This window comes from Carassius gibelio, chromosome A6 (assembly GCF_023724105.1).
Source record: "Carassius gibelio isolate Cgi1373 ecotype wild population from Czech Republic chromosome A6, carGib1.2-hapl.c, whole genome shotgun sequence".
NCBI lineage: Eukaryota > Metazoa > Chordata > Actinopteri > Cypriniformes > Cyprinidae > Carassius > Carassius gibelio.
The window spans coordinates 3,011,696-3,083,784 of NC_068376.1; the positions used below are offsets into that span (position 1 = coordinate 3,011,696).

Sequence of the window (72,089 nt, forward strand, 5' to 3'; positions counted from 1 at the left end):
AGAAAATGAAGGCAATTTATGTCTTGGACAGAAGAATCTCAACATCAAGTGATCTACAAAAATGACTCAAATACACTGTACTGCTCAAACATTTCACAAAATACATATCTAAAATATTACATAAAATATTACAGCAAACTTCAAGTGGACATCCTCATGTAAACTCAGTGTCAACTTCAGCTTATCATGAGCATCCAGTTTTCTTTTCTTTATATCAATGTGAATTTTAATGTTATCATTATGAATTATATTTTATTTTATTCATACAAATTTTATCATTCATTCATATCATTTATGAAATAATATTTACCTAAAACACCAAGGGACTACTGATGAAAATTGGCATTTTCGCTATATATTTACATTTATTTGAATGTTGATTAATATACATTGTCCCTTTTTAAATGTGTAAATATATCAAAATAATATTCAGAGCAGTTTTTTTTTTTTTTTTACCAGATAATTGACCAGAGCATTCATTTCTGAAAGTCGAATATTGCTTTTGGTCTGCTTTTATAATTCTTCTTTATATTACATTGGAAGCATATTAATTGCATTAAATCTGAGTTCATCTGGAAGTGCAGAACAGGAGCCAGTGTTGTTCATTTCAAGCATGGCTTCACCTCACTCTCTCTGTGTCATCTTTGCACCTGTTGTTATGCCGTTTGTGAGCAGTGAGTGCTCTGGGTCTTGGCATCTCACAACTGGCACTTATGAACAGACAAACATGGCTTTCAGGAGCAGAGAGAAGAGGACTGTGTGCCAGTAAACCAGCTCCATAGCTGCCGTCACTCAACATGAAATCCCATCTGCTGCAGCTCGGAAACACGGCCAGAGATAAAGCATGCATTTAGTGTGCACTTCACAACACAAGCAAGAGTATTCTTCAAGACAAAAAGTAGAAAGCAAACTTTTGTGTTCTTAAGACTGAACTCGGCTAGATAGTCTACACAGACTCCAAAGTTGCCAGGTATCCAGCATTGTAGGAAAGAGGAGTAGATATCATATATTTTAACATTTTGAATTAATCTATAACATATTAGTGCAATTTTCATATGTATTACATTATGCACAGTAATTTCACATGCTTTTTAAGAAAACATATGTATCTTGATTAAGTATGATTTGTTTAATTACTTATTTTAGATATTTGTAATGATAAACAAATGCTTTGAATATTTTTTGATCAGCCATATGCAAAAATAGCAATGACTTCCAAATATATAAATTGTGCTTTCTTTAGTTTTAAGTTTGTTGCTTTTTTGGGACTATGCAGCATGTGCCTGGACCTTTTCATTTAATCACTGACTCATTAACACAGCACAGTTGTCTAGCAGGCCAATCAGTTATCTTATTGATCAATTAAGCTCTGAGACCAAAATATAATCTCAAAACAGCCAACGCTGCAAGCCGCAGGTCACGCTCTAACGTGAAAGCTGATGCCAGTCAAGATCCAGCTTTAAGAAAATCTAAATGCTCTATTTGAGCTTTAAATCGTATTTTCCAAAGATTTACTGTGTGGAAAGCATGAAGAAAATTGACTGCATGTAATGGCACCTTCAAGATTAGCAGCTGTGAAAGTGCTGGCCTTGCCCTTAAGAGAGACATGATTGTAGCCAACTTTTAATACAGTATCTCCTCATTTGAACCATTTTTGTTAAGCATTATGTCAGAAAAGGCAAAAGAACACCAGTACTCAGACCTGATCCTGATGTCTGTGAGAACTAGACAGATTTCCATTTGTGAGGCCTGTTCAACTATTTTAGCACAGGTTATTCCATTTCCTTCAGCCTCACAGCTATGTTTAATATTTATGAACCTGCTAGATATGCTTGGACTGTCTGTAAGATTATAAAATACTGGCTCACTCAAATGGAGGCAATGAACAGTAAAGCTATGCGTATGCTGCTCAAATAAATACTACTACGGCTTTGCATAAACTGAAATAAACTGATTTGGGACATGGAACTTAGCCTATACATTTTGTGTGTGTGTGTGTGTGTGTGTGTGTGTGTGTGTGTGTGTGTGTGTGTGTGTGTGTGTGTGTAAAAACATCCAGTGATAAGCAAGTTACTGTGGTGTGTCAGGTAATAATAAGCCTCATATAGGTCAGACTTTCTTGGATCTAATGGAACAGTATTCTTGGGAAAGACAAAAGTGTGTGTTCAAGTCACTTTGGTTGGAGCAAAGATGTCAATGTACATTTTCAATGTAAGATTTTTTAATTCTACTTCTACAAATAATGAATAAATAATGTAAATTATTGTGTTATCCTTTTTTTATTTTACGAAGATGTTGTTGTACCCTATAATACGATCATATTTTGTGTATGCAAATGATCTACTTTTTTGTAAATTAAAATTTCTGTTAAAACAGTCTCTGTATCCGCCATATTTTCTCACTTACAGGCTACCAAAACAAACACGTAAGAAAGTTGTTGAAATCTTAATCTTAATTCTGGTTTAAAGCTGTGAAAATGTTTAGTTTGCACACGCACAAAGTAAGTTCCACTGCCCCGGTCTCAGACCAGACGAAACGGGCGGATCATGAATTAACTTATATCGCTCCGCGTCATTGATCGCGCTCAGCAGACCGCATCACAGGCGCCCCCCTCCCCCGTGTGCTCCTCCGCCACAGCCGCGCGGGCAATTAGTGCTCACCAGCAGCTGCTCCGAGAGGATCTGATGAGTAGCAGGAATGGGCTCGTTTGGAGAGATGCTGTGGATTATACACTCAGTGGGACTTTATGCTCAAATCAGTGCGAATTTGGCAGTGGTCAATCCCGTATCTGGAAACGGTAGGTGTGAGGAACGGGAACAAACGGAACGTCATTGAGTGTGGTGTGATGTGTCTCAAACGAGCTGCTACTTAACATTTCTGGGGCATCATACGGAGCGGGTAGGAAGCTCAATAAGTTTTGATCTTCTTTTGCTGATTTTATGAAGTGTTTGTCTTTAACAATGTGAATACTTCAGATTGAAATTAATCCATCTTAAATTGTTTTTGAAAATTAAACTTTCAAAAACCGCTAATCTGAAGTTGCTTAGAGGCAGAAAAGATTAGGTAACATGGTATTGACAGAAATATGTCATTAAGTATTTTTAATGCATTCCAAATTAAAACAAATACAATAATGTGAATACATCGGACTTCACGACAGACTGGGGCAAATTGTCACAGAGTATTCCTGAAACGTTCGAGTATTGCGTTAAAAGTGCATTTTCATGTGCGTGTTTTATCCAGCAGTGATCTAGTTAACACCTATTGGGTTTAAAACGGTCTTAAATAGAATCATTTTTTTTTTTTTTGTGAATTCTGTTCTCTAAACTAAATGTAAAATATTATTTTTAACAAATGAACACAATAAAACCACACTGACATTCATTAAAGACAAGAGTCAAATGAGTAAAAAAAAAAAAATCAACAGTTAATCTGTGTTCTCATGGCAATATTAAATAAATATGTGTATTTTTCATAATTCAGGTTGGGGCTAGTTGTCACAAATTGTCATTTAAAAATATGTAATGATCAAAAGGTCATTATTATTATTATTATTGTCGTTTTCCCCCCGCTGTTTCATCATTGCTTATCACAACCAAATAAATATATAAATGTATAAAAAATAGTAATTATGCCTTTTTTAACTCATTATTCTGACTTTTTCCTTGCAACTGCGAGTTAATAGCTTGCAATTCTGACTTTTTCTGACTTCGGATGTGTTTTCTCAGAATTTTGAGGAAAAAAGTAAAAAATGTAAGTTAGTTTAAGCTTTAAAAACATGTTATGTTTAATAAAAAAAAAGAGAAAATTGACCAAACGTCTATATTTCTAAATAAAATTTCAGTTTTTAATTGTAGAATTTGATGCAGCACTGATCTGTTCGAACCAAAGCTGTATAATGATTTACAGTAAATGTAATTGACTGGGATATAAAATCTAATGTGCTCTTCAGTGTGTTGAAACATGTCTGATGGGAAGATTTGCTGCACAGAACTTGAGATTTCTCTCCGTGTCTCAGGTCACCATGAGCTGGTCTTCATCCGTATGGAGGTCTTCCTCCAGCTGAGATTAAACCAATCAACACTTTGTTGAAGTGATAAAGGGCAAATATCAAGCTGGTGTCAACAACTTCCTTATTTCTCACTCATTATTTCTCCTTACACACACTCACTTCCATCATTCAGTGTTGAGAATCGCTGCTTGCATCTCTGCAGGTAGAGAGATCTGTGCTAAAAGTGCAATGCCATTTACTTTAGGTGCATTTTGATCCATGTTTGAACTGAGTTTTATTTGCATTTCCACCGTTTTGAGCAGCAGGCATCACAATGTGTCATGTTTCAAGGACTTTGAAACAGTGAATCATTTTGAGAGATTGGTTCAATTGATTCAAAGTTTCAAAGGGCTTAATTTCTTCCATAACTATTGGTAGCCAGTTTTGCAAATGTCAAAAACTGTTGCAAAGTCATTTATAAAGTGATCAGTAAGGTTGATTGGTCAATACAGTGTTCCAGTCATCCTTAAATACACATTATACTGACAGCTACAGTATACAGGCACTCAGTATTTAACCGTGAATATGCACAAATTTTGCTTAATATATCAAACAGGGTAATAAATAAATCATTACACATAAAGGCATTCACCCTTTGGGTTACAGTATAGAGCAATTATGCGTTTATGCATGTAGAACAGTGTAGCCTGTAATATTAGAGTAAAAAGGTAATTAATTTCACAGAATTAATAAAAAATAATTAGGGCCGGGACTCGATTAAAAAAATTAATCTAATTAATTAGAGGCTTTGTAATTAATCGAAATTAGTCGCATTTTAATCGCAGATAAATATTTGACCTGAGAACAGTGAGAAGTAATTTTTTTCACATGGATTTATAGTATACCATTGAATAATGACTGAATACATAAGCTCAAGCAACAAAATATTGTTTATTTTTGTTCAACCAAGTCTAGCAGACCAGTGCAATTTTTGACATGAAGTGTATCAATAGCATATTTAGAAACAATTTAGAAATAGAACATTTCAGAAATTCAGGAAGCTTATAAGTGCTGGAACCTTCTGTAAAGTGTTTTTTAATACACAATACTGTCAATTACATTCAGAACATTGGAAACCCTGACTATTAGAAAACATCTCTCTGTTGCTTCAGAGGCCATAACATACTAAGTCCAACTCTCAATAACCTTGGCCAAAACAATAAAGAGTTCAACATAAACTGTTGCACCAACAAAATAATACATAGTTCAACATAAAGTGTAAAGTCCACGCTAGCTGCTATATGTTTTGCGCAGGGGGCAAGGAACTCGACCGGAAGTTGAAGTCGGCCGCGAGCTGCCATCTTTTAGCAGAACTTCACTTGCGTTAGCATTCCCATTGACTCCCATTCATTTTGGCGTCACTTTGACAGTGAATAACTTTACATCTGAGGCGTTTAAAGACTCCGTTTGTCCATTATTTATTTCTAAAGATACACGACAATATATAAAGGGCTCCATTGCCTTCTATGTTACATTATGGCCCCGTATTAAAAGTTTTTGTAAAAATTAGGCTAACGATTGCGTCATAACCACTCGTCTCTCTGTCGCATTACCGTACATACAGGAGGAGAAGCTCGCAGGCAATTAACTTAATATGGCGTACTGGCATTACATTTTAAAATACTATACAAAATAATTAATCAGAATGCTTACTCCTGCTCACTCACGACAAAGAACTCCCCGCTCAAGCTCGCCGTCTCTGCAATATTAACGATGGCAGTTTGCACGCACGGCTACTAGAAGATTTACATCTGGCAGACAGGTTGCTGACGTCGTCAAGCTTCGTTTGAGTCTGCGCGTCAGAAACTGAAGTGCTAAAAAACGCTAAAACTGGGCTTCACTTGTCTCAATTGAGTTCCAATGGGGTCGCTGTGTCCATTTCTTTTACTGTCTATGGTTTTGCGTTGAGGTGATACTTGTGGTTCGATCATGTGCTGCGCTGATATACGAACGCTAGTTGGTGCTTCAGTATAATCGGTCCGCCGAAACTCATCCAGTGAGAAACGTTTCGCGGTGCAAAAATAAGTTATTAAAAATGCGGGAATTTTTTTTCTGTAATTAATTAATCTTAGTTAACGCGTAATTTTTTGTGTAATTAATTAATCTCAATTAACGCGCTAAAGTCCCGGCCCTAAAAATAATACAATTATTGAATGCATAATTAACTTGATTTGATTGCACCAGCAATGCAGTTATGCACATGAAATTACTTTAGTGCATTTCCATGGAAACACATCTTCACGAAGAACAAGGACCGTTCCATGACAAGGTTCCTGGGAAATCAGTCGTAAGGAGAAATATGATTTGTAAAGCACCGATATACGTCATACTGCTGTAATGCTGCTCTGCTGGAAACCTCATACAAATAGAAAAACTGGAAGCAAAGTAAAAAGAATGAAAAGAAAACTTTCTGACTCTGGAACCTGGAAGAAAACTCATCTACCAACAGGATAGCAACCCAGCAAAAGCAACAGTGGAGGGGCGGTATTCACATTCATACTGCATACTGCATAGTATATACTCTAAACTGTTTATTATGTGACAGTTTGCAACATTTTAAACAATATTATTCTATTTTCTCACATGATATCATATGATGTACCTAAATCAGTTTGGAAGAGCAGGGTTGTATACATACAGTTCAACAGTTGTTTGTATCATTCACTTGTCTGTGTCTGTTCAGGGACTCTTTCTGCAGGTTGCATCAGTTTGCCAGTAGGTGGCAACAAATGAGCTGAATATTAATGTATTTATTAGTTTTCTGTTTCAGTTATGATTCTGTATGTCCAAATATCCATCAGTTTAAACTGTAATGATGTTTACAAGCTGCTGCGAATCCATATATTTTAAAATAAAAGATAGAAAACAGACGTTTTCTCATGTGGAGAGATAAGCAGAACAAAATAAATGCATGACACCACAGCGGATGAGAACAGTTCCTACTCTATTTTTATGGTATTTCCAAAGCATGCCCGCTCTTCATAAGTATGTAATTTTTCTTAAAAAAAAAAAAAAAGTAAATACTTTTAGGGCATAGCATAAGTAGTAGTATTGACCGCAATGTCAGGAACAATTTTGTATTTTATTTAGCAGAAGGACAGCATTTAACGAACTTTAAAAAAGTAACAGTGAATAAGTCATGGCTGAAGTGACTGCGGTGAGTTATTCACAATAAAGCATGCCTGGAGTACCTTATTTCTTACATATACAAATTAAATATAATTATTATTACTGTACTTGATTATTGTTTATTGCACGGTAGATTCTCAAGGCAGTGTAAAAGAAAAAAAAATATACAAAATAATATACAATACCATAAAAAAAAACACTAATGTTATTCAAAAATAATAGGCTACATCAACAAAATAAATACAGAAAAAGATTATATGGGTAGAAAAACAGCCAATTCAAATAAAGCTCTCCGAAATGAAAATGCTGAATGTACAAGAATTTGTAGTTCTCTGGTTGTGTTGTGCACATTTTACATGAAATTACAGAAATACAGAAAACATGAAATTATGCCTTTAGAAAACACTTTTATCCAAAGCAACTTACTACACACAACCAACAATATAAGTAGTAGGCCTATACAAGTTTATTAGAAAGCTAGATAAGAGTTCCAACAGAGATTGTTTTTTTCATTTGCATTGGAAATTCATATTTACACAACATCATGGCATTTGAGTGATAGAAAGAGCAATCAAAAATCCCAGCATCAATCGTGCACTGCTTACAGTAACTTCTCTCAAGAGAGAAACTGCTTCCACAGGTGATCCACTTGTGAGAGGAAGCACATACAGCTTCAGCAATCAACATATGTGAAACAGACTCATGTAAGAGAGGGATGATGTGTTACTGCTGGGCACATTGGCTCTCAGACTATAACACAGCAGTGTTTTAGACTCTGGATAATTATAACCAGTTGGAGACTGTGCATATTGAAGACTAGAGAAACTGTAGGACACACAGACTTTCTCAATCCAAACAAAGGAAACAGATGGACACGGTTTGCATTCTCATTACAGAAACAAAGAGCAGAAATTAGGGAGTAATAATCAAGACGCAATGGGAAAATATGTTTATATTGTGTGTGTGTGTGTGTGTGTGTGTGTGTAGCTGATTGGATAAAATCTCAATGTAAATCATATAGTGTACAGACCAAAATGGCTCAGTTGCACTATAAAACAAAGATTATTGGAGTATATTTTGCAAGAAAAGACCATTTTTGTCTTTCTACTTCTACTTTAAACAGTTTCAACTGCTGTTTCTTTGTTTGTGTTAAATATCCTAAATTGGCTACCATTGTGTGAAGTTTTCATAAAATGTTAATCAGTTTATTGATGATTTAATCCAAATGATTCCTGTAGTTATTGTTAATGATATAAAAATTCACTACTTAAAATTTTGAAAAATAAATCTAAATATTGTAATATAATGTTGCATTAACATTTCTGCATAAATTGAAGAAGGAATTTTTTTTTTTGCTATGAATTTTGCTCGTCAGCTATATTTGATTCATAAAATTTGACAAATAATATCAGTATTACATAATATTGATTTAAAAAATCTACCATGTTTATCTGCATTTTATAACAGTTTCTTAATTGCTTAATAGGTTCAGAACAGTTTTATAATGTCCATTACTATCTACTTCTATGCACATATATTGTACAATGCAATACAATACACAATGCATTGTATTTCCAGTGCAGTGCACAAACTGACATGGTACAGATAGATTATAGATATATAAATGAATGCACAAATGTTTCTGATATGCAGCCTGACAGAAAGCATACAGCAGACGTGTGGGGTGTCAGGAGATGAGATGAGGCTTGTTTCAGTGTCCATCCCTGGGGTTAGAAGAAATCTGTTCTGGGAGTGTAAGAAGTCTTAATGGATCAGTGCTTCAGTTCTGCTTGAATTGCATTAGTCTCTTTCAAGCCTGCAATTCAGACAAGTACGGCTTATTTCCTGAAAGGGAGAGCGACTCTAATGCAGCACAGACATGCACATATGCGGTGGGTACTTTCACAATTTTTGTTTATAAGCAATTATATTAATTGAGTGACTTCATGTATGCATTCAAGCAGTTTTTCAGTGCAATCAAATGTGCATACAGTTGTTGAGCAGATTCTCTCCACAGTAAGAATATTAATGTCATCCTTTATCTTTATGAATGTGTGATTTGTGATGTCTGTTTTCCCACAGACAGAGAGAGGGAAGTGGTTTAGGCTTTACAGTGGCCTCATTTTATTCCCTTTGTTTGCAGCGGGACTTACTTTTCAAATTAATTGCGATTTTTAATTATATCCTATTTTCTGTAATTATATTTGTATGATTTTGTGGCCATTCTGGCTCAAGCAGCCTAAACATGTTGGAAACAATTTCTGAACCATTTAAACAGACAAACTAAATCCGGACTACATATTAAGTTATTTTAGTATCATTGAGATATTATAATAGTTTGTTATTAAAAATGCTTCATGGTACTCACGTGAATGGAGGCAGAAGAGTTGTGGTGCTGTCTATGAAGGGTCAGAAGGCTCTCGGATTTCATCAAAAATGCCGTAATTTGTGTTTTGAAGATTAACAAAAGTTTTATGGTGAATAACTAATGACAGAATTTTCATTTTCGGGTGAACTATCCCTTTAAACAAACACATGCACCCCCCCCCCCCCCCACCCCACACACACACACACACACACAAACAACAGAAAGTATCTGTGAAGATATTCATGGAAGCAGCTGCTGATAAGAGAGAGCAGGATTACGAATGGTTCATAAAATGCAGTATCAAGTGTAGTTTTTAAAATCTGTTTCTCTTCAGCTCTTTTCACCGAGGTTCCTCATGACGTGGTCTCTCAGGCTGGAGATGATGTGGAGATGGCCTGCTCCTTCAGAGGCGCTAGCTCCTCCTCCGTCTCCTTGGAGATCCAGTGGTGGTACACCAGACACAGCAGAGAGGGGGCGGAGCAACCAGCATGGACAACCAATCAGGAAAGCCTATTTTTATTTGATCAGATACAATTTATTTAATTACTTTTTTTGAAAAATTTATTCTAAAAAGTGTAAAAATAATTCTAAATAAATGTGATTATTTTACCTAATATTCAAGCTATGTTTTTTTATTGACAGATTTTTTCAAGAATGTATTCAGTATAGCACTTAATTTTAATTTCGAATGTGTGTGTACAGGTGGTTTCACAGGAAAACACACCAAACGGGGCGACTAAAATAAGCGTGAGTTTTGCATTTTGTAATTTGTTTTAATTCGACAATTTAAGTGCTTAATTATCATGTTTAAATATTAATTATATTCAACTTTTTTTTATATATTGCCATATATATATATATATATATATATATATATATATATATATATATATATATATATATATATATATATATACATCGATTAGGATCTTCTTAACAAATTCACATCAGCACATTCTGATCAAACTAAGACTTTGTTGAAATTATTTACTTTTGCCTATTCTTTAAAATATATTTTTAGTAATTCTGCAGTAATTTAATTATCTCATTAATTATTATTCATATCACTGACAGCAACAAACAAGAGTGGAATTGCTTACAAAATAAAGGCCTTGCAGGGCTTTTACCTGTCTGTATATTCATGTTCATTCATTTTGCATTGAGAGAGAATCTGTCTCAGTGTTTCTCCAAACATCCTTCTTCAGTTTGGACTAATTTTAATTGGTGCACATAAGCATGATAGGTTTCCTTAATTCACAAACTTACAAGGACTTGCTTTCTCTGATAGGTAAATGTTCTTGTTCAATGATAATATTCTGTGTTTGTTTTAGGTGGTAAAAGTGGTTGGCAGCAACATCTCACATAAACTTCGTCTGTCTAGCGTCAGACCTTCAGACGAAGGAACGTACGAGTGTCAGGTCATTGACAGTGAAAACCGATCCCAGCGGCACAGAGTTCAGGCGTATCTGCAGGTACAGCCAGACGTCCACAACAGAGACCAGAAGAACGGAGAGGAGAAGAAGACATCAGAAGAGAACACAGAGCCTGAAGACCATCAGATGAGCCACCATTAGAAGAAGAGCAGAGGATGTGCCAAGCGGCCCATCGTTTTCATGAAGAGGATCATCATCAGCTCCACGAGGGGAACAAGACAAGAGCAGGAAAGAAACCGCAAGAAACCGAGAGCAGCGATTTGAAGACTGCACACGAGAAGAGAGACAATAATCTGTTCTAAAGTAAAACTAGAACAGTCCTGGTGTTATGAACCATATCCTATCACAAGTTGCCCACATAATGAGTCTTTACATTAGTTTGTGCTGCTTCTATCAAAAGAAACGTTAGTTTTCTTTGCTTCAGGTTCGTCTAAGGCTACCTCTCCTGATTTTTTGGTCATCTGGTTATCGTAAGGAGAGGAGAAGAATAGGATGAATGAAACAGCAGCAGAAACGAGAGGTGATTATTGATGACTGAGAAGAAATGAAGAGGGTGAATTTAGCTGCAGGCAGAAATATTAATTTATTCACTAACAGATAAGGTCTAAATGTAATATATTATTTGTGTTAGAAATGTTTAACTTTACTGATCTGTTCGCCTTCACATTTTATTTGTGTGTGTTTGTAATTTGATTAAATTTTATCATGAAAAAAATTTGTTGTGCACAAGATGGTAAATGGCTATTTTGTGTGTGTGTGTGTGTGTGTGTGTGTGTGTGTGTGTGTGTTTTATTAGACTTGGAGCTACATTTCTATAATGGGCTTTCGTCAAACAGTTGAAATGCAGTTTTCTGATATTAAAGTGATTTTTATGATGCATCTTCTGTATATCTGCTTTGATGTTTCTGTATGGAAGCAATGCAAACAATAAATTGAGTCGTATAAACAATAAACATAGTTGCTGTTATTTGCTCAACTCTGTTTTTGTGATGATATTTTATAAAGTCTGAAAATATACTTTTGAAGCTTGATTTATTGTCTTCTGTTCAGAGATGAGATATCTTTTTCATGTTATTTTTATTATCAGGCTCTTCTGTAAATTGTGCATGATGCAACACTGCCATCCTCAGGATAAACTCTATAATCTTCAGATTCATTTTCAAACTAAAATTATACTTCTGGGGCCCAAATGTGATGATAAACCTTCCGATGAACATAATTTATTTATTATAAAAATAGTTTCTATTTTGTTTTATTCACCACAAAAATTGAAACAAAAGTATGTTTTTGCAGTGGTGCCATAGAAGAACAGTTATGGTTCTGCAAAAAAAAAAAAAAAAAAAGAAAGAAAAAAGAAAAGCTTTAAGTGAACAGTTCTTAAAAGAACAACAACATTTTGTTAATATTGAGTGTGCACACAAATAAAAGTAGACCCTTTACAGTTTCTAATGATGTACAGTATTATTCTTATCCGTGTGAGCAAACTGACTGCAGATTTTATGTCTCCAAATAGTTATCAAGAAAAAAAACTCCAGTGATCACGAACATTTATCTCGTTTTACAATATTTCACTAAAAATCACCTGTGCTGAGATTTAACACACAGGAGTGCATAAGACATACTTCAAACTTATCATCTACATTTTCAATTAAATTAATATTTTCGGTCCAAACTTCAATTATACATATGGGTCAATGACAAAGTTCATTCATTAAATGTAATCATAAAACATAAATACACATGACAGTTCAGTCTCATGCATCTGCTGTAGGCTACTTCTGTTATATTTACATTAGGAAATACTGGGATTGAATGCAGTTGTACGAGTTCATTTATTATCTGTTATAAAACAACAGGGAACTTGTCCAGAATATGTTGCCAGATGTCTGTAATGCTGTTTGTAAATGTTTATGAGCTCTAGAAACAGTGTTTGGGAAAGGAGCGTGTGATCAGTAACTGTACTCTGTCTGACTGACTTCCTGTGTTGGCAAATGAATAATCATGTGCTGAGATAATCTTCTAGTGTTCATGTTGATAACAGCATTCTGGGCATCATTTGAAGTAGATCAAAAAAGCTTTTAAAGGGGTCCTTTCAGAATTTTAGCACCTAGAAACCTTAGAATAGTTAGTCATGGTTTTTGGACATTACCAAAAACTCATAGTGGACACTCATTCAATGGGCTTAATCATAAATGTGCATGATTAATTTAAACAAACAGTGTCACTTTTGAAAGTCAAATTTACTGCTTAGTTTTGGAAAATAACCTTTTTACACTTTTCAATAGCCTTTAAATGAAAACAGATTAAAAATGAAATGGCGTAATTGTTTTATAATGAAGAAGTCACAGACGAATATAAAGATATTGGAATAAAAAATTGCTTATAAAATCAAACTTTTGCATGCATCATTTTCATTCTTGTGTTTTTACAGCATGATATTTCCCACGATGCAATGTGGCTCCAAACATCCAAAATTTCTTGACATTTATTGTTGCATATTGCTCAGCTTGGCTTTTCACATTCTTAGAAAAGTACAGTATATAAAAGATTGCCTAATACTCTGTGAATACTGACAAGTGCATGGAAAAATAGATGATTTTATAAAATAGACTGTTATCCACCACCGAAGGGTCTCACTTCCCGATGATAACATTCTTGTATCCTCTAACGTGGCCCAGCTTGTCGCTGTCAAAATCCACTATGAGTTTGCACAGGCCAGACTGAGTGGGAGTGAAGTAGATCTTGACTTTTGCCTCCTGCCCGGGTTCGATGGGTGACTCCACACTGAAAAAAGTGATTTTGGAGAGTTGTAAATATAATCTGTGGAAACCATATAAAATGTACATGATTATTGCAGCCAGCCAACGAATTCTAAAGTAATGGGTAAATTCTACATATGCTACCCATTCATCAACAGTAAGAACCATCACATAGAAAAATGCAGTAAAATATACCCCCAAACCGTGAGTTATTTTGCTTTAAATTGCGCATGCGTCAGCCCGCGTTTTTGATTGAGTGTGGACTCATATAAACACTGAAGCAGTGTTAAAAGTAACACTGAAGCAGAGTTGAAGTTAATGAGATAATTAAGAAATGAATTGGGTCATGATTGACCATTATTGAAGACATCTGATGTTAACAAGCAGACTCACCAAACTAGAAAATCACAATTTGTGTGTTACCATTATAGTGGTCAATGTTTCCTTTAGTTGGGTTCTTGAACCTTCAGATGCTTACTTTAGACTTTGTGGTGCTGTGTTAACAGAATGATAACAGACAGACCAGCCCAAAGACAATCATGTGTGCTATTGATTGTTGTTTGAACTAATTGTCATGGAATGACCTGAATGCATCAGTTCAGGTTTCTTTAATGTATACATAAATCAAGCGGTGGTGGGGGGATAGGAATCCAGCATTTTTTGGCATAATATGACATGTTTTTAAAAGTTAGTTCTACATAAAGAAAGAATTATTACGTTTAGAAACACAGACATCAAGAATCAGCGTGAGCATCACAACAATGGTGACCATCAAAAAAGCATGTTGTAGCCAATAAAAACTCATCCATTGCTCCCATCATGCATTGCGGCATGAATAAATTATGAGCTGAACTGTCTTTTTAACTTTTTAATAACTAAATTTTATTTTTGCTGAGATATTTTTTACCTTATTTTAATGAGTAAGTAGCTGTTGAATATATACATAAATGTGAGGTATTGTTACCCAATTTATGCAAGCATTTAATAGCTTTTTACTTCAGATAGTTTATACTCAATAAATGGGATTAAATCTACCCCACCAAAGTCGATGCAAATTGTTACCTCACATTTATTGGGTAAATCCTATAGATTAGTTTTTACAGTGCAGTCTGAGACGAATAAATATTTACACGTTAGAAATCTAACAGAGACAGACACTAGCAAAGAAGTGTATCATCACTGTGTGCAAATGTACAGTCGGTATTAAAGTGAGAGGACCACTCTGAAAATCTGGGATTATGGGGCGTTTAGAAAAAATGTTGAAACAGATGATTATGGTCTGACAGTGAAATATTCAGTCACGGACTTATTTTGATGCACAAATGTTAAATGTTTTCATTTTAGCTTATGCAAATTTTATGAATTGTACGTTTTATGGATTGTGGAATTTTTAAGAATTTACTTTAGATCCATATTTCATTTAACGATCCTGTTCTGCACTGTATATTTCATTAATATTTTTTTAAACAATCTGATCACGCATAATGAACAAAGTGATTGCATGAATGAAACAATATCAAACAAGTGAAAGCAGCTTTTATAACCAGAAGAGAGAAATAATGAGTCTTTGATTCTGTCATTTTCCATTCATGGTTTGGTCACTATTGTCAAGCATACTATTTTAATTATAATGACTCTTAGTAAATATTTTTAGTGGCGCACGTGGTAAACAGCAGTCTGTACTTCTAAAGACATACCATTTGCATGCCATTCACAACCTTGTTCACTAAGACTCTTCAAAGAATCTTCACGTGTAGCCGTGGAAAGTATACAATACATAGTGAGTTAATAACTCATAATATAAACCTGACACACACCTGGCATGCATTACATGCCATATAATAACACCAAACTGTATAACTGACCACAGTGTACCATTCACACGGACCAGAGATGCTTAAACCAGTGTAACACAGTGCTTTAGCTTTATTATGGGTGGACATGAAGAACTACAGTTAATAAATAACAGCAGGTACATCTCATCCTAAATAATGTGATTGATGCATGGACAAAATCAACATCCACACAATAAATGAATAAACAAAGGACCTTAAAGTTTAATATAATAAATGCATTTAAATTGATCAATAAGTATAAAGATGTGTTGCATGTGGTAACACCAATTAAACCGGCTTTGTTCAAGTATATTATTTAATATATGTACATTAGGTTACACTTTTAAGTTTTTTTTTTTTTATGTCAGAACAAGTAGAAATAAATCTATTAAGTAACTACTACACAATTGATTTTTTTTTTAGCGTGATGTAAAATAAATAAATATTAAGACAAACTTAAGTATCTTAAAGTTGAAACCATTGATGAACCCATTGTGAAATGCGCTTACCCATGTTAATGCAGTGCTGTAATGTTGCGCTGTTCCAGCTGTGTGTGTTCAGTCAGTCAGAATCAGTGTGCGCGCGCTCTCACACTCACGCGCGTCTTGAGCGGCGCGTCAAAGCGTCACGCCCACGCGCGCGCAAAGACCTCACGGACAGCATCCTACTGACATACACACTCTCTCGTTCTCTGCACTTGCTTTACAGTATAATATTGTCTTGTTAAACTGAATATTGACCTCACTATTGTATCGTTTTTAAATAATAGCCTATTAGGCTTAGGATTTTTATCTTTAATCAAAATGAAGTAAACTTTAAATATTTGTTTCTAGTTTGAGTGGATGTGTGTTTTGTCATTTCTTTGAGTGCTGCTATGAAAAACTTCTCCATAGTCTTGTCTACAAAGAAAAATGGTCTTTCTTAAGTTTTTTTTTTTTATCTGTCTGTAATTGGAATGTTTTCTTGAGGATGATAATTAATCCTGTTAAACCCTTTAATTTTAACAAAGCAAGTCCTGTAATAACATTATTCTACAGGAAGTGACATCACTTCGGTGAATCAAATAACAGCACAAACATCAGTGAATATTAAGAATTGTGACATAATTCTAAATAAATTCAGTGACTACATTTGATTAGCATCTCTTTTCCTAATATGGCTTTAATTCCTAATATCTTTACATTTTTATTTAAATATAAACAACCAGGGGCGGAGCCAGAGGGGTGGCTTGGGGTGGCCCACGCCACCCCTGAGATTCGATTGGCCACCCCAGGTGCCACCCCAAAATCCTACTCTACGATTGGCCATTAACGTGGTCAAAGGCGGAACCTTTGTTGACGCACTTTGCTGCCTTTAAATCAGCGCGGGAGCTTTGACAGTCAGACACCAGAACTCAGGAATGTAAGTAGCAAGTGTTTGACATAAGCTAACCAACGATACATGGCTTATTGTTTTTTTAGCATGTGAGTGTACAGCAGTACTTACGTTACTTGTGCTAGCACGCAAAGATATCTATTTACCCATCACATCTGCCTTGATATCTAATCGCACACACAGCCCAGTATCACGTCTGTTGAATCACGTCATGTAACGTTAAGGTAATTTATTTACTGTAAGTTACTGCCTACTCAGTCGACATCTGCTAGGTCATTAACTGTTGGCTACTTTTGTAAAAAAGCATTTAAAGATTTATCATTAGCAGACGCAATTTTGTGCAAAAAAACGTAGCCTACATTATATTTTAACCAAATTAAACACGCCATAGCTCGCCCTTACCTTCAGGAAATTAGGCTTTAGGCTATATATTCCCAGATAAATTCCACGCAAGGTTTCGTTTTTGTTTGTTCTATAGGCTATACAGTCAATGTTTTCAAGCCCTGTGTTGCTAACATACCTATGCTGTGAAATTAAGGTCTAGCCTACTGGTGGGTTTAGTTGAATTTGAGTAATAGGATATGCAACCATTCACATCTGGAGATAGTTATTTGTGTTCGCCAAAATCATAGAAATTATCATTACAAGACACTTACAGCATCTCCTGTAATCCAAGACAGATTTTCTTCGAGTTGTTAGGCTTTAGAGCATTTATTTTAACAAACGACATGGAAAACATAATTAATTTCATCCACATATCCTTATGCGCACAATGCACAACAACAATTTAGTTTAAACCGTGAGAATCAAGCAAACCTCACGGCCATCAGGGCCTTAAAGTGACAGGCACTGAATTCGACTTGCACATTAACAATGCAGTAATGACATGAAAGAGTAGTCTATATCGTTTAAACTTTATAAATAGTTACAGTTTAGCTCACAGGTCAGATGTGGCCTTTTATTAAGCTTTAATTATGTGTAATTAATTGTAAATAATACATTCTTTTGTTGTGCATTGTGCCATTCCACGTTTGTTTCATTTCAATTTCTAATAATAATGTAAGTAATAATTACTAATAATGTAAATGGGAAAAAAAAGTATTTAATTGGTGTTTATGTAGCCTAGGGGTTGGTTGGACTGTTCTGAATGAAATCTGACTTCATTGCAGTATGAAAAGGAACCAGAATATCCAACAGTTCTTCGTTAGCAAGAAAAGCAAACCTGATGAAGACAGTGAACTGATCAGAGCAGCTGAAGTTAGCAGTACCAGCAGTGGTTCAGATAATGTTAGCGAGTCAGATCAGGATGATGACAGGCAGGGTGAAGCGACTGAGCTAGCAGCTTCACCTGATGACCTGGGTATGTAAAATCTAGAATTAGATTTTATGGTATCATTGATTTAATAGGCTATGTATTTGGAAAAACAATCTTAACAGCATTTTTATTTAGCCTACACAAAATAAAAATGTTTAGGCATCTAAGTGAAATCATTCTAAATGCTATTTCAGATTCAGACAAGGGTGCTGGAGACACTTCAGATCCTTATAAGGGTATGACATCTCAGCTATATCTGATTGAATTGCACTTGTTTTAGTTAATACAACAAAATGTATTTTACATTTAAATTTAGGTCCATCATCATCATCTTGTCTCACTGGTTGTCCACGTGCAGCTACAAACCCAACCCCTGGACCTCATGGTGTGTACTGTATGTTTTATCCTGGTTAAAATATATATAGAAAAAACATGTTTGTATGATTTGCTGAATTACTTTTGTTCTTTCCAGATATCTCCCAATCAAGGGCAGCAGATCCAACTCAACCTGTGCTGAGGATGTTTCCCAAGACCACACAAGGTCAGAAAAGAAGGGCATTCAACCCGCAGTGGTACAGCAAGTATTCTTGGTTAGAGTACTCTGTTAGCAAAGATTCAGCTTACTGTTATGCATGTAGACATTTCTCACTCCCTTCAGCGTCAGAATCAGTATTTACGTCCCAGGCAGGTTTTTCACATTGGAAGAAAGCGCTGTATAAAGATGGAGGCCTTACATTGCATGACCGGTCTGACAGTCACGTTAATGCAATGTTTGCTTGGAGAGAATATAAGAATCGTATGCTGTCTGATTCTGGGTTAATGGATTTAATCGATCAAGAGTACAAAAGAAAAGTTGAGGAGAACAGGAGATACATAAAAACAATTGCAGAGGTTCTGTTGTTAACAGCAACTCAGAAGCAGGCTCAGAGGGGCCACCGGGAGTCAGAGGACTCTGACAATAGGGGGAATTTCATAGAAACTCTAACTGTGATTGCTAATCATGATGCCCTTATAAGTGAGAAAATGAGGGAAAAGGGGAATGCAAAGTACACATCTGGAACCATACAGAATGAAATTCTGGAGTGTCTTGCAAACATGGTGAGGGATGACATTGTAAAGGAGGTGAAGGAGAGTGAGGTTTTCTCAGTAATTGCAGATGAAAGCAAAGACCTCCAGAAAAAGGAGCAACTGTCGTTGGTAGTGAGGTATTACTACAGTGGGGCTATACATGAAAGTTTCCTTGATTTTCAGCATGCTCAGGATTTGGATGCTAAGGGACTTAGTGATAAAATCATACAATGCCTTGAAAAATATGGGCTCAATTACAAGGAGAACCTGATTGGGCAAGGCTATGATGGAGCAGCTGTGATGAGTGGGAAACACTCGGGTGTGGCAGCCAGAATTCAGGCAGAGGCTAAACAGGCATTTTATGTCCACTGTAATGCCCACTGCCTGAATCTAGTCTTAGTGGACACAGTGAAGTCAGTGGCAGAGGTAGATTGTTTCTTCACCCTCCTCCAAAGACTCTATGTGTATATGACCGGGTCCTATGTACATCAAAAATGGATGGAGGTTCAAAAAGATATGTATGGTGGCCAATGCAGAGAGTTGCAAAAACTGAGTGATACACGATGGGCGTGTAGAGCAGTGGCTTGCAGGAACTTATTGGATAGATTACCAGCCGTCCTGCATGTTCTTGAGCAGATCAGTTCAGAGGACAATGGGGACAGATCTGTTGATGCTCGAGGTTTATTAGCACAGATTGACCTTACATTCATAGCCTTACTGACAACTTTCCAAAAACTCCTTGGAACCACAAAGCGACTCTCTGACCTGCTACAGGCCCCCTCACTTGACTTAGCCATAGCAGTTGATTTGATTGAATCACTTCATGCTACATTTCAGGAGTACAGGAACGAGACATTTGCACATGATTTGTGGCAAGAAATATCTGATACAGCCAAGCTGTGTAATGTAGCAGTTGAAAATGTCACAAAAAAGAGAGAACAGAGAGTAAGCTCAAAACTGGGTGGGTCTCATATAACTTGTACTATAGGCCTACGCAGGGGTGATGAGGACAAAAACTCATTTAGGCAAAGGTTACTGTACCCAATCCTAGATTGCATCATGAGTGAGATGGACAGAAGGTTTTCAAAGTCAAACTGTGTACTCATGAATGGGATACAGGCACTGAACCCTCAAAGCTGTACATTCCTAGACAAGGTTCAAGTCTTACAATTAGGTGATTTGTATGGCAGTGATCAAGAGGATTTGACCCATGAGCTGCATCAGGCCAGAAGGGTTGTAAAGAGAAAGATGGACAGTGGGGCAGTACAATTGGGAAGTGTTACAGACTTCACTGTATTTTTGGAACCCTATAAAGAGGTGTTCCCTGACCTCTTTAGGCTTTGCAAGGTTGCCACAGCCATCCCAGTGAGTACTGCTGGCTGTGAACGGAGCTTCTCAGCCCTGAAGCTAATAAAGACACACTTAAGGACCACCATGGTTGATGGTAGGCTTAGCCACTTAGGTGTGTTAAGTATTGAATCCAGGAGAGCAAAAGCTTTAAATATGGATGACTTTATCAAGGTTTTCGCCAGCTCACACAAAAATCGGCGCATTCAGTTGTTTTAACAACAATATATAGATGGGCAAACAAATTGTAATTCATTGTTCCATGAATAAATAGTATATAGCTGAGAACTTGGATTTTGGATATTAACAGCTATAGAAATAGATGGCCAAAGATATTATGTTTGAGTTGTTATTGTAAAAAACAAAAAGTCTTGAAGGTGTATTTTTATGTTTGAGATGTTTGTTTATTTATATTTGATTTTATTCAAATAAAAATAAATGTAATGTAAGAGTACAGCCTTTGTCCTTCAATTTATGAGTATGGTGTTCGATGCATGATTTTATGATGCCACCCTTGAATTAATCAGTGCTCCACTAAGGCCACCCCTATTAAAAAAGTCTAGAATCGCCACTGTAAACAACTTCTCTTACATTCAAAGTTGACAGAATAAGTTCACTTCTTTTTTAAAAGCATTTCATTTTGAATCATTGCACTGAAAATTAAATTATTTTATGGACAATTCTTCAGTTGTTTATTTTATCAAATCAGTTTTATTAAAAGATTACACATCGGTTTGTGTTTTATGACCTGTGCAAAAAGGCTAATTATTACAGAAATACAAGCAAAAAACAACAACAACAACAAAGAAACAAAAGAGTCTGCAGGTTTGAGATTTAAAAGTTAGTTCCATGAACTAATGTTACACACACACACTGAAATAAATAAATAAAATAAACTTTATTTTAGAGTTTCAAAGGACTGATAATGTCCCATAGGTATGATAACATAAGAAGCATGACGTTATTACTGTATAAATACAAATGATGTGCTATACTTCAGTTGACTTTCCCACGATGCTTGTCCCTTGAACCTGTAAAGAACAAAGAGTGAATGAAAATATAAATATGCAGAATATTCCAAATCTCAACCAAGCTGCAAAACAGCAAATAGCTTAAATGGTAATGTACAATGTTGAATTTTTATAGATATTAACAAAACAGATGAATTTGTAGGCCGTACTTTACAACATGGCTGGTCCCCGGGTAGGTTAGTGGGTTTAACGTTGCTTTCGGTTTTTGGGGCAAATGGCTTTGTCACCTCAGATGGGGCGTGGTCACAGTCTCCACCAATCACAGACGAGCAGCTGTGTCCAGAACTGCTGAAGCAACTAACACTTTCTCCTGAGGACACCGAACTCTCCACTGAAACACAAGTATGTAAATAAACCCACTGGCAGATGTTTATTAAATAACTTTACTTATATATGTTTTTTAATAAAACAAGACTTTCATTTTGCTTCTGTATCTGATTCAAGAATGTTTCGATATTTATGCTGGAAGACAAAAATACTGAGTAAGAAAGAGATTTTAAAATAAAGGCTATTTATTTATTGCAGTGCATTTGGAGAGGATGTATAATAAGATGGTTCAGTGATGTCAAAAGCAAGTGATCAGATCGATTTGAATGATTACATTTTGTATTTTTTTTAATAACATGTTCTGATTAAACATTCAAAATAAGAATAAGAATGTGTTTTTGGATATAATGTACATTTTAAAATGCATTTCTATTGACCACAACTTTCAAATCAGACATTGTCAAAATAGTCAATGTCAAGAAGGACATACCCAGTGCACTCTGGTTTACAGTCTCCTGGACTAAATCATCTTCCTCCAGGATCCCGTGGACGTACCGGACAACATCTCCTCCTCTAGGAGCGATCAGATGACCCACAGGAGACGTGGATCCCCAGCCAGAGCAAGAGGACGACTGGCTTCCAGAGGACGATGTACAGCTGGCCGATCCGACAGAATTCAACCGGAGGACAGGAATCCCACCTACAGTTTCATACAGAGTTAAATAAGATCGACTTCTCAGGATCCCCAGCGTTTAATCGCTTTTTAATCGCTTTTTAATTTAATGCTTCACCTCGTCCTGTTGGAGCGCAGTTGATGGCTCGGTCGTTGATGGCCATCTCACTGGGCTGAATATCCATGAAGGGTTTATGTCCGATTCCCATGAACACCCTCTCCTGCATACGGATCTCTGTGTGAAGATCAGCAGACACACAATCTGGGGGTTATTACACTGAAAAAGAAAAATCATAAATGCAACACTTTTGTTTTTGCACCCATTTTTCATGAGCTGAACTCAAGGTTTTAAGACATTTTCTATTTACACAAAATAATTAATAATAATAATAATTCATTACATAGTCAGGGGGTATCTCCTCATCCACCCCCAAAAGGCCTATTTCTCTCTAATATTGTTCACAAATCTGTCTAAATCTGTGTTCGTGAGCACTTCTCCTTTGCCAAGTTACTGCACATTTTAGAGTGGCCTTTTATTGTGGCCAGCCTAATGCACATCTGTGCAATAATCATGCTGTTTAATCAGATCTTGATATGCCACACCTGTGAGGTGGATGGATTATCTCAGCAAAGGAGAAGTGCTCACTAACACAGATTTAGACAGATTTGTCAACAATAATTGAGAGAAACAGCCCTTTTGTGTACATTGAAAAAGTCTTACATCTTTTGAGTTCACCTCATGGAAAATGGGGGCAAAAACAAAAGTTTTGCGTTCATAATTTTGTTCAGTGTATATATTCCCATATATGTGTTAATACATTGTTTAAAACGCAAAACTCACAATTTTTAAAGATATATCATGTTAGTTTATCATGATAACAAACTACTGCTTGATGCAATATTTCAAATGAATGCTGTTCTTTTAAAAATCTCTATTCATTAAATAATCTTGAACATATGGCATGTTTCAGCAAATCTGAAGGATCATGTGACACTGAAGACTGGAGGAAGGATGCTGAAAATTCAGCTGCGCATCACAGAAATAAATTACATTTTATTAAACTAATAATATTTTACAATATTTCAAGATTCAAGATTTTATTTGTCATGTTATTGGTATATGACATACAACAAGCAGTGAAATGTAGGTCTGGCATACTCTTTTTAGAAAAAAAAAAAAGAGAAAAAATTTAATAAATTAAAGGTGTTGTATAAAAATATTTGTCTTTTTACTTTAATCAAATGCAGCCTTGGTGAGCAAAAGAGTATTTTTTCAAGAACATAAAAAAACCTCAAAAAGTCACAGCACAAACATCAGGAAGTATTATTGATGGATTTGATGAATTCTGTATGTTTTGTGATTATCTTATGATGATGGCTTCAGCACAGAACAGCACTATTTTATTCATCAACTGGTTAAGATCAATGCACGTGTTTTCCGAATAAAATGTTGGTCTGAATTACAGTGGAACTGCTGAAATGTTAGTTCATAAGGTGTGTAAGCAATCACTCATAGCAAGTTTCTATTGTTCTTGAATACACACATCTACAACAGTGCAACCGATTCTAAAGAAAAGTACAGCTGTTAAACATCCATGGGACACATCAAATGGGAGGACTGTTATCGGGAAATGTGTGCGGAGGCCGTGAGGGGTGGGAGGGATCGAGGAATAAATGCATGCAGCTGTGGACTGGTGAGCTTCGGTCATTCATCATTTCCCCTTTCACTCCTTACCACATTCCTCAACATAAAAGAGCACATTTCAGCAGTTCTGCATAAACTCTTGGACATTCACATTTCTGGCTCTCACTGAGGTTTTATGGTTTTAATTTCACAATCACACATGAGGTAAAAGAACCCAAGATAACGAGTGTGTTGCAGCAATAATTGCATAAAATCAAGGCTTTACAGTAAACCTACAGTAGTTTAACTTCAATCCTTTCTGATGATTTAAATCTCAGTTTGGGATTCGTTTGTTTAACTTGCACTTGAAGAGGATTGATTTGCAAAAATCCAGCAATTTCTTTTTTTTATTTTCAGAGAATAAGAGATCAAATCTAATAACAGGTCAAACTAATTTGTTTTCAAAATGTGTGTTTTCAACATATTTTGAAGAATGTTGGTTTCCAAGCAGGTGTTGGTCCCAATTTGCCCCCATATTACAGGAAAAAATCCTATTGAAGTCAATGGGGACTTCAAAATATCTTCTTCTGTGTTCAACGCTGTAGATTAGGAAACACACGTTCACTATTAAGAGTCTCCCTGCATGCAATAAGCTCATAATTACTGCATATTGATAGCTAGGAAGATCGTTCTTATAGTGGTTATCTTTAGGTATTGGTAGGAATAAGGCATCACGATTACGCTCATGCAAAATAAGGCATTAATATGTGGTTCATAAGTTCTAATAAATAGCCAATTTGCTAGTTATATGCATGCTTATCAGCAACTAGCTGATAGTGAATAGAATTCAAAAGTGTTAGCACTACTTTAGGGAGAGTATATGATGACAGATTCACACCGGTGCAACTCACTATAATCATAATTCATATTAATCAAGACAAAAGCTAATATGATATCACACCTCTGTTGAGGACGGCTTGTTCCCACAGGATCCTCTCCAGGTCTCTGGTCCAGTTCTCCTTCACTTCTCGACTCGGTGCCTGAAGGACGTACGTGTCCTGAGACTTCCTCCTTCGAAACCAGATCTCAAAACACAGCCCGCTGTCACCAGAGTTATGGGTCATACCGATGTCTGACGTCTGCGAGAGCACAGAAAGCTAAAGGGAAAGCCGTCTCTATTTTGAGCTGTCCAGTGATTCGTCATGTCGTGGTTTACCTTGAAGGATTGTTTGTAGATGTACGTGTCATTCCCGACGTCTGTTCTGCGTGTCTTACTGAAGAGTATGAGATCTTGGAAGAGAAAGACGTGACGGTAGCATTTCTTCTTCCTGAAGGTCAACATGAACTCGTCCTGACGGATCAGCTGGCCCTGTTCCTTCAGATTCACCTGCACTCACCCGAACAAAACCACACGTAATCAATCTCACGCAAATGAGGAGTGAGCTGAATTTGACCACCAAATCAGGCCTACATTAATGCATTCGGCAGAAACTTTTATACTAAATGACTACTGTTGCATTCATATTATTTTTATCTTTTAATAACAGTTAAAAGTCTCATCAAGTTTATAGCAAGACACTTGCATTCACCTTCAAAACCTAAGTTTGGCATAATTATGATTGTTTTGGAAGAAGTCTCTTCTGCTCACCAAGGCTGCATTTATTTGATGAGAAATAAAAGCAGTAATATTGCAAAATATTATTACAATTTAAAATAACTGTGTTCCTTGTGAATATATAGTGAAATGTAATTTATTTCTGTGATCAAAGCTGAATTTTCAGCATCATTACCCTAGTCTTCATGATCCTAAGGAAGATTTAAAAAAAAACTTTTATTAATCAAGGATGCAATCAATTGATCAAAATGAAGACATTTATAATGCTTTTTCTTTTTTAAGTAAATGCTGTTCTTTTGAACTTTCTATTCAACGTGTCTAATTTTCACAAAAAATATTCATGCTCATATGACATTTTTAAAATGACTGGATTTGATTTAACTTGATCATAATTTAATAATAATAATAAAAAAGTAAGAAACAGTAAAAAAAAATACTGTTATTTCTGTATTTATTTATTTACTTAATCAAATAAATGCAGCCTTGGAGAGCAGAAGAGACTTCTGTCAAAAAAATAAAAAAATGAACCATTCCAAACTTTTGACTGGTAGAGTATAAAATGATCTTGATATGTATAGTACTTCAATGTATAGTACTATATATATATATATATATATATATATATATTTTTTTTTTATTTTATTTTTTATTTTTTTACAGTGTAGCACTGTTTAATATTGTAAGGAATATGTTTTAAATACATATTTTGATATTTAATTTTATTTAAGTTTTAGTAAGTTATCCTTAATTTAATATATATATATATATATATATATATATATATATATATATATATATATATATATATATATACATATATTTAACTTTATTTTATATTTATAAATTACTTCATTTATATTTTTATATTAGTTTAATATTCTGAAATGAGTAAATTAATTTTAGCACTTTATCTCATATAGTTTCCAAGGCATTATTTAAAATAGTTATTTTCTTAAGTTTAATTTTTTCATCTAATATACATTTTTTACTTTATTTCTGCTTTATTTTAATTACTGAAAATGTTATAGTTTATAGATTATATTACTTGAATTAATAAGCCCATTTTGAGGAAAATAATCAGAAGCATTACACTTAAAAAGCTCTAAACTGATTCTTCAGGTACTGAGTGTAAAGATTAATAAATAATGGTCCAAAGAGACAATTATATGTACCAACTTTATTTTATTATTAATATTATTTTATTTGCACGAGGTACTTAAAAATGTATCAAAATCAATTAATTACTTCAGTAATGTTATAAGTATTTAGTAATTACTAAAATTTACCATATTTTTATATTAGTTTAGTATCTTAAAATTGAAAATTTAGTACTTAAAGCAACATTTCTAATTTTTACAATTTTAGTTTTTATCTAATATTTTATTTGACTTTATTTGAGCGTTACATGACTGACTGAAGATGCTGTGAGTTTTAGTTAAAGACAGCGCTCACGTCACAGTCCTGGATGTCGTCCATGGCGAGCAGGTCGTTTCCGTGTCGCAGCTGGAGCTGGATGATGTTCAGCGCGGTCTGTATCTCCAGCCGCTCGTGTCCTGTGTGTGCGCCGCTCTCACACTCACACAGCATGTCCTGCAGCAGCAGACCGTATTTACTGATGCGCTGCACGGGCTTCAGCAGATACGAGGACAGATCCATCTTATCACCCAGCAGCTGCTGCTTCCGCTGCAATTCACATCAGATCACTACAATTAATAAAGCATCGGAAGTATCACACACTTTAAACTGATTCAGCACATGCTGACTGTAAAAGAGGATATTTTATGTATCATCTTGTTTGCTTTAGGAAATAAAAATATTGTGACTTCTTTTTTTTCTTTTTTGTTTTGCAAAGTCACTGAATATTTGTTATAGGTGTGTCCTGTTTGGAAATGCACCAATGGAAAATATTCTGAAATATGCAAATCATCATGCCACACATTTCAAGCAAAATCAAACTTCTGACCAATGAAAGCTGTATCCTGAGGAGATGGGTTTATTTCCAAGAGAATGACCTCGAAATTTCCCAAAGCAGCCGACGTTCCAGCTCCTGTTTGTTCATTACTTTATTTATGTATTTTTTTTAGATGTGTGACATATGGCATTACCAGATAAACTCTTTCATAATCTTGTTTCCTGATCTTTTCTGGGGGAAATGTTTCCCTATTATTTCACAGGAATGAACAGAAAGGAGCTGGATAGAGATCCTTTAAGTGCATAATACATTAGATGCTTTTGTTAGGGGTCAAAGAATATTGAATTCATTGTATTCGTAATAAATAACATGTTTGGGATTTCATTTCAAAATACATTTGTCGTTAAAAATGCCTTTCTCTGGCAAAGTTTCACCATCATTTATTAATAAATGAGAGTATCGTTATGCCACTGAATTACTAATGTTTTATATGCTTTTGTCCTTTGTATTCCTTTTATTCCTATATTAAAAAATAGATTTCTGTTTGGCTTTAATTTACAAAGCTAAATTAGTTTTAGTAATTGTAGTAATTTAAGACAACATTTAAATTTTTTTATGTTTTTTTAAGTTGATCTAATATTTATTTTTATATACTGTATATATTATTTTCAAATTTAATTATTTTACTAATTGAATTGTTTTATATTTCTAAAGTTGTGCCATGTAAAAAGTATTTATGTGTTATGTTGAAACTGTACATTTGACTAAATATCTGACTAAACATGCATATTTCATCTGAATACTAATGAAATGAGCTTCAAGCATCACATTTCTGGAGGAAGATCTGACCTTGAAGAAGTCTCTCCCGTGATCGATGAGCAGTCTCTCAGAGTGAGGCTTGTTCTTGCTGTATAATGCGTACAGACCAAAGTTTTCTTTCTGAATTTGAGAGATACAGTGTTAGAATCAATGATGCAAACAAGGGCTTTTTGTCTCTTTCTATAAATATATAACATTTTGATAACAAACACATTCTCCCTTAAATTCTGTAATGCATCCAATTTCATTTCAGATATATACAGAATATATATTCATTGTAATATTCATGCATTGAAATAATGTCAGTTTTGATCACAGTAATGAAAATGTACATTAAAGTAATATATATTTAATTATTTTAAGTATATTTTACATTCTCTATAACATCCAAACATTTTCAAGCATGTTCTTTAAGATTTTGTTATTTATTTGTGTAACATCCATTGTAATATTCATGCAATTTGAATAATATACACATTTTTTTTTTGCTTTACAGTTTTTTTTAAATGTGCATTGAAAATGTGCATTAAAGTAATATATATTTAATATTTTTAAGACATTGTGCCTCAAATTCTCTAAAGCATCCAGGTATTTTACTTCTTTAAATATATATATTTATTTTAATATTCATTGTTCAATTTAAATAATATATCCGTTTTTTTTTTTTGCCAAACATTTTCAAGCATGTTTCTTAAGTATTGTTTTTAAAAAAAAAAAAAAAAAAAATATATATATATATATATATATATATATATATATATATATATATATATATATATATATATATATATATATATATTTTTTTTTTTTTTTTTTTTTTTTTTTTTGTGTGTAACATCTATCGTAATATTCATGCAATTTGACGTTAATGTATCAGTTTTGTTTTTTGTTTTGTTTAGTTTTTTCATTAAAGTACTCTTTGTTAAAATTATAAGAAAATAGAGCAGGAATTTGACAACACATTTTCCCCTCAAATTCTAATAATTTTACTTTTTTGTTTGTTTGTTTACGCATTACAAATAAAACAGACTTTACAGTAAGTACCTTGCAATGTATTTTTTCTTTTTCTTTTTTGCTCAGCTATAAAAATAAGTTTTTTTATATATATATATAAATATATAATTTAGCAAAAAAATTGAAATTGTCTTTCAAATAATGAAAAACAAATATTATTGTTTCTAAATTTATGATGCCCAAAAAAAATGACAGATATCTAGGCTTAATTTACTATACAAAATATAAACGGTGTCTTATCATTTTGGTATTGTTTTTGAGTTTTATTAAAATGTATTAGTTTCTGGGTTTGTTAAAGCTGCATTAATGGGTTTCTATCAAATAAAAAGTTCTGTGTGGAGCTTTGAAACTGTGAAACTCTGTGCAGTTTTAACTTGTGTCCTGCTCGGAGCGCTCACATGTTTCAGGAAGCAGCGTCCGACACAGAAGGGCTCCTTCAGACACAGCTCCAGCTCCTGAAGGAAGTGATGCTGGTGAAAGTCCCGCAGCTTCTCCAGGTTCCCAAAGATGCTTCCTCTCTGTCCGCGCAGGTCCTGAGGCACGTCGGGACGCTCCAGCTCCGGCATGTAGTTCTCCACCACGTACCCCAGCGCTCTCACATACTCTCTCTCCGTCTGGAGCAGCTCCTTCATGATGCGCTGGAGCTTACTGTCCCAACAAAAACATAACGCATCTCTCACTGCTGCTTTCTGACATGGTCCCTGTTCTCTTCCACAATAATGACATCATTTACAATTTCAAATACATAGCAGACAAACAGATAAATGGACGGAAAATATTTAAAAATCTGACAACATTATAGTGCCTGGACACATTTGTGCAATTCAGTTTAAGACGTGTCAGAATGCTGTACAGTAGAAAAACAGATCTAATGTCAAACTCAATGCATGTACATGTTTTTATGCAATAAACGAGGTGGACAAGTATAATATATGAGCTGAGTATATCTTGCATTACAGTAATGGAATAAATCACATATATCTAGTTATTTGTGATAGAAATAATATTATGTAATATTGAAACTTTTATTTTAATAATATTCAAAAAATATATCATAATAATTATTGTATTTAGAATTTATAATAAGATCTCTATTTTTTGGGATAATATCATATAAAAATATGTAATTAAATATTGTTTAATTATAATGTTAAAACGATTTTATTTTATTAATATAAGAAATATACTAAATAATCACTTGGTAATGATTGTTTAATTTGGAATGAAAACTATATTTTTTGGATATTATCATATTTAATGTTTAATTGAATGCTGTTTTGTCATAGTATTAAAATATTTAATTTTTTAATAATATCAAAAATTAGATTATTTTTATTTTGCAACTTAATTAATTTAAACTTTTTTATGAAATAATGTTTGGTTTTATTTTAATGATATTAATATATTACATTTTGAATTTGTTATGTAAACTACATTTTAGGTTAAAATTAAAGGTTCTAATTAAAGTTGATAATTTTCTTTGAATTTGGAACTTGATGGATACAAATAATGATACGTTCCGTCACATCCTGACTGCTCTTGTCTGTCTCATTTCTCCAAAGCATTGTGAGCAGAAGTTGATTATAAAAACTATTAGTGCTAATAGTTGCATGATCTACTTAGGTTTCTTAAGTTAAATGCAACCCATTAAAATAACGTTGCATGGGATATATGTTGTGTTTGACTCACAGTTCAGTGTAGCTGTGGTCCAGCACACAGTCCGGCCTGCAGATGGACTCGTCCTGTGTTCTGACCACAGTATCTGATTGTGTTGCCAGTGAAATCAAGCTCTGGTGGTCAGATCCGGTGTCACTGCTGAACTTCTCATTGACGTCGCCTTGGCTCAGTCCAGACGAGCTGGAACAGAAGCTGTCCTGGTGGCTCTGTCCATCCCATGATGCTCTGCTTGAGTCACTCTCTAGACAGGAAGCTGCACATGTCTGGGCTTTGTGTTTAACTGGAGCATTGGATTTCCACATAGAAACATGATCACTGGTGAATCGCAAACACGAGTCTTCACTGTGTGAGCGGACCAGGGCTTTATAATGTGGACTGTTGAACTCACTGACCCGGCCTGACTTTCTAAGATCACTGTCGCTGTGAGAGTACATCTGATGGCATTTGTGAGATGTGGAGACTTTTCCTTCATCTTTGAGCTTGAATGAGTGTTGAAGACCCTGAACATGCAGTTCTTCAGTCGTTATCGGCTCAGAGTTTGCCGACGGAGATGTTTCTGTCCTCACAGGCTCACAGTGAAGGTCGAAATGCGTCACGGTTTCATTATCACCTTGTCCAGCGGGACTATTTCGAGTCTCGGTATGACCCCCAGCAGGGTTTGTTTGGGGGTCTCCTTTATTTTCTCCAGGGCTAGTTGTAATTACGCTCAGGGTCGGACCTTTAAAGTGGGCCTCATCGGGTTTCGCCGCCACACTGTTCTTTTGTGGCGATCCCAGAGGCTTTTGATTTCTAGAAGAGGCCTGCAGTATCTCTGTGAGCCGCTGTCTGATGTCTCGGCATTGAGCCCAGACCGCTTTCAACATCCAAATCCCATCCAGGTCCCTCTCCAGCAGCGCCGAGCTCTTGTCCTGAAAGTGCTGGGGCGAGAAGTCTTTGAAACGCTCCTCGAAAGCTTGCAATGTACTCAAGCAGACACACATGGGAGGCTTCGTGTGTTCTAGATACTCCATACACTCTTTGACAAGAGACGAGGCCTGGAAAACAAAAGATGAAAGTCATTTCAGGCTATTAGATAGTAATGGAAGAGGCTGGCAGTTTGGTGTTATGATTTTGTATTGATTTTGAAAGAAGTCTCTTCTGCTCACAGAGGCTGCATTTATTAGATTAAAAATACAGTAAATCAGAAATATTATTGCAGTTTAAAATAATTTTTTTTTTTTTTTAAATCTATTATAAATTGTAATTTATTTCTGAGATCAAAACTGAATTTTCAGTAGCCATCTATTCCACTTTGCATCACGGGAATAAATTACATTTTAAAATATTAATAATAATAAGAGTTATTTTAGACACGCCCTCTTTCTCATGAACTTCACTTTCTGTCTAACAACTGTTCTATCAAAATAAAGGCTAAAAATAAATGTAATTCGCAGCATCATAGTGTAGATAAATTTATTTGTTTTGGAATGTAATTTATTTAGACTATATTATGTAATCATGTGGTAATGACTAATTAATTTAATCTTAAATATATAATAAATATTACATTTTTGGATATTCCAGTTAATTAAATACTTTACAAATAAGAGGCACTTAATTTGATTATTTTCTGTTTCTTTAAAATGTAATGGACGCAGAACCAAAGATTAGATTACTCATAACTAATTAATGAGCTGTTATTCTTCTCGACTGGTTTGAGCCACGTCACACTTTCTATCTTATGATTATGATTTTGTCATTCACAATTTTAAGAAAGTTGCCCTTTAAGTCTATTGAATACAAACTCTTAACTGTTTTTTTGGGTTTTTTTTTTACGATTGGTTAAATTGTTATTTTCACTCTGTAAAGTCAACATGAAATTAAAACTTTCTATACACACTTCTTCTTTTATTTGGTCCCAGGGTTCCCACAATTGTTGATTAATAATTTGCAATGACCTTTCCCATTAGTTTTCGTGTTGTTTGTGATAACTGCACAAGAATTTAAATAAAATTATATCTCATTCAGACTGATTAATTTACAAATCATTCATGAATCCTGATTCACTGAAAATAATTAATGCACAAATAACTCACAAGGGTTTGCGAGCAAGTTTTATTTTCCACAAGAGCAATATCTTATGAATTAAATATGTTACTGCTCTGCACAATTAGAAATGTGTTTATTAACTACAAATGAATTAGTTTTAAGACTTCTCCTATTATTTAAGGCCTGGAGAACACAGTTTAAAACTCTCTGATATTGCCAGGTTTTCAGGACTGTGGGAACCCTTGCTAATTACTCCGTCTTTCAGTAATTCCCTCGTTTCACAAATAAATGCACCACACTGCAGAAGTAAAATGTGTTAAATGTCCATGTTTGTCGACGCACCTCTTCACAGAAACGACAGAGATCGACAGACATCTCCAGCTCGGATTTACGCTCCTCAGCTTTCAAGAGAAACCCGGTCATGTTGGTTTTGAAAGTGATGGTTTTACAACGAAAAGCCTCAGTTTCAGGATAGTGCGTTCCTTTGCTTTTCCTCTCCACTTCCTTTATCAACGACATCCCTTTTTCTTTTTTCTCCTAGAAAAAAAAGAAATTGCACACATTACTCAATGTCCGAAAGATGTCTGAAAACCTTCACCTCATTATTATTATTATTATTTAAGAAAGCATTTTCCTGTACCATACTCCAACCTCTTCAACTCTGGAATTTCTCAGCAGTTCACAGAAATCTTCAGGGACTCATATCACATCTAGTCTTTATATTTGTGTAAATGTCTCTAGGATTCGTTACCTTTGCACGTATAAGAACAGACTGAACGTCTTGTAGTCTCTGCTCAATCTTCAGCAGAGTTTTCTCTGTGTCATCTTTGTCTTTCTGCCATGACTGTTCTTCTGCATCACACCATTTTTGGATCTGTGAACAACATAAGCAACAATTAACTACACACAAGAATCAAAAGAGCTGAACTGATGGTGTTTATGCTCACAGAAGACACTTCAGACCTCTTAGAAGACATCAGTGCTACATCATCACTCAAAACTGTTTTCACTCTTCCCTTAGTTTACATTAAATGACGGTAACACTTTACAGTAAGTTTCCATTTGTTAACATTATGGACAGTTCACAGTTCAATGGCACCTCCTCCAGTGAAAAAGCCCATCCGTCTGTTGTCTGTCACATCAAAATCCACCTACATATTTACTTTGGGCTGTTTTGGCCTGTAGACAGTGCTTGATCTCTGCATATTTCTTTCCTCATTTAGACAAAATTACTTTTTCAATGGAGAAAGTTATGGATAGAGGACTCGCTCCTCCAGATATTAATTGCTGTGGATTATTGTGATGTTTTTATCAGCAGTTTGGACTCTCATTCTGACGGCACCCATTCACTGCATAGCATCCATTGATGAGATACTGATGCAGTGCTACATTTCTCCAAATCTGATGAAGAAACAAACTCATCTACATCTTGGATGGCCTGAAGGTGAGCACATTTTTAGAAATGTTCATTTTTGCATCATCTGTTGCTGTAATGCATGAACTAAAATGAACAAAAGGGACCTTATTAAAAATTATTACCCCCCCCCCCCCAAAAAAAAAATTAAATAAAATAAGGTAACTTACAAATACAAGCAAAGGGGACTATGCATTTTAAGAGTTTTTTTTTATCTAGTTAATACACAGTATCTAGTTAAGCATAACAGATATAATGTCAATGAGTAGATCTTAACATGGTTGGATATAACATAATTTTAAGTCTTACTGATATCTGTTTGAATGGTGCATTTTAACATTAAGTGACTTTCATTATTAGTGCCTTTACACTATGTTTTTTAACTAAGAGCCAAAGTTATTTTCCGTGGTAAATTGGGCCACAAATGCTGTCGCATCTCAACATTTCTTCATAACTTGCTCACAACAGCATGTCTGTCCATCATCTAGACCAGCAAGCCTGAATTTTATGAAACTTCATGTTGGTCATATCCGGTCTTTTCAGTAAAACATTCTCTTACAAGAGCTGAGAAATTTCGATCGCTTTGTTTAGCACGATGATGTTATGTGAGACTGTCTGCCCGTTGAACATTGTCTGATTGTTCCCTGCAGCACAATGTTTGTCTTGTGTTATTTTCAGTGCTGAAACACTTTCTGTGGGCTGTGCTTATTATCTGTCATGACGGGATGTAATGCATACTGTGCTGAGTGAGTCTTCAGCTTCTCTCAGCAGAAACACATGTTCCAGGTGTTGCAGTGACTGGTTGGATTTCATCACTAGCGTGTGAACGGCTTCTTCCACCTGGTTATACAGACACGTCACAGACTCCAGAGAGTCCCTGCAGGAGACAGAAAAGACACAGAGAAGTGTTGTGTGCTCTTAGCACCTGCACAGAACATACAAGTGCACTGTACATGTAACGCGAAGGGATGTACTGAGGGAAATACCTGACGTCTTCAGACTGAGCAAATCTAGACTCTTCCTTCCTCATCCTGGCCAGAATAGACCCGCCTTCTCTTTGGAGGGCGACCAATCGTGTGTCTTCAAGCACCATCTTCATGGAGCTCCTCTGCTCCTGGATGCAGGACTGGACATCCTGAACAATTGATTGAGTTAGTTTGGGGGCACCGTTCCTCAGGAGGTCAACTTAAATAAATGAGCTATTATATTTTGCATTTGTTTAAAATGAAGTTAGCAATTTTTGCAATTACAAAATTATATATATTATTATTATAATCATCATCATGAGCAGAAAAATGTGAGAAATCTTTTTTGATACTACTTTCAATTATAATCATTTTGTTATGTAATCATTTCCTGAACATATCTAATGTAAAAACATGCCAATGTGCCTTTAAATAGCGATGTGCAATATAACTGTACTATAACCACTGATTTTAGAGAATGTTTGCTTTTTTAATTTATTGATATTGGCTATATTGGATGTTTCATTTTGCATGCTCCTAGTTTCCATTTGAACTGCTAACACACACACTTAAAGTTTATAATATATATATTGATTGCAGTGATTTTTCTTTCATTTAAACAAAATTGCATTGAATTTGACATGTCTCCGTTTTCTGACACAATTTGAAAATAATTACTGGCTTATCGTATCAGTTCAAATTTAAATATCTGTGCAGCTCTAGCTTTAATGTTAAAAAACATGCACATGTGTACTGTATTCCTGGAGATTTTCTGAAATTAGCATCCAAAAATTACCTTTGCGGTGTCTGTTTTTTTAACATCAAGTCTTCTGATCGCAGTCTGCAGTAATGAAGATGCTGCTTGTAGGTCGAGTTGAAAGAGAGAAAGTTTCTGAAAGACACATATGCAAAACACACATTAGAAATTCTACATTTTAAATCTGTTTAGACGTCAAGTGTGCCATTATTCACTGAAAGACTAAAGAAATCTTTCGGAAGGGCATTACTTGGTGTTTTTGTGACTGCTCTTCTCCTAACCTGGTGAAACTGTAGCCACTCTTCATGACTGTAAGGGAAGCTTCCGCCAAGGTCAGAGGTCAACTGCTGTCCATCAACCGTCTTATGAAGACTTTTCAATGACGTCACAACATCTATCTGAAAGAAATGATCGTGCACTTATAAAATGCCAAAGGAGATCCGGTAACTAATATGATAATAGTCTAAACCCCCAGATCTACACCTGGAGCTGAAGCTGTGTATATCTGGTTTCGATGGTGGTGTAATTGCTGGGCAAACGAGTGTGTTTGGGAGTGTTAATTACCTGTAGACCAAGATGTTTTTCTGGTCGAGGATTTGCATCTTTATCAACAAGCATCAAGATAGTGTGCACTGCATGAAGGGCCTGCTCCTGTATAACACATGCACACACCAGACAAATGGAATAGTGTGTGACTACAGTTGCACTCTTGACTGGCATCTAATGGACAGGTTTGCATTGATGTTGGTGGTGGTGGCAGATCCTCACCTGAACCATGAGCAGTGATTTATAGAACACAGAGGGCAGAGGGCACTTCCTGCTGTCAATCACTACGGTCAGCCCCAGCTCTCTGACCTCCATCCTGTAAAAACATACATCTTATGTTACATCATATATGATTCTGGGATTCATCTGAATAGGAAATGAAGGAATGAAGGAATAAATATGTTTTTTGGCAGGAAAATTAAATAGCCATCTAAGTTCAATATTGTCAAAGCAATTAACAAGGATCAACAAAGCCATCAACCAATTGAAAAAAAAAAACAACAAAAAAAAAACATACAGAAATTTAAATAAACCAGCATCAACATTTTTTTTAAACGTGTGTATTTCTCAGCATTTTTAAATAGGATGGAAATATTAGATGTAATATCAGCTCAATTGCTGACAATGATGATGCTATATAATAAATAGCAATATAATATGTAATAATGTAGCTTTATGAACTGTAAAGGATAATCGTCCTGATCACCCAGTTGGGGTTTATTTTGGCATAATAACTGGCTGATACTGATTGTACATTATTAGGGCTAGGCCTACTCACCAAATACATAAATACATACAAGGATATGAAATATTGATTTGTGTTTAAATCAAAAAACCTTAATCATTTTTATTAAAATAAGAAAATATATACATCATCAGATGATGTATATATTTTCTTATTTTAATCAAAATGATTATGTACTGTACAAAACAATTGTCCTGAATTTATTGCATTTGTATGAACGTGAGAAAGTAGTGCCAGTTTCTGTTACCCGGATGAGCGGACTGATATACTTAAACGTTAAGCAGATAAATGTGTCATTTAATTTCATCCCGGTCCTCATTTTGGTTCTAGAATTATTAATTTGATCAAATATGTTAAATTACATACATGTCCTGTCCTAATATAACATAATACATATAATACGTTATATTTCTTAATTCAAAATAGGCTCAGATTCAGGTACAAGCGAGCCTAATAGGTTACGGAGGCCCGTTTCACATCCGAGTACATGTCAGCAATGCATTTCACTGACTCTTACTGCCCTCTTATGGTGATTGAGAAGATTGCTCTCTATTTGGTACCTGGGAATGGAGTGCAGGTAAAGCAACAGTCTGCAAAACTCTTGAGGAGAGAGTTGAGAAGACGCCCAGCCTTTCCTGCCCCCGTAGACCTCAACCACAGCCCGGCCTACTCTATCACGACTGCCTGGTATTGGTAAGAGAACACGTTGAGTTAAAACAACATGATTTAATTGATAGAATGATCAGATTTTTTTTGTGCATGTGTGTAAAGGCTTTGTCAGTTTAGCAACAAACATGACAGAATTTAAGAGTGAAAGCAGATCACTATTGTCTGGAGAAAACACTCAGAAAAGTTGTGCATCTTCTGTATTGGGATTGCACATGGCTGCATGCTAACTGCTAAATGAGGCTTGTCAAACTGTCAGACCTCAAAAACTGTCTAGAGAAGAGTCAGAACTTCTCCTTTTTTCTTGCCATCATAATTCTTTTTTCTTTATCTAGCAACACATGTGCATGTAGAAAGTTAGAAGTCAATTAGAAGGTAAAGTTAGCAAAAGTAACTTAAGTAAAGGTAAAGCAATGAGGGTATTCAGTGAATATTATGCCGTTTTCTTTTGTACCCTCATGTCATTTGTACCCTGAATTGTTGTTTTGCTTTGGGTGAACATAAATTGAGATGTTAGACCGAATTTAGAAACTCGATGGAATATTATTGTCAAGCTTATATAAAACAGCATATTAACACTACGTTTATACAAGTTTTGTGTTACTGTATATTACAAGTCATCTGAAGTCATAAAATAGTCTTATGCGCTGACTGACTTAAATTCTGTCATTAGTCACCGATTATTTTTTTTATTGTATTGAATTAAAAAATGGTACTTTTGGTTTTCTTGGTTTCATTTGTCATAAGACGATGTATGGACTGTTTTTATTTTATTTTAGTCGATGAAACACAGTAAATGTGACAATTTCAATGTTTGAGTGAACAATTCTTGGTCAAAAGAACAGTTGCTTATGTTTCAGTCTTTGCATGGATCAGTCCTAGCCCTGAGCTTTAAACACTACACCACAAAAAATAAATTGACATTTAAAAACGGTCTAGGAGGCATACCTGGTAGACAGATGATGCCTAGCTGGAGAAGGCTCTTGATTGTGTAGTCCTGGCAAGATAAAGTCACCTGAGCTCCATTCTCAGGCTGGTCGGTCAAGAGATGATCATCATGTGGTTTCTGGGGCACTGCTCCATTAACAGCTGGGGTTACAGCTTTTACAGATGTGTAGACATCTTAGAAAGACAGGAAATTACATTTATTTTCAACATTGGTATATATACCAACTCAAAGGATTATTAAATCATGAACTTATTGCACGACTGAAGAGATGTGTGTCACAGCTAGATGGAGCTGTTGATCTCACTTTTAGAAAATCAAAAAAAAAAAAACTATAGACATCACCCTCCTCTTCCCATTTACAAAGACATCTAACAGTTTCCCCATAAAACGGGTGGATGTAGTTAGTTCTGATCCCTACACTTTGCTCTTGGTCCTCATGAATGCTTTTGTTCTGTTCTGCTAAAGAAAGAAATCAGATGAAGGACTGCAGAAATCCCCATGTGAAACGCTGTGCATACTCTTGACCTTTGGTCAGTGTCACATTGCTCTCTTTTAAGATGACCTTTCAGAAGAGTATATTTTCTCCTCCACAAATGACTGGGTCAAGGTCACCGGTAAATCAGTTGATTTGTAATGGCGGGTGGCAAGTAGACATTGCCTCATAGTAGTTTAGTTTTTGCAACTGTTCATTTCAGTCATGTTTGAACATGCTTTTCATTTAAGGATAGAGATCTAAAAAACAGCATGTTGGCCTGACTTAAAGTTGCTTCAGATGTTCTTTTGACAACAAAGTGAGATGCGGGGTAAAATCTGTATGCAATTAGTTGACACACAAAGCAAGGAACCACAGTAAATAATTGTTAGAATATTTTGTTTCGAAAACGCCTCTTCAAAATGCATGTAACAAATCAGAAACACTAGTCCCTTTTACATGCAGAAGTCTAACTTTACTTACCCTTTCTTGCTTCTTGATGCCTGTTTAAGTTTGGGGACACCAAATTAGCTGTGTGTTTTATTCCCTGGACAGGAGGCAACATGGGAATGATCTCTGGATAGACATCACTGTGGCTTCTATTGGTTAGCTTGTGTGATTGCAGACACTCTCTGTTTATTTCCGAGACTGAAGAGGATGGGCGGGATTTAGACCTGCTTTTACCTTTGATCACCTGTGCAGGTGAACCTTGGCCTCTTCCACTGAGTCTGTCATCACAAAGGACTTTGTAATCCAAAGGCCTGTTCTCATTTTGGAAAAGGATCTGATTGCACTGGGGCTGAAATAGAGGAGGTGTTTGTTCCGAGGCCTGTGTTAGCTGTTTTTGTGATTTCTGTATTGGATTGAAACCCTGCAAACAGAGATTAGCTTCTTGTCTTTGACCACTGTGGTCAGGTAAAGCACTGAGTCCCATTTTGGGTAAGTGTTGGGTTTTGGCATGCTTGTGGGCACTAATCCGCAACTGAAATGAATCTTGTCTAAAAGAGTTGTTCAGACAGTGCTGTCTTTTGTCAGGTAATGCCTTAGTTCCTAGTACAATCTGATGTAAATCCTGTTGCCCTGTGAGGAATGACTTTTGTTGTTGTCTTGCTTGGACCAGGCTAGGGATCTGTTGGGTCATATGTTGGTCAAGGGACTCTGCATTCTCCCTTGAACTACAGTCATGAGATATGCTCTGACTTGAGTTCTTTGGGCTTTGCTTTTGTTGGACTGAGTTCTCAAAGGATTGCATCGAATTTCTGTCTGCTTGGTTTGGTGTCTGGCCAAATGTACAACTCAAAGGTTTAAGTCTAAGGCCAACTCCATATCCCTCACAGCTTGGCTCAGCCTCCCCTACATCTGTCCTTGTTTCATCTAGAGAAGGCAGCATACTTGCTCTCTCAAAATTCACAGGGTTTCGGAGGGCTGCCATGTAAGACTGCCTGTACCTGCATTTGGATTCTGGATCATTTTGCATGCTCTCAGAGAGTTTGTTTTGCATGCAATGATTGCAGTTCTCTTCACATGGGTTAACACTGCTTTTTGGGGCAGGTTGAGCCATCGTGACTAACTTAAAGCCCAGTGGTTTTGTTGGTATTGCTATTTTGTTGAGGACAAAAGTCTCTTTCTCCTTGTTGAACTCCAACAGATCCACATATTCTCCTTCCAGCTCTCGGTTGTGCCTGCTGTCCCAGGTATTAGGAGATACCCTGCCAACAGGTTTTCCAGCAAAACTGCTCATTGGATGTCCTTGGTCAACCTTCACTAATCTGCTACCACCCTCCACTAGCTGAACAGAAACTGCCATCCCATCATTTGCTGGAAGAATTGTAGTTTCCATCTTAAGTGGTAATAGGCCTACAGGTACCTGTGACTGTGACACATTCTCTGAAATCTCGGTTTTTATGTCATTCACACGGAGAGTTGGAGTTGAGCATGTCTTTGTTTCATGCCAGATGTTAGACTTGGGCCTGTCACGGAATTCCGGGTTGGCAACTTCAGTCCAAGGTACCTTCACAACCCCATGGTCAGAGGAAAGCACACACTGACATAGAGGATTTCCATTACGTCCCTCATTTATTTCCCTTAGCCAAGACTCTGTGAATATGCATGGATAAGATGTCTCAGGGATGGGAGTCCCCTCAACTGCAGGACACTCCAGCAACCTGGAACCAGCTTGCAATGCCAGATTATCTTGCCCCAGGAGGTCTTCCGGCACAAGAAGACTTTTGAGGATGATTCGGGCTGACTGTTCTCCAAAAGGTTCCACCTGCAAGTAGAAATCTCCAGGTCGAAGAAGTAAAGGGTTGATGGGGGCAAGTTGGATCACCACTCGATCGCTCAGGCACAATGGCCAACCCTCACACCGGAACAGGACATCTGAGTATGACGCCTAGTGGGAGAAAGAAAGGGTAAAGCTAGTTTGTTGATTTGCAGATCATTTTGGATTGACAGATTTTATAACCACAAAATCCTTAATAGCTTGGTCTTGATGCCGTTTATTGGCTTGCATGCAAACATTCTTGAATCCCCTTCAGAAGAAGCTGTCTCGGAAGGCCTTTGTTCTTTCTGAAGATAAAACAAAACAATCTTGTGCTGAGTGGACAAGGAAAAGTTACTTGCGGGATCTGTGCCATAAAAGTCCACATGGAAGAAATGTGTGCACAGGAAACTGCTTTCATTCTGCTCTGCATGCTAACATACTTTACTCTTTAAGACTTAGTTCACCCAAACATGAAAAAACATAATAGACTTACTCCTCTCACTGTCCTTTTCCATACACTGAAAGCATACACTGAGCATGACCTGTCATGCCTCATAAAAGTAGCCCACGCAAACCTATATTCCAAGTCTTCTGAACCTTTATGCTAAAGTTGAAGTGTGGAATGAATTTGTTTTGAGCATGAGTAGCTGTTTGTCCAGACAACATAAGATGAAATGTTAGTTTTGCAGTTGTGAAATGTATTCATTAAAACTCTTTCTCCTCACTTCACTTCTCAAATCTCATTGGATTATAGCATGCAAGCCTTTGGACTATGTACAACCTTCTGTACTCCACATAAAAAAAGTAATACAGGTTAGGAATGACATGGGGGTGAGTGAATAATGAAAATGTTTTCATTTTTGGATGAATTTTTTTTTAAACTATTGAATTAAATTAAAATCACTTGGTAGGTAGGCTATTGGTCATTTTAGATGGTTGGCTTTTACTGAGGCACTGTCGAATTTTGATGGCCTTTTTTATTATTATTTGATTTAGCTGTGATTAGTGTGGTGTACTCACACAGGCAGCTTGTTGCACGCTCTCTAGGATATGTTTGGCTGGGATGAGGAAGTTCAGCAGGCACTGCAGTGCATCTCCATGGTAACGTTCCTCAATGGTACGAAAGAGTTGGCTGAGAACAGTAGGAGCGGTAGCCTCAAATGGAGGGAAAAGAGACGACAGGGCGCTCTGAATGGACCAGTCCAGAGAGGAAGGGTTCTGAGGTGGAGAAAGAGAGAAAATTATTTGTGAGGCTTAATAACTGTATCCTTTGCATGAAAATATATAACATGATATATTATACAGCAGTTATTGTGCATGATCCCTAAATGCTTTGTTTACAGATGTAAAATGAGGTTGTTGTCAAAAGCCTGTGGCAAAACCTTTTCATAATATCAACCCCTCCTAAATCTCACTTGTTACAGAACCAGACAAAAAGACAATGAAGCTTGTGTCACCTCAAGGTTTCACTGTCCTGGCCTAATTAAATCCTCATTTTCCATTCTGTTGTCCACCATATGAAGGCAGTGTGTCTCTTGCCTAAGGCAATTTAAGTGGAAGAGATGGGCTAGGTTATCTAATATGCATGGAAGAAATCACAATGCTACTGTATCCTGTATACCCTATATATTACCTTGCAGTTTAAGAGACAGTCAGTCTGTTTACCTTCTTAATGTTCATGTTTTGAACAAAGTTGATTTAGATAGAAAGGCATCTACACAAGCCATAATGAGTATTACAATTTCTCCTGTTTATTTCCCCTTTAGTGGGCATCTAATTGTGCTTAAAATGTTTCTGGGACATTGAAAGAGTGAGTTTTGTCCAAGAAAGATACACCTCATTTTAGATGGTTTACCTCAGCCAGAACAGATTTGTGTTATTAGCATACAGGTAATAAAAGGTAGAACAAAGAACGCATGGTCTGAAAAAGTGATATGATGCGAGGGAACCCATTCAAGCGCACAAACACACCGTGAACTCGAACCCCATTCCCCCCCCCACACACACACAATCCAAGACCTTTGGGTTATGTCCGACTTACTACCAATTAGACCATGGCTGATCCCCACATTGGGCCAGTCCTCCATAATGAAGATGTTGGGTTCACGTTTCATGTGTCGGACTTGGAATAATGTACAAAGCAGATAGAAAGCACAGGGAACAGTGTCTGGAAAACTAGTGAAATCTGTTCTCCTCCAGTCTAGATGACCTTGGTTTAAACCTTAAATGGATCCAGAATGGATAACTGTGTACTGCCAGTTAGAGGTTGAAACTCTTAAACCTTAAATGTTTAAAACAATTTTTATGAAGCCTAGTGCAATGATTAACTATAGTGAGAAATGCATGCTTTAGCCATGTTAAGTTGTATGTTTAGTCTATTAATTTCTTAGCCAAACAGAAGTAGTGGCTTCCTGGGTAAGATGATTACAGTGTGATCTCAAAGAGGAAGTTTATGTCTGCTTCGGAAAACACAAGCATAAACAACACCCTTCCTTTTTAGGGAAAAATAACTTATGAAGTGTTAGTGCTATATCAGTATTAGTACTACATTCGATATATCAGTATTTGTTTTTAGTTTAAAGTTTTACTTTAATAGTTTTTTATTTATTTATGTGTTTTCTATACATGAATGATTCCTCCAAGTCTGCAGTTTATTGAATTACCAGAGAATCCCCAGTTTGAGTCATTTAATGATACAAACATTAGATGTTTGCTTTGTCATTTGCTCTTCAAAGAAGTATACACACACTGGTGTTTATCTGCACTAGACTTTCTCACCTTCTCAACATTTTCCGCTTGATATTTTCTGCAGTGATTTGAAGCAATTTGAATTGTAAGCTAATCTTCAGTGTGAATTATGATTTATGATCTTGAACAGAATTATAACAGGACCTTCCACAATGTGTTTAATGATTAATAATGTTGAACAATTGTGGAAAGACGCAATAGCCTTTTTGTTTAATCATTAACCAAAGTAGTTTTGGCCCATGCTTGCGTCTTGTTCTGGGTGGTCCGTCTCGGGTGCATGTGAAACCTCTTCTTTCCTCTGGCTGACTTTCTCATCCTTAGCCTTTCTTCTTCTTCAGTAAACACATCTGCATGGTGCAGATCACTCTCTTGTCATGGCTCTGGGCCCATCATTCTGTTTAACCCCCGTTACGTCTCCTGTTACTTGTCCACACCTCGGATTTCCAAACACATCCAAGTCAAACTTCATTTAACAAATCCTCAGGGTCCCAAATGAAGGATATCTGGAGCCTGGCATTGTTCCTGTCTGGTATTTGCATTCAGGAGAATGTCAATTGCATTTCTCAGTGTTTTTGTAAATATCACCCTTAGACGAAGCCCTTGGCTGAAATTTGGAAAGTTAATTTGATATCTGGAGGGTCTCTTTTAATGTGTGTAGAAACACTTTAAAGCACTTTAAAAAAAATGATGTCTGTCTTCTCACCTGCAAGAACCCTTATTTCAGCAGTAAAGTTTTGATGTGACAACTCTCAATTAAATCTACACATAAATATCCGTTGCTAAAACATATTTTCATTTGGCAGTGAGTGGACACGTCTCTCTGTAATTACATGACACAGAGCTCAACAGGTAATTGTAAACTTCAATAATGTTTGAAACACACCAAAGCTCAGCTGTCATTAAATCTGAAGCTTTTTGCAGATGATTTCATAAATGCACCGTATACAACCTGTTTCTCTGGAGCGTTGTATTTAGTGGTTTGCTAAGGCAAGCATCACTAATAGGTTACACACTTACTGAAGTCACAACTAGGGCTGGACCAGAATATTTGATTATTCAAATATTCGTTCTGTGGGTTGGCATTCGATTTTCAATTTCGAGATTCAAATATTATTATTATTATTTTTTTTTTTTTTTATTATTATTTTATAATAATAAATAAGCGCTGTTCTGTAGTTTATTAAAAGCGTATTAATTCTGAACATGTGGCGTGTCCATATTTCACCAAAATGCGACACTTCACTCCTTGGGTACACAGCAACACACTTGCCACGCGTGAAGACGATTGAATGAACCGTTCTCGACATAATAAAAATGCAAACAGACAGACAGACGCACAGAGAATCCTGCCTTTATTAGAGAGAAGAATATGTTCAGCCCCTCCCTCCGAAGCTTCGAACATTCGGTGTTGATTACTACTGAAGCTTCGAAGCTCCAAAAATTGTTTTCGCACCAGCCCTAGAATCAACAGTCAGTTAAGATTTTTATTGTGTGTCTTCCAGTCATTATTATTAATGTAATCATTCATAATGCCATTACCAATCATTACTATTAATTTATTATTCATTATGCAAAAAGTGTGAAAATATTTAATTGTAAATTAAATTTTAATTGTGTACTTAGGATATAAATGCATGCTATGAAATTTGTTTTAACAAGACTATTTTGACCAATTCATTCCAAGCACAGGATGCTACATCATGTGAGGTTTGGGTCCCTGTTTAAAGAATGTTACATTTTAAGTACATTGCCCTCTGTCCTGCAAGTATCTGTCTACATGTATAAAGTCAAATTTTCATGGCCAAGGAGGTTTTATTTTCTGTGCAAGTACTGTTCATTTCAAGTATAGGTTTCAGGCATGCCTGGGTTGGTGAACTTTAGTGCGCTAAAATGCAAAGGCCAATTTTGACTGTAATAGATAAGAGGCAGTGCTGTAACGTCAGCTTTAGACATGGTCTTTAGACATGGAATCCAACTGTAAATGCACAGTTTAGACTTTATTTAGAAATTAGGTGTGGTTCTTGAAGAGCTTCATTTACATGGGCTTCCTACATATACACCCACAGATGGCCAGTTGCATGCATTTTGATTTAATGCTTTCACGACAGTTGTATAATTGTTTGTGCATGGGCATATGTGTCTAACACGGGTGTGAAAATAATGCCTTTGGTGGAAATCACATAGGGGTGAAATTTTGCACAAAATATTCTTGTCAGAATTCTGTTAGTTGACAAATGAAACTAGAAAGAGCGTAAAAGTGTGTTTTAAGGGAGCTGTTTTTATTGGAGTTCAAGTCCACTGGGCCAAAACGAAAAGCATGCAAAAAATAATGTGTCATGCAGTAAATAATAAGTCTTGACTTGTGCATTTGGCATGGGACAAAAGAGGCACTCCGAGGCTTTAAATCCTTCTTTTCAAGCTCTGTAATCACTTCAGTCTTGCACAAAGAACAGAAAAATGTTAAAAGTATAAGTTCTTGAGGTTAGAAAGTCCATGTGCACTCTTGAGATAAACACTAATCTAACCTAAACGGGATTCTTCATCATCTGTAAGCTTTGGAAAGTCTCTTATTTCAAGCTGTCAGATTCCAGTAATTGTGATCTGTTTCTCCCAGCAGCTCTCCTTCTCTTCCTCCTCTCCTCCCTCCCTCTTCAGGACAGTGTTGTCTTTGTCTCTGTGCCACTGTGCTTTCCTTAGAGAGGGAGTTTGGCACAATGGAGCTTTCTCACACCATGGCCCTCACTCATCATACAAACATCTACAACATCTGACAAACTACTCCTCGATTAACTCACTTTTCTGAACGCAGTTTTCAAAATAAAGGTTCTTCAGTGGTTCTAAGATTACGTTCACAGTAGCACTTTTGGTGAAATGTGTAATTTGTCTACACATCTTCTTGGTTTTAATGCATTTCTCACACCATAATGCATTTCTCATTGGCTTAGAGTAAATCGCCTTCGTAAATTTCTTGGACTAGTGAAAGCACTTCATAAAAACAATGTCCAGAAACAAACAGAGTCTAAACTACAAGCTTCAAATCTACATATTATCACAAGCTAGACTTCAATCCTGCTTATTTCTAACTTGAAATCCATTGTTATTCTAAGAATAAAATAAACTCCGATATTTTGATCTCCTGAGAAACAGACAATACAAACATGGAGGTGCAGGAAACACCTCTCTCATATTTGTTATCAGTTCCTTCTCATCCCCTTCCTCACCCATCCTCCCTCCACTTGGTTTACTCAGAATGATCAACAGTATAATGTTCTACATGAATACAAGTAATATTTTCAATCATGTTTGGTATCATTTGAATAGTCTCTGGGCAAGTGGTCCAATGGTCGAAATCTTAAAAGAATCTTACAGATCCTAAGATATTTTGCTTACTGTAACGGGAGTGCCCTTTTTTCAGGGTCTTCCATGTAAATTACCTTCTGTTCCCTTTGAGGTGTAAACTACTCCGGTCTGGGGCCTGGGTTGATGCAAATCCCAATTGTTTGTAAATGGCTCCATTTGGGGGATGTTTTGTATTTTAAGGATAGCAGCAAAAGAATCAGGGCTTTCTGTAGCTGGAATGAAAAAGTGGAATGAAGGGTGTTCACACATTTCATACTATGTATTTTACTAAAAATCTGTTATACATCTAACTCTAAGATTCACCTTTGAGAATTTGATGCCTTGTATTGTTTTGAATTGGCTATGTAATCAACATGACTTACTCTGAAATTATTTTCTCAAGTACATTAAGTGAAGGTGTATGTTTCTGCAAATCTGCATGCTAGGGTTAAGTGCATATCAGATCTTAGCCTAAATGGAGCTTGGAGCACATCAGCTGAGATTTTTAGACTTCTGACTTACTGCTTTACTCTAGCTAAGTTGAACTTCGTTGCATTAACTGTGGGGGACTAGTTATAGTAGTGGTCATAACCGCTGGTTATTATCTCCGCTTTAGTTAAGTTGTACATAGTTATTTAACTGTCGGGGGCTAGAAAAAGAGTTCTAGCATAACCACTGATTATTGTTTTGGGCTTTAACTAAGTTGTACATTGGTAACTGTAGGGGACTAAACAGAAATACTATTTAAAGAATGGTAAGCATGGGCGACCTATTAAATAGTATTAGTCATAACCTCTGGCAGATGATTAGACTGGAGAGTTTGTCTTTCAACCTAAGTTCGAGGTCATACTATAATGGAGTCAGATTAGAATTAAACTTAAATTGAATAACTATGCATGCTGAAAAGACCGAACACGCAAGAAACCTTCAGCCAGCACTGGATCCCTTCCTTTGACCACGTGTGCGGACCTTACAGTATAAAACATTTACTTTGCATGCCTTGTTTTAGAATGAAATTATTTTATTATACTTGAGTTAGTACTGCTTCATCTATGTATGCACATATTGAGAAACAAAATATGTAAATAGATTTACATTTAGAAGGATCCCATAGGTGCTCAAAGTCTTAAAAAAGTATTTGAATTCAGTTTTATCAAATTTAAGAATGGTAATAGAATAGAATAGAATAGAATAGAATAGAATAGAATAGAATGGTATTTGGTGATGAAAAAAAAGGAATTCTGATATGGCTTAATTTGTGCACCATCTCTACTGCATAATTCATCTCTCATTGGCTCATAATTGTCTTTATACATTTCTTGGATTCTTTGCATCTTTTGCAATCTATTTACCACATATATATTAAGCCTTAATGGAATTAATGCAAGTGTATACAGATGCAATGAATGCTTCAAGTGTAGACAGCTTCAATAATTATGGTGCTCAAGTGTGTAGATGTTCTCCTGAAGTGGTGATGCCATAAACCATTTTTGGTTCCCTAAATATAAGATCATATGAACCAACATTTTAATAATCGAAAGAACCTTTTTCCACTATAAACAACCTTTTGTGGAATGGAAATCTTCAGTGGATGTTAATAGAAATAAAGAAACATTTAAGTCTATCAGCACACTTTGCTTTTTTTATCAATATCTCTTTTATATCTGTTTATCCATTAATGAATCTCTCACAGACACTCTAGCAGCACTTGAGCATTTATTTCCAGAACGTATTAAACTTAAACGCCATATATCTCTTCAGACATCTGCAGGTTTGTCTCTGAGCGCTGCCAACTTATTTTTACAGCTCTTATATATTTTATTAACTTTCTCTCCAGTATGACCTGCTGATGAAGCAATGTTCTCTGGTTTCTCCCTGAGATCCAAGACTGCAAAACTGACTCCAAATGATCGCGGATATCATATTTCATTTGATTTTGATTGAGGGTCCTAGGACTTGTTTCCAAAATAAATATTGGCAACCCAAAACACGTGAAAGTCTATGAAGGTATCACGGCTCTATAGCATGCATGCTGGGATTGCTTATGGCTCCCTGAACTTCAGAATGATTGAAGCATTGCGTCAGGTGGAAAAGTGAAAGAAAGAATTGAGAATGTTACCACAATTTTGGCAGATACACCCTGAAAATCTGGATTTAAAATCAGTAAGATCTGGCAACCCAGTGTATGTGTTGTTCAGAAAACCCCTTTCTTTCCAGGATGTTTTGTAGGGTACTGTGACATCATGTGACTGGGAACATCTGGATGATGAACAGCATGCTAGTAACAAACGGCCGTAAATCTTCAGATTTCTCTTTGTGCGCTCGACATCAACTCGGCGAGGTCAGAAGGACTGATTCTTTTGAGGGGAAACTGCACAAAACATCAGAGTCATCTCACAGTATGTTGATGATTATAAAAAGCCCTTAAAATATATTTTATGACATGTCAGACATTGGGTGGTCACCTTCAGTAAAATTATGTTTTAACTCTGCAGAGTTAAAAGAATAAAAATTTATATTTCTTTTTTATTTTATGTCCTATCCTTAAGGCATCACACCGACAGTCTTTCAACAGCTGTAACACACTCACTTGTTTATTATGCCAAAACGAATCTATAAAACCACACTGGGGATTTGATCCAAAACTTAGTGAGCTCCCTACATAGGCAGTGTTTTAAGTAGTCATAGGCACATTCTTCACGTAAAGGCTTTTTTAAAACTTACTTTAGCCAAATCCTTATGCAGCATCATTAGTACTGTATACCAATCCCAGAATGCATTGTGACGGCAAGTGATGGAAATGCAGATTTGTAAATATGCACTTTTAGATAATCACTTTATCTAAGAGATGTGCTAAGGATGGAGGATAAAATTATTACCTCAATATTTATTTCCATATCATTCAGTATCAATATCTTTCATATGTATTTTATGCCATTAATAGGGAGCAAATGCATTTCACATGTGTTTAAACCCTGAGAGATAAACCAATATTAATATAAACACAAGTTGTTTGTTTACAATTAAACTCCGCAGAATAAGCTAGCTTTTAATTTAGGCCCAAATTAAATGTTTTATCTTTCCCTATATTTTCCTTCTTTTACAATTCCATGATTTGGAATGATTAAAATGTATAATAAAAATGGTGTCTCATGAAATTAAATCACAAAAATGTGAACAATCTAATTGTTTTTTTTTTTAAGTGTAGTCAAATTAGAATATACCAAATAATTTACCTATACACACTGCTGATGTTTACTACTCATGATATCTGACGCATGCACACACGTTTGTTTTTGTGTAAAGTGTGTTCATCCCATAGGTGTAATGGTTTTTATTCTGTAGAAACTGTATATTCTATGGCCCTACACCAACCCTACACCTAACCCTAACCCTCACAGGAAACTTTGTGCATTTTTACTTTCTCAAAAAACCTCATTCTGTATGATTTATAAGTGTTCTGAAAAATGGGGACATGGGTTATGTCCTCATAAGTCACCCTCTCCTTGTAATACCTGTGTCATACCCATGACATTATACACACACACACACACACTGGTTTCTGCTCGGCAGGTTTATATCGCAGTTGCCATGAACTCCAAAGGTCAGAATCCTCAAACATGCATCAAACACACTTAGAAACACACTTAAATCGCTGCAGTATCAGAGATTAAACACACCTTCCTCAAAAAGCTTCAACTCTCAGCCAAACAGCATCAGTCATTCAGAGAGGCAAAACAAACCATCAATATACTGTAGAGACAAAGCTCAACGTGTGCTGGAAAGTGTGTCAGGCTGAGGATCTCAAGAAATATCTGAGACCACACTGAACATCTAGGAGTTTTTCATCTATAAACAACTGCGAATGATAAATCAATTTTATTCTTTCTGCAAGATCGCCACACTAAGCGCTAGAATCAAATAAATAAGAAAATAGAAACTGATCTCAAGTCCATCTTGCTCACTACATTCAGGTCTTTTAAAGTCCATAATAAAGCGTTTTTAATCTAATTAAAACTTCAGCTCAGCATGGCCATTTTTATCAGTAACTCAACTTAAGTCAAACTTCAAGAGGTCGATGCAAACTAAAGAAACTTTTGCAGCAACAAAGTCTAAAAAGTGACAACCTTTTTTTACCTAAATGAACATTAATGCATGAAAAGGACTAAATTGTGGTCACCTACAGTACAACAGCAGTCAGCTATCACTAGTTCAGTAGTCCAGTTATCAATGGTTCAGTAGGTCAGTGGCACAACAACACAGACCGTGTGTAAAAACGAGTCTTATTTACCATCTTGACGACTGAATCCTGGTTACCAAGTTGTCATCCTAAGATCTGTGCCTCCAGTAGAGAAGATTCCCAGTTTAGTTCTGGATCGGTAATTGCAGCTTTCCCATGATAATCTCATATCCAGAGGTGCTTCCATGGTGTCCGGTTTGAGACGGCTGGTAGATTTGGACTAATGTGGATTACAGCCATTGTTTAGCAAGTTATTGCAAGTTTGTACAAGAGTAGGATGTCTGCTGAGAAATGCAAAGTGTCAAGCAGTCTGTCGTCAGCTCACTGCACCGTTTTGTCTCGACTGTAAAGTGCTTGAGAAAGAGAGAGTGAGAGTAAAGGGTCGGAGAGGAGTAGGAGGAGGTCTTTCTTTCGGAGGAAATCCCCCTGAAGGCTTTTCATACTTTTCTCAGTGGCAAACTAGGACCTCCCTTAACACACACACACATGGTCAAACAAAGAGACCACTAAAGCCTCCCTAAATTCTTTCATTTCCTTTGTACAGATTAGTCTCTTCTCGTTTAAACACTCTAGAGAGAGGGAGAGGCAGAAATATACAGAGACTCTTGGAATGTGTAGTTACACAAACACCTGAGTATTATACACAGACGCTCTCAGGAGGAGACTGACGGATGAAAACAGACGGTTCCTTAGAAGGAATGTCCATTACTCGCTCACACACACACACACACACTTCTAACTATTGGCATGAAAGTTTGGTCAAATTTTCAGCTTATTCTAACCAAGAACTGCCCACTAAGACAGGAAGACACCATCTGATTGACATGTACAGTGACCAACAGCAGTTTATTTTTAAACCAAGTCTTTTTTCTTTCTTTTTCTTTCTTTCTTTTAAAAAAATGTAAAAGGAATAACTTTAGTGACGCATTTTTAAAGTTCTTAAAGACCACTCAGCTCTTTCACTTTTCTTTCTTTCTTTCTTTCTTTCTTTCTTTCTTTTTGTACTGCACTGTACATGTTACCCATTTTACTTCTGTAATGTGAAATATCTTTAATAGTTTTAGTCCAATAACAATGCAGGACCATTGAGAATCGACTGAATGATGATGTTTGTTTGAAAAGGGTGTGAAGTGTTTCAGTCAATTTTAAGTTGTTTCAGAGGCAGAGCAAGTTTGTGATTAAACTATATTTTTTAAATACTATAAAAATATATATTGAATCTATAAATCAATAGCAATAAAGCAAGTATTAAGAAAATAGTGTCCATTGTGATTTCATGTTGACTTAAACCTCCACCCTACTGAATATGTACAACAGAATATGACACATGTTTCTGGCCAGACATTAAACACAATGATGAAAGAATTAAGGTTTTAGTTGGTCCGGAGCGTTGCATGGATAACATCAAGGACACAGGATAATACAGTCCTTGTGTTGCTCAGCAATTACTGAATAAAGATAAAAGGTCAAAAACACTTCAATGACGTTTTTGATTTACTGTGTAGAAATTAGACTGATGGACAGATGAGTCAAGAAGAAAGAGAGCGAGATTTGGTGGGAATGAGCAGATAGAAAGATCTCTGTCATGTTGTAACATTTATCAGATGCTCATAAATGAAAGGGTCTGATCAAAGCCTGTCTAAAACACTGAACCATGTGAAGCTGAGATGTCTGGAGATAGAAGAGCTTTCACAGATGACACAAGCAGAAAGAGCTATTGTTTACACTGCCGAAAATGTGCAGATACAGAATAAGTTACCAACCCAATGTTAATACTAAGAGGTTTGTTCAGATCACTAATTATGTGTGTGAAAGTAGCTGTAATGGCTGACTAAGCAAACACCATAAAAGTGGGGTTATTACTGAAATATAATGTTTTGAAAGGGACAAAAAAGCATAACAGGGCTCAACACACACACACACACAAAAATTAAGTTCTAATAAAGTACTTGAAAAAAGTCTGCACACTCCACAAAAAATCATATGTGAGATAAAGAAGAACTTTATTGAGAAAAACAAGGCAAATGTTTTAATGCAAAGCTTACAATGTTAGAACTAGGAGCCTGGCCACATTTGCTCTGTTGCTTTGTTCTTCTCAGTAAACTTTTTTTTTCTTGCATATGATTTTTGGTGGATTGTGTGGATTTTTTTCCAAGTATTTTATTTTTGGTATACGCACCTCGGTTGGATTGTTTTGAAGGCACAGTGAGTTTCCGGCTGTTTTCCAGTAGTTCTAAATAGTAGTTTTTTTTCTAAATAAAATACATATTGTTTTATTGTTTTAGACCCATGTAACCTTGTATTCCAATAAATAAGGTTATTACAGTACGACACCAAAATATTAGATACCATTACGAATTCAGAATTCTTGCTTCCAGTTTCGATACCACTGCAAACAACTACTAACCAAACTGATATAAAGTTCAAACATTATTAAAGACAACTGAACAGTTAATATTAAAATAAATTAACACAATGGGTCTCATTCATGAGACATTCGTAAATATACGAGTAAATATCTGAGTGATTTGCGCGTAAAGAGAACTTCCCGAAAACTCTTCTCCTGATTCACAAAAACTTCGTAAACGTCAGATGTGATAGTGAAATGTGTGTGTTAATGAATTCCAATCAGTCGTAAATGGGACGCGCGTGCACGCTCACTCTCAATTACCATAAATCACGCCCATTAAATCCGACTGACAACTATATGTGAGCATCATATTATGACACCAAACGAAGGATTTCAACATGTCTTCTCAAAAGCGACTGAAAAAGAAACATTTCTCAGCTGCAGAAATTGAAGTTTTATTATCAGAAGTTCATTCAAAACACCACATTTAATTTTCAAGCTTACTAGTGGCGTATCAGGTCCTAAAAAAGGAAGTTTGGCAGCATATTACAGATCCTATTACTGGCTCTCATAATAAAAGTTAAAAGAAAAACCGTATGTAATTAATATATATAATATTTTTTTTTTCAAAATGCTGTGTAAATATGTACCCGATTAAGGTGAATTAAAATGCAGCCGTATTAATGAGCAAAACGTTCAGACGTTAAACGCACTATTTACGCGTGGCTGGGAGCAGGTGTAGATTTCTTTCGTACCAACTAACATTTGGAAAATACGAACGTTTTAATGAATCCGAAAATTTACGCCAAAACCACTTTACACGCGATTTACACAAAAATTCGTTCTGCTCGTGTTTCATGAATGAGACCCATTATGTGGATGAAGGTAGGTCTGACTCCGTAGTCTCACTACAGCACTATTCAGGTATAAAAACTGCATAATCAAATCATTGCATAAAGGTGATTTTAAATATAGATTAAACATCATTAAAATGACAAAAACTGGTTTAGATTATTTTTGTATTTTGTTGTTTGACGAACATTAGAAGGTTTGTTAGGCTGCTGTCACTTTAAGACCTGATGCATGAATCTAATATAATGATGCACATCCCATTTATTTTTCATCTGTTTCAGTTCTCTTAAGTCTTAACATCTGTGTTTACATGGATACTCGCCAAGACTCATCTCTTTGTGTGTGTGTGTGTGTGTGTGTGTGTGTGTGTGTGTGTATTTGTCCAAGCTAAATAAAACTCTGGTATTCCTGCATGGGCATGAATGGATTAAAATTGCCTGAATGTTTATATTGGCAAGACTTTCAATAAACGTTCGTACTGATGCAGCACTGGTTTGGTTGTCCTTCACTCCGACCCGGGGCCATCAGGCAGGAAGGAATCGGAAGGAAGCCAAGAGGAAGGATTGATGGTTCTTGTTAGATCTTAAAGAGCGAGAGACACCTGTGGTTTCTTTGGCCTGCATATTCATCTGGACTGTAGCATTGAACACAAGACCCTCAATCCAGCTAACACCCTGAAGCTCCTGGACCTGCAGGGGTCTGACCCTCATTTAAGGGTCATTCAGCCACCCACACACACACACACACACACACACACACATATTCTCCCTCGCTTTCTAATGCCTTCTCCTCACAAACAAAGCAATACTCCCTCTCTCATAGATATGTTAACACATGCACATAGTACATTGTGTTTACAGTCCCAGGATAATTTGAGTGAATCCCTGTGAGATCAGCTCTAATCCAAAGATGATATGTTATTTTGAACATTTCTCATCATTTACTCATCCACATGTGTCTTCAGCTTGACTTTTTTTTTTCACCATCAGTGATGTTTACCAGGTTGTCCACGCTGCTGATTTTCATATAATGGCAGCAATGATGTAATGATGTGCAGGTGCTGTCAAGCTCCACAGATAGCAAAATGTTATCATATCAAGATTTATATTTTTTTCTGTAAATGTTCTGATTTTATCTTTTTAATCAGATGGTTTGAATTATACAGAACTTTGAAAAATAAAAATCATAATAATATCCCATATGATATATGGAATTTTTTTGTCAGTTGTGATGCTTGACAACCCTTGGATATCCTTCATTTCTATTGGGTGAAAACAATTCTGCTAAATATCTTCTTAAATCTGCAGTAGGTTACTTTTGTAAATATATATTTTTTACATATTTGTTAAACCCGTCATTATGTCCTGACAGTAGAATATGAGAAAGTTAATCTGTGAAAAAATCAAGCTCCTCTGGCTCCTCCCAGTGTCCTATTGCCATTTGCAGAAATTCATCCGCTCCCGGTAAAAATCAACCAATCAGAGCTGCGGTCCGTAACTTTGTTTCTGTTCAAAATGTAGAAAAATGTATATAATAAGCGAGTACACCATGAATCCATTTTCCAAACTGTGTTTTTAGCTTGTCCTGAATCACTAGGGAGCACCTATAATAAGTGTTTATATTCGGACTATTTTAGATTGCTTCGGGGAAACCGCGGCGGAGTAACCCAGTACCTTTGTGATTCTTCATAGACATAAACAGAGAGAAGTAGTTCCGGCTACGATGTTCTTCCGCAAGACGCAAGCAGTTCTGTTTATTAACCGCTAGAGCGTCAAAAGTTACCAACTGCAGCTTTAAGTGCTCCACTGACATTATTTAAAAATAAATCTTAAGAGGAATGTAAAATCAATAAATTTTTTTACAGATGGAAAAAATTAGCTAATAGAAGATGAAGAAGAATGTGTTAGATATCAGTTCTAGCATGCAGAACACATCTGGAGTAGAGACAGCTGTGGATGATTTGTGTGTGTGTGTGTGTGTGTGTGTGTGTGTGTGTGTGTTAGATAAACCTGAAAAGTTAATGAGTGATGTGAACTAGTATAAGATAAGTTTACAAGCAGATTTTCTGTATTGTGTTCATTGTCTTTAACAGGTTTGCTTTTCTTTTTCTCTTTCTTTCTCTCACACACTTTCTTTTTTAATCCCTTAACAGCAGAGCCGGACACTTCTGTAACCTGATCACCATCATCTGTTTCTGCTTTATCCTCAGCGTTTCATGAGGAAACGTTATCTGAGGCTTTTGAACTGTGATGTGGACATATGAGAGCATCACTGCATGCATGAAATCAAAGTCTAGAAGTCAGAATTCACTTTAATATGAAAGATGAACGTGTTTTAAAGCTTGTAAATGGATGTGCAACAATGTGAAGTTTAGTATTTTTATTCAAGCTATTATATTAAATTTTCCACACTGAGATGTATGTTATTTGATCTATAAACTGACTAAATCATCCTTTTTGTGGAGGGCAGGTAAACGTGCATTGCTTACTATATGTGCAGTGCTTTTGGTTAGATATGGTGCTGTTTTATGTTATGTTAGCTATATGCAGTTAGTTATGTTGCATACCTTCCTGGTATCCTTGCATATTGTGGTCGAATCATACAGGGTTTATTAGAGGGGTAACTTTGCACAGACAATGACTGTGTAGCTAGCATTGTAATACATATAATGTTAAAGGCTTGTATGGTTTGGAGACAGTTATTTGTTCATTTCAGTGCGCAGAGACTTCCAGCCACTATATCCTTCTTGTCTAATCTAAAGTTAAATCTGAGCATGCTCAGTTGAGGTTTCTGGTTTGTCAAGGAAATCTCATTTCAACTAAAGCATCTGAAGGAACAGATTGTAGTCAGTAACATCTGAAGTGGTGTTTCTGTAGAGTGGCATCTAGCAGATTAGATTGAGGACAAAACAGCTTTAGACATTATTTAACAACAACAGTTCCGGGTATAAAAGTCCCATTTGTTTTCTCCATAGAGATATTGATTATAGCAATGGCATATACATCTTACAATACTGGCCTACCATGAGTTCGGAGTATGTTAAATGATGAGAAAAGATTTTCTAGAAGTCAGTCAGTGTTATTTCTAATTTATTTATTTTTTAAAGAAAAGCACAAAATCCACTTATCAGCAGGATTAAAACGAAAACTTAACTAATTAACTAAAACTCTAAAAACACATTATTTGAAGTAGAATAAAGGTTAACTAAAAAAATACTAACATTTATTTCATTTCAGCTATTAGGCAACATTTGTGTTTATTTATTAATTTATAGATGTACTAAAAAAACTAAAACTAAATCTGAAATGTGTGTGTGTGTGTGTGTGTATATATATATATATAATTTACATATTTACAAAAAAAACTTTAAGACAATAATTGAATTTATAATTATAAGCATAAATAAAAATAAATATGATCACTTATAGTCAGTAATGGTGTCTCATGCCATAATTTCTGATTAAATTACATAATTTGCAATACTTCATGGGATGAGTAGTGAATGTTCTTATAAAAGAAATAGGATTTTCCTTTTCTACTTCACATCAAATGTGGTTTACTATGATTTAGAATTCAATATTTCAATATGAAAAGCCAATAAAGAAATTAATATCTGTTTAACTACATTTGTCTGGAGATTCATCAGCACTTGGGAGGAAGAATGAATGACCGTATTGCGTGCACTTGTTTTGTGATGTATGTTTAATTACTCAGAAGGACCCATTATGTAGTCAAGTCTTCTGTAATGAAAACAAATCCAGCAGAAACACAGTCCAGTTAAATTAGGGCAAAATCCGAACACATATATCCAGTGAATGTTTTAGAATGTTGTTAGCATGTTTTAATAGGTTGCTAACAAGACTTAGTATGTTGCTAGAATGATTGTTAGCATGTCTTAACATGTTAGCAGGTTTTGCAAGTTGTTTATATGATTAAGCATGTTGTAGCATATTATTAGCATGGTTTTACATATTGCTAGATTGATTTAATCAGGTTTTAACATGATGCTAGCATGGCTTTTCATGCTGTTAGCATGATTTTGCACATTGCTAGCATTTAAGACGCTTATATTATAGAGGCAAAGACCTAGTGGTGTATTGAGGCATTTAAAATATAAAGATTCTCTCTTGGATTTAGACTAGAAAAGAAAGCCTCAAGATAAACTTTGGTAAACCTTGACTTTGAGATCAGCTTGACACGCGTGACCTGGAAGTTAAGCTTATTTTAAAAGTGTGATGATTATACAGGCTTTACAGATAAAACGTTTAAACAATAATTCTATGTTAGCCTCGTCACGCCGACATAATAAACCCTCTGAAATCAGCACAGCAGAACAAACAGCCACAGCACACTTGCAGAGAAAAAGGTCCAAAAACTTTCAAAAGATACATCTTTGTACCTTATTTACACTTAAAAGGTGCATTTTAGTACCTTAAAAGTACACATTTGTTCCTAAAGTGTACACATTAGTGTCTAAATTATACATATTAGTACCTTTTAAAAGGATACAGGCACAAGTGACAGCTTTTGGACCTTTTTTCCTGGGTGTGTGCAGGTATATAGTGCTTTATACAATACATGTTGTTTTAAAGGTTAGCGGAAATAAACAGGAAAATAACAAAGTCTTGCAATTAATTTATTAATTAGTTTGTGAAGTTATAAACAGCTCCACAGAAGACAATAATGTCATATTCAGCTTAAGTCTGTTTTAGATAAAAGATATAGAAGTCAATGGAAAGTCCCCACCATGATTGTGTGTGTGTGTGTGTGTGTGTGTGTGTAATAGGGTGGGGTTGGGTGTAGTTGAATGGAAGTCTTTTCTCAGTTTCAATAATGAGACAATAGAAGTGCATGAATAAATGTGTGAAAGGGTTTTTTCATAGGATCTATTTCAGTAGCAGACAATGATTCGCTTCATCTGTCAAATCCATTTACATCCTTCTGTGTGTATGAGGAGAAACCACTGTACTCAAACTAGACCAGAAAGTCATTTTAGTATGATTTACAAAATCTATACAGGCCTATAGCTTCAATAGTGCATACCTTTCAAAAATTACTATTAGTATTTACACCTACTTAAAAAATGTACCTGCATCTTGAAAAAAATATTTTGCATCAGAAATTGCTGGTAAATTGTACAAATAATTACAAATAATGCATTTTTTTTATTTTTATTTTTATAAAGCATAGCACTGTATAAGATTCTTAAGAGAAAGATATGGCATTATTATCATGATAGTGACCAAAAGCTCTTGTTACAGTGATTTTTTTTTATTTATTATTTTTGTTTGTTTGAAAACTGCAAAATTTCTGACACAACAGTATACACTTCTGTGATGTTTTAATTCCGATTATATGATGTTCCTGTGAAATATCACTAGCCTGAAGCCCCTCAGTAAATCTGCAGCATGTCTCTGTAGTGACCTGACTCGTTCAAACACACACGAGTGTGTCCAGTGTGTGCAAGCAGCATTACATTAACATGCTTTAATCTGCTGCAGGCTTACTGGAGACAAATCCAGCCAAAGCTTTAAAAGCCCAGCCTTTTATTCCTCTCTCTCTCTCTCTCTCTCTCTCTCTCTCTCTCTCTCTCTCAGATGATGTTTGCAAGGGAGTGTGAGCCCTGGACAGGGGTGGAGAAGAGACACAACGGAGAACCTGAATGTATGTGTGTGTGTGTGTGTGTGTGTGTGTGTGTGTGTGTGTGTGTGTGTGAGACACACTCCATTTAAATATAGTATGAGCAAGACGGCCCAATCATAGTAAACACAATTAAACTCACTGTATTTCTACACCACTGCTGACCATAATATGGGCGGAAATAAAATCGATTATCATTAAAGTATATTTTATGTTTATCTTTTCTTCTCTGTTGAATTTAGAAGAAATACTATTCCCTTGAGCAGTGGTGGAAGTATGCATGCATTCACTATTCAGGACAAACACACGGCTGGACCATCTGATCACACACACACACGCACACACACACACACACACACACACAAAGGATGGAGATCAGCTCTAATTCCAGTTGACATTTTAAGTTGTTGCAGATGCAGTTCAGACTGTCCGGATGTGCACTCGTGCTTGTGTTTGTGTGTGTGTGTTTAATCTGCACGCCTGTATAGAAACTGGAGAGTCATACGCTATCAGCCGGAGGGAATGCTTATAAAGCACAGATGTAATGTGAGGCTCGGTCTAAATTACCTTTGACACTCTACAGCAGCTGTTCACCCTTTGATTTTGTGCATCCTTGAATATGAACAATGCTTTACTGAGTAAGCTTTCAGTGTTAAATGTTGCTAGTAGTAGTTGTGGTTTGCTGACTGAATCACATTACAATCATGCTTGACTTTGACCTTTAAGTATTTCAAAATTGTAACATGTACAGTACGTATATGCATGAGGTTGTTCATTATGACTGGCTTTAGGACTGTTTATAGAAGTGTGTTGACAGTCTGAGTAAGATGACAGATGACATTAAGGTAGATGACTAATAAACATTACTGTTTTCAACATCCTTATTTTAGGTTATAATATTATATCTGGGAAAGTTTAGAAAGTGTCTGGGTCATGTTTCTCACCAAAATCAAAGAGAAAGAAAAGACAAAGAAAATAAAGACATTTAAGGACAATTTCGTTTTTGTTCTTTTTAAGATTATTTTAAAGACTTTTTATAATTAAGATCAATATTGCCATCCTCATTACTGTTAATGCAATAATTAGATGTTTTTCAAATTATTATTATGAAATAACTAAATAAAAATGCTGCCACCATACTTATAATTGAAATTTTACATTTTAATTAAAACATGAAGTCATATATATATATATATATATATATATATATATATATATATATATATATATATATAATCGGGAAAAAAATATATATAATTTTTTTTTTTTTTTTGTGCAGCATTTAATTGTATTTTATTATTATTGTTATTATTTTTATTTTGAGGTGAAATATGTCTCTTGGCAGGTTCTTGACAGGATTTCATAAAATTCACTCTTTTATCTTTGTTTAGCATTTCATCAATTTATCTGACTTTATAAACTGCATAATATTTACACAAGAAATATATATATATATATATATATATGTCATGTTTCGCTTCTGGACATGCCGTGTGAACTGCTCCAGAGCACACTGACCCTGGTCAGGCAGCAGAAATGAGTGACTCTGTCATACTGCATTCTCCTCCTCCTCTTCTCTGCTTTAATGAATCTCAGATGCGGATCAGAACAGCTGAGACTGGTTATGTCTGTACAAAGATTCAGGAAACTGAACCAGAGCCGAGGGGCTTCGAGTCACAGGACATTCAGGAGGAAAATCTGATCCACATGCAGACACATGATGAGTGGGCTTACATGCTTACACAGCATTATCAACACCAATATAACACATAATTCATGTCTGCATGAGTGCTGTGATTTTACTGAAGGAGAGATGTGAAACAGTGCCATCCACTGGCTGATGGCAAACTGCAGGTTTTTAGGGTTTTTATAAAATAATAATTCTCTCCCATGCTTTTTCTGTTTTGAGTAAACTATCACTTTAGTGACCACGAAGAGGAACACAAGTGAGTGTGTGGAGGATGTGTTTGTGTGATTGAGGAGGTCATTCCTGTCATTTTTTTCTGAGCGTTGCTTAAGTTTAGCAGATGTGTGTGTGTGTGTGTGTGTGTGTGTGTGTGTGTGTGTGTGTGTGTGTGCGTGTGTGTGTGTGTGTGAGAGTGTCTGGACGTTTCAGGCGAGCACACCTACTGCTGAGTCTCTGTATATGTGAGTAGATTAGCTGTGTTTACACTGAGTGTGTTATCAGTCATTGGTCTGAGAGCTAGACACACACACACACACACACACACACACACACACCTATGTCTAACTCCATTTGTTCATAATGCTGAACCATCACATCCAGTGCAAAATGAAACTTTCTCACACATAGTGTAATATTCATGTGACCAACAGGTAATGAGTGGTTTAGAAAAAGTTTTTTTTGACAGTGTGCAACCTTAAACATGAAATATTACATTTATTTTCAATTAAAAGTAAATGTATTTGTCAACTTTGCATGATTCATCAGTGTATTTTATTAAACCAAAAAAAAATTCACATACTAGTTTTCATAGTTTTTCTTTTGATGCACATATACTGGTTCTATATTGGTTATCAGCTGCTATTAGATCATTTTCTTACATTAGTAAAAGTTGATATTGGACATATTGGCTGATAATTAATTTCTCAAGGTGAACTCTGTGAACATCAACACAATCAAAATTAATCTTTGAAAACTAAGAATTTAATAAAACTGATAATACATGTTATGCCAAATTTTAAAATGATTTATTGTAGTTTTCAGTGTTTTATTTTTTAATTTATTTAGCGAAGGTTAGGAAAGGTTTTTAATATCAGCCATAACAAGAAAGTAATTACTGCATCAGACAGAATATTAATGTTGTGCATCTCTAATCAAAATGTAATGACGAACTCCGCTTCAAAAACAACTTTCCTATTAATCTGATCTCATCCATCTCTCTTTTGGAAATCAGTTAAAATATAGACTGAAAATGATTCAATAAAAGGAAGAAAAAAATCACAAACAGTTCCAAAAAGTATCATCTGTTCTGTAAAGCTGAAACAGGCCAAACAAAAATTCTGTGTGAATCATTTCCATCAAGATATTTTATTTCTAATTGTTCTGAATAATCAAAAAACATTATTTATTTATTTATATGAACAAAAAAAAAAAAAACTATTTTCTTGGTTATGCGAATGGTAAGGGAACATTCCATTTTACAATTTTGCGATATTAACATTATGGCAACATTAATTTTGAATGTTCTTGGAGTTTTCAGTAGCATTTAAAAAATTAAATCTAGATAAACGTCCGACTAAATAAATATTCCATGAATGATGTACAAATAATATATTTTGTGCTAATGTTTTTTAGAACATTAATAAATGAACATTCTATCAATGTTAATGGAACGTTCTGTCAGTGTTCCCTGTTAGCTGGGTATTTATATGTGCATAAATCATCAGTGCATGTAGTTCAGAAATTACTTTTTTCATCTAACCTCATCGATCCTTATTCATTTTCAACTGTCTTTCAAATAGACACACTTCTCACCATGATCTATGAATACAAAGTTTGTATTATTTTTGTTGATTATTCAGTTGATGAAATATGGAAGGGGTTTTGAACAGTGTTTCACCTTGACATTCTTCAGTGTTTTGGATCTAAGTCTGCAGCCCTGTGACAAATGACTCATAAAGGATTGACAAAAACATCACGGTGCACTCCAGGAGCTGGTTCTCCCTCCAGACATGAATTACACACTGTGTCTGTATGACATTATGATAACAAGCATAGAGGCAGGATAACACTCATTACTGCGGTGTTCTCTGAAGGCTTCAGCCAGTCGGACTAAACTTCCTGTACAAACACACGCTGCAGACGTGACATGAGCGTGAACCCACAGGGCTCCGCCGATAACACTGACATCAAGTCTGGCTCTATGACCGTCAGAGACGTTTATCAGCAGACGAGAGATTAAACTTGACCTCGCCTTCCTGAAACAAGCAGAATTTCCAGCCATATTCATTTTGTTAACGCCACATGGCTTCTGTCATTACAGCAGTCATAGTTTGCTCAGCAGGGGTTTACTAATGTTGTATTACACATGTTGCTGGTTTATAAGCTGCTTTATACAGATGGCACATCCCGACTGAAATAGAAACATTTAAGTGAACAATTTGGTAGCAGTTCCTATAAATAGCACTCTTCTTGAGAAGCAGCGATGGACAATTAGATATTTTAAAACTGAACGGTTCTTTAGGAATACTTTTCTGTATTGAATGAATTCTTGGTAACACTTTATATTAAAGTCTCATTTGTTGTCATTAGTTAATGCATTAGACGGCATGAACTAACAATTACAATTATTACAGCGTTTGTTATTCTTTATTAATGTTAGATCATCAGATTAGGTTCAAACTACATTTACTAATGTTAACAAACCAATTCCCTTTCAGAAGTTTGGGTTCAGTAACAGTAACTTTTTCTTTCTTTCTTCTTAATATTTTTATTCTGCAAGGATGCATTACATTTAAAGTGACAGTAAAGACATTTATAATGTTACAAAAGATTTCTGTTTCAGATAAACACTGCTCTTATGAACTTTCTGTTCATTAAAGAATCCTGGAAAATAAAGTGTATCACGATTTCCGCAAAATTATTAAGCAGCTCAACTGTTTACAACATAATAATCAGATTCAGAAATGTTTCTTGATCATTAAATCAGTCTATTATTCTGATTTCTGAAGATCACTGAAGACTGGAGGAGTGATGCTGAAAATACAGCGGCACATCACAGAAATAAATTACACTTTAACAAATCTTCACATAGAAAAAGCTATTTTAAATTATATTAAATAATAATATATTAAATATATTAAATTATATATAATAATAATATTTCACTATAGTACTGTTTACTGTATTTTTATCAAATAAATGCAGCTTTGATGAGAGAAGTGACTTTTAAAAAAAATAAAAACTTTGAACAGTAATGTCAAGAAACCTGACAATCTCATTTCTCGCACATAATCTATTATATTTCACAGTGTGTCGCACTGAATTCTGGGATTGGTTAAATTTTGTTGGAGGTTGACAGACACTAAACATTTCCTAATGTGTTTAATGTGGGGAAGTTATACAGAATGACTCGTAAATAATCTTTAGCATGGTCTCATTAAAAAAGCATCAATGCTGATTGCTGCATTAAATGTATTACAGATACATCTACACAAGTAAACTGTACAAAGAAATTACATTTATTAGAATGATTTATTAAAATGAATCTGTGCAGCGCCCCCTTTCGTCTGTCACATGAATCACAGATTGAACAGAAACTATATAAACCTCTGCTGAGATACTATAGAGAGCTAATATTAATATTCAGTGTCACAGCAGACCTATATACATATAAGGCCACTAGTTTAAATATTTTAGTTCGTTTGAAGCACAAATTGATTTTCTATCTCAATACTGCGATATGAATAACTGTTAGAGACACTGTTGAGTGATTGCACATTATGCATCACATTTTGCTTTTCTCTCAGTTTTTCAATCAGCGCTCTTCAGTTTTGACCATTTGGCTGACAAAACTAAGAAACACACATTCAGTTGACTGTCTAACAGAGCATTGATACTTCTGCTGGTTTCATACAAACACACTTCAGCATCACTTGTATATTTGTTCATTCTTTGATAGAGAGAGTAAAAGAGAAAAACGCTCTCACTCACCCTGGGCAGTTAACTGGACTTGTTCTCTGTAGCTCCACATCATGTACTGTGATCTGTAGTGATGACCTCCGTGTGTGTGACAAACAGGTGACACAACAACAGCAGGTGCATCAACAGGTGTGTGTGTGTGTGTGTGTGTGTGTGTGAGAGAGAGAGAGAGACAGAGAATGGAGGGAGAGAGACTCCACAGTGACTGTGGGATTACTTAAGGAAAAAAGAAAAGGGGGAAAAACTGTTTTACGTCTTCATGTTAGACGTACTGTATATTGTTACTTTGAGTTCTACAACAATAACAATAAAAAGCTATTTAATTACATTTATGCATTTAGCAGAAGCTTTTATCCAAAGCGACTTACAGTGAATTCAGGCTTACAGTGAATTTTTTATGAGCTTAAAATTACCTACTTTTTCTGCAAATTTCATTATGTTAATGCAGTGTTAGAGAATAGTTTATCAAGCATTTCTAATAAGTTTTACAGCCATGGGAGAAGTGTATTGTTGAGATACTGTTGTTTTTTATTCATTTATTTATTTTAATAAATCATTAAAATAACAGTAGGACTTTATTTAGTTTTCGGGTTGGTTGGTTGGTTTTCCCAAGTTAAAGTAAACAGTTCTTTGGGTGTTTGATTTAATTATTTTAGCTATTGAACTTAAATTGCATGTATCTGCCATTGCTGGTCAAATAAAAAACCTCCTACAAACAGTAAATGTTTATTTATTAGTGGTTGTAGTACCACTGTCGTCCACTGGATGGAGCCATGTGTTACACGACAGTCAACAGCTCTCATTATGGAGCATGGCCCAAAACTCCTAACCATTTCTGTGAGAAATAAAGCTTCATTCAGACAGGAGTGAATGAACGTGCAGTGTTTGAATACAGAGGTTTATTTATCTGTTTGTGGGTGCTGAATGTGTAATGTGAGCAAATCAAGACGAGACCTTGTTCTGTGGCAGAAGACCTCTGAATAAAACATGTGATCATATATTGAGTAGAAGTAGAAGGGGGAGTAGAAGAGAACATTGTGTTTTTGTCTCATATCTCAGAGTTCACACCAGCGGGTTGTGCGTGTGTGACTCAGCCTAATTCAGACTCCCTGATGGTTTCTGTGGCCCGTTTAGCCCAGCATCAACTTATCAGAAGTTCCAGGAGGAAATGCAGCACAGTGTCCTCCTTTGAATAAATATAGCTGCTTTAAGATGGCATGTGGAACACTGCGGCACAGTCCTAGCGTAGCCAATCTCCACCTGTCTGCTGGGTGGAGAGGAGCTGAATTTGGGTCAGAGAGTCGTCGGAGAGCTCAAACACACACACACACACACACTAGCCGTGGGTGATTCTTTAAAGACGCACTGCAGATACAGAAAGAGAGGTGACCTGTTTGCATTCGTCAGCATACAGGAGCCATAGTAATATATATGCAATGTTATAGCAATGAGGCTGATAACGGAAATGATTAACAAAGCATTGAGATGTTACACTGTTTCCATTTTGCACATCTATATTCATCATATTCTCAAGCAGACATTTAGACCAATCGAGTCCAGAATGAGCGACTACATATTTAAATGAGTGTTTCTTGCCCATGCACATCTCAGCACCACAATGTTACTCTGTTGGGGGTAACCCCAGGGTATTACTATGTGGTAGCTAACGTGTTGCAAAGTGCTTGTTAAGGTGTTATGAAAAATTCCCTCCATGCATAACTTATTAACAAAATGTTATGCTGTTGGGATGTAGGTTGTTGGCAGAGCATCACTGTTTAGGTGTTCTGAATGGTTTTATGTGGTTGCAATTAATGCATATACTAACAAAGCATTGAGCTGTTACACTATTTCCATTTTGCAGTACTGTATTCATTATAATTTTGTCAAGCAGACATTTACACCAGTCTGGTCCAGAATGAGGAATTACATATTCAGAAGTAAGGATTTTTTTTTTTTTTTTTTCATGTACAAGTCTAGTATTGTGGGTGGTTTCCAATGAGTTTCTATGCAGTCGCTAAGATATTCTGAGTGATGTTTAGTGCATTGCTAAGCAGCTGATAAGCTGTTTTTAACAGTGTTTAAATATTTAGGGCTGTAGCTTGTTTAGATCACTAACCTAATTAATAGTAGTGATTTCTGTCCTAGCGAGCACTGCTAATGTTTAACACACAGTCAAGAGTTCTTGGCCTGTTTGCATTTAGCATTGCATTATCATATTGTCCACTATATGTCCAGCATGAAGAATTACGCCGAGCCCAAACTCTAAATGTGATGATACATAGGTCTTTTTATTTATTTTTAGTAATGTTGCTGCGCAACTTTTTCAAGCAATGTAACTTGGGCACTTTCCCATTGAGAGTGGGCAACAAAGTTCTGTCTGGATACTTTAGATCGGTCGTGGGCTCTGTGTCTCATGCATTGCTCAGAAAGTTGGCCTGTGTATCATAGGCTTAAGTAGGTCATCATGTCTTGTGTACCAGCGCTGCTCAGTGCTGAATTGGGAACTCTCTGATCTTTTGTTGTCTTGTGGATAAACGGCTGAGGCTGAAGTTTCCTCCTCTCCTGTCTTCAGCTTGCACTTGGGTTGCTTCTTGTCCTGTAATAGATGTAGTGTTGTGTGCTTTCAGAGATGTTCAAATCTTTCAAACACTGCAAAATGTTCTGCTACACTGTTGCTATGACCCCTTATATATTTGGAAAAGAGAGGCAAGTTATTTACTTTGTTATTTTTACTTGTTTGCTAACACAAGCATCATTTTTGCTTATTGCTCAAACTGTAAAATAATAATATTCTAGTAATATGCATGCTAATAAGCAACTAATAGGTGTTACCTTTTTTTTCTTTGTAGTAGTAGTTGCAGTTATTGCGATCACCATTACTATTGGTTTCCCTGTTGTTTTGATTATTATTTTATTCAGTAATCAGCTCAGTGCAGCAGTTGAGTTTGTTTACCTACTGTACGCTTCACTGATGCCTGCGCTTTCTCTCTTGTACACCGGGTGAATGTTTTGATCTGAGTGCGTGAATAGTGAACTTATTTGGCTTATGCAAAGCCTGTGCATATGATAATTGGCCTAATTTAAATATTTATATAACTTGATGTCTTCAGCTGAACCTGGTAAGAATAAGGAATGAAGGGGAATTTGAATTCCTTTGATTTTAGTGTAAAATGCGCAGGCAGGCTTAATTATATCCCTCGGATTGTGGCGAACTTCATAAATAATCTGAATATAGTTGCTTGTGTTTGCATGGGTCATGTTCATACTATACAGGACCCGTGTATGATAGTGTTGTCCTCTAATGACCTGCTGATTGTGCAGAAGTGTGGAAATTAGATGAAATAATGTTCCAAATGATCCTGGAGATGACAAAATCTGTGTCTTTTGATATTTGAATAGAAGCCTTTTTCTGCAACATAATAAAAATAAATAAATAGATGGCATTGCAGCTTCTTATAACAATTCAGACTTTGTTTCAGAAAAGGGTAGAATTGTAAGATATTAACTACAGAATTATTTTTCTCACAATTCTGTGTTAAAATCTCACAATTCCATTTATGTTTTCTGCCACAGAATAAGAAATTTACAAGGTGACTGCAACAATTTATCTCAGAATTATGACTTTTTGTTCTCGCAATTGTGAGTTTATATCTCTCAGTTCTGACTCGCAATTCTGAGAAGAAAAATATGATTTGCAATTTTTATTTTATGATAAAAAAACAGCCTTCCTTTACATTACTGTAAAATTATATTTATGTATTTGTTCATTTATTTGTTTGTTTTTACCACAAGGAGCCATTTACCAAAGGGACTTTACATGTGCGATCAGTTATTCTATCATAAGATAAAAGTACAATTAAAAACTTTTTTGTGCATTTGTGAATTTTCATGCATCTAATATTCTGTCCGGTTAATTATTTTAGATTTATGGGAAAAGTATATTTATAAATAACTATAAGCCAAAATTTAGGACAGGATTGAAAATGTAAATTAGCCCCTAGAATTTTAGCTTGACCTTCTGAGAATGACAATCACATTTTCTAAATGCACCTTCTTTTACTACCTAAAGATAAGAAAGGATAAGAAAGAAACCTTTATTAGCTTCAGACCCTGAACCTTATGCATGGAGCATTATACTGTACTTTTCACATAACAGACTGTGCATCAGTTTGTAATGCATGTATGTGTCAGGTGCCTCTAGGAGACTGCAAGAAGAAGTGCTGTGATTGGCTGCCTTCCCTCAGCTGAATTACTTTCTGGGTGGCCACTCTTGCACTGAGGGAAAGCCACCAATGGGAGCTCTTCTTCATGCACCCCCAGAAGAGAGAGTATGTGGAGTACATGGTGCAGAACAGATGACACATATATCCCAGATGGCGTGCAGTGGACTGTCCTGCTAACTGATTGTTCGGTTAGTTAAACTCATTCTGACGGTGCAGCTGTGGTTAAAAATATACTTGCATGTCTTTAACCCTCAAGTTCTTGTAATCATAATAAAATGCACAATTTGTTTGGATACAGATACGCCATAGTGAATTATGTAACATAATTGTGATTTTCAGAAAGCTGTACCTCCGGAGTTTAACCTCGTCAAAATATGCATTCCCTTTCCATGATAAATAGATGAGGAAAAGGGTAAACATGTGGATACAAATAGAGCTGGTTAAACATGGAACATAGCCAGCTGGATAATGTTTTTCAGGGTCAAATGAGGAATTATCCTAAACCGAGCTGGCAATGTTAGCCCTATTATAAAACCGCAGTCAAATTTTCCATTAGAATTTGTGTTATTTAGTATTTTTTAGCATCTACTGGTTTGACCTTTATGATGCATGTTGTTCTTGTGCACAGCCGAATGTTACGTCTACATGAAACGCTTCTGTAATGCAGCATTTCACTTGCACAGACTTTAACTTAATATTTTTTTTTTTACTCTGCCTCCAAGCACTAGTATTTTCTTCTGAAAATGCACATCTTTATGCTTTCTGCGGTTGTTTTTTCCACTGGGTGTTTTTTCCACTTTCTTTCCTTCCTGTTTCCCATCATGCACCAGGTGTCGGTGTGATCAGAGGAGCATGCGAGGTAAGACATAACAATTAGTTAATGGGACATGAGGAGAACCGAACAGGTCTCATCTGC

The 72,089-nt window shown here is 35.7% G+C and overlaps 2 protein-coding genes and 2 long non-coding RNA genes across 5 annotated transcripts; 2 read left to right on the top strand and 2 right to left on the bottom strand.

Moving 5' to 3' along the window:
• Positions 1 to 2,642: 2,642 nt before the first annotated feature.
• On the top strand, positions 2,643 to 11,934 carry LOC128015269 (V-set and transmembrane domain-containing protein 2-like protein). Its single transcript, XM_052598973.1, has 4 exons — positions 2,643 to 2,797; positions 9,883 to 10,049; positions 10,248 to 10,295; positions 10,880 to 11,934. The coding sequence occupies exons 1-4, from the start codon at positions 2,698 to 2,700 to the stop codon at positions 11,120 to 11,122; spliced, it is 558 nt and encodes a 185-aa protein (XP_052454933.1). The 5' UTR covers positions 2,643 to 2,697; the 3' UTR covers positions 11,123 to 11,934.
• A 1,438-nt stretch (positions 11,935 to 13,372) lies between these two features.
• LOC128015127 (uncharacterized) lies at positions 13,373 to 16,501 on the bottom strand. The gene is made up of 2 exons (XR_008183800.1): positions 16,085 to 16,501; positions 13,373 to 13,765 (listed from the first exon to the last, which is right to left on the bottom strand). It is a non-coding gene; the product is annotated as an uncharacterized LOC128015127 (long non-coding RNA).
• Positions 16,502 to 21,367: 4,866 nt separating this feature from the next.
• On the bottom strand, positions 21,368 to 52,828 carry LOC128015270 (uncharacterized). The gene is made up of 23 exons (XM_052598974.1): positions 52,495 to 52,828; positions 43,137 to 43,334; positions 40,337 to 42,245; positions 39,381 to 39,554; positions 38,327 to 38,450; positions 37,244 to 37,337; positions 37,040 to 37,126; positions 36,757 to 36,873; positions 36,515 to 36,610; positions 35,740 to 35,888; positions 35,492 to 35,630; positions 34,091 to 34,213; positions 33,682 to 33,876; positions 31,324 to 32,345; positions 30,033 to 30,282; positions 28,651 to 28,740; positions 27,342 to 27,572; positions 25,491 to 25,661; positions 25,236 to 25,413; positions 22,769 to 22,885; positions 22,468 to 22,677; positions 21,860 to 22,041; positions 21,368 to 21,710 (listed from the first exon to the last, which is right to left on the bottom strand). Exons 1-23 carry the CDS (start codon positions 52,495 to 52,497, stop codon positions 21,669 to 21,671), a joined length of 5,901 nt encoding a protein of 1,966 aa, XP_052454934.1. The 5' UTR covers positions 52,498 to 52,828; the 3' UTR covers positions 21,368 to 21,668.
• On the top strand, positions 38,299 to 42,841 carry LOC128015271 (uncharacterized). 2 transcript variants are annotated; one of them, XR_008183861.1, is made up of 3 exons: positions 38,299 to 38,459; positions 41,523 to 41,701; positions 41,809 to 42,841. It is a non-coding gene; the product is annotated as an uncharacterized LOC128015271 (long non-coding RNA). The 2 variants fall into 2 exon arrangements; XR_008183860.1 differs by having other exon boundaries at positions 38,310 to 38,459; positions 41,502 to 41,701.
• Positions 52,829 to 72,089: the final 19,261 nt, after the last annotated feature.

Bases quoted from the DNA above. Each gene is read 5' to 3' on its own strand.
- LOC128015269 (XM_052598973.1), top strand. From the start codon at position 2,698: ATGGGCTCGTTTGGAGAGATGCTGTGGATTATACACTCAGTGGGACTT. The intron at 2,798-9,882 runs GTAGGTGTGAGG...GTTTCTCTTCAG, and splicing joins CAATCCCGTATCTGGAAACG to CTCTTTTCACCGAGGTTCCT. The intron at 10,296-10,879 runs GTGAGTTTTGCA...TGTTTGTTTTAG, and splicing joins ACGGGGCGACTAAAATAAGC to GTGGTAAAAGTGGTTGGCAG.
- LOC128015270 (XM_052598974.1), bottom strand. The intron at 37,127-37,243 runs GTGAGGATCTGC...TGTGTTATACAG, and splicing joins AATCACTGCTCATGGTTCAG to GAGCAGGCCCTTCATGCAGT. The intron at 21,711-21,859 runs GTACGGCCTACA...TGTTCTTTACAG, and splicing joins GGGACCAGCCATGTTGTAAA to GTTCAAGGGACAAGCATCGT.